This window comes from Protopterus annectens, chromosome 7.part1 (assembly GCF_019279795.1).
Source record: "Protopterus annectens isolate FY-2018-M chromosome 7.part1, PAN1.0, whole genome shotgun sequence".
Classification (NCBI taxonomy): domain Eukaryota; kingdom Metazoa; phylum Chordata; order Ceratodontiformes; family Protopteridae; genus Protopterus; species Protopterus annectens.
Genome location: NC_056740.1, coordinates 190,732,399 through 190,804,487, shown reverse-complemented (window position 1 = coordinate 190,804,487; position 72,089 = coordinate 190,732,399).

Genomic DNA, 72,089 nt, shown 5'->3' with positions numbered 1-72,089 from the left:
CAATAGCCACACTTACTGATTACCATTTGAAATCTTTGGTTACATCCATACCACACTTGTGTAGAGATTCCTGAGACTTTTTAACTAAAATGTAATTATTTGGATTTGTCCTTGCATCTAATGTTTGTAAGCATAGATGTTAAGGATTTATTTACTTGCATTCCATATGGCATAGGCCTTGAGTGGTTTGTGGAGTATTTAACATTTCATATGAATTTAGATCAAGATAGGGTCAATTTATTGACGACTTTGATGGAACTAGTTTTGAGAAATAACTATATTTTCTTTCAAGGACATTATTTTAAACAGTCCTCCTGTATCGCCATGGGATCTGCTTGTGGTCCATTATTTGCCAATATCATCATGGCAGCATGGGAGACCAAGTTTTTATACAATTGTTCATTTATGTCATATATACATATGTCCACATGATTTCTGGATGACTTGTTTGTGGCATGGTCAGGACCTCCACATGTGATGAATGATTTAATTTATTATATCAGTGGAAAAAACATCTTTTTTACAATTTACCCACCACTACTGCTTGCAAATCTATTATTTGGATGTCACCCTTACCATAGATTAAAAACAAAAAGAAGGAATTTCATCTAAAATCTTTAGAAAGCCAACCTATTCAAATGGCTTTCTTCACTACAACAGTTGTCATCCATACCACTAAAAACGTGCTGTAGTGAAGGGCCAGCTGGTAAGGGTAGTGAGGATGACATCCAACATGGATGATTTTATCAAAGAATGTGATACCTTGAGGGACATGTTTGTCAACAGGGGATATCATATATCCATGGTTGAATCTATTATTCAGGAGGTCACTAACAAGAGGAACAATAATATGTATATCCTTCTACTGGCGACTAAAGCAAAGTCCAGACTTGACATAACCTCTGGTGAGGCGATTATATATCCTGTCCCAATGGGTGATTCAGAGCAATGTCATCGCCAAACATGTAGAAACTCTAGTGATAGCTTTGGGCGAGCTTTTGTAACAACTTATAATGGTGATAGTGACCACATTGCCTCTATCCTTACTAAAAAGTGGCAAATCATTTTGTCCAACAATGAATTGGATGATTTACTTGGAACTCATCCTAAAATTATTTACAGGAAATGCTGTTGCTTTAAGAAATATTTTGAAAGCATTTCATTCAATGGGAAGGATGTTGTTGTTAATATCACCAAATGTGGTACATGTAATCAATGCCAATTTATTCTAGTAGTAGACCATATCAATGTGAAAGATGTTAGGATTAATATGAAAGGTTGCTTTAATTGCCATACTCAGAGCATTGTTTACATAGACCTATGCAAGCAATGTCCTGTATTCTATGTGGGAAAAACAAAGCACAAATTGAGAAAGCGTATTTATGAACATATGTATGAAATTAATAAATTGAGACTACTAATGCATTGTATAAGCATTTATCTTGTTACAATGATCACAAGTTTGGTTTCTCTATTTTGGAACAAGTTGAGCAAAACCCCAGGGGTGGCCCGTGGGCAATTATTTTAGAACAAAGATGGCAGCTCTTTCTCAATGCCTTTGGTTACCCAGGTCTCAATGAGATTATCAGTATTAGTAGTATTTTAAAGATGTAGTATAAATCATATGTTTTACACCGATTGATTTATAATATAATAATATATAACTTGGGTTGAGGGCATTTCTATCAGTTATCCATAGTGGTATTTGTTAAGTTGTAAGAATACTTCCTGTATCTTTAAATTTTAAACAATTTTGTATCACATGACTTGCAGGGAACATTTATTATATCGGAATGAATGTTGGATTTTATCTGAAGAAGTCTACTATTTGATAGATGAAAACGCTTATGTATATTGCTTTTATTTTTGTTCAGTAAATCGTTCCGTGAGTTTGGCTTCCATTTTTTAGTTTTTTTGCTTGTTGGCATTTGGGTTTTTGTTTGATTGATATACCTGTCCCTCCAAACCATTCTGTTGATGATGCAGAAGAGGTTTAGATCCCTAAACTGAGTATTTTTGTTGCCATTTGACTTGCTGACGTGCAGTAAATCCATCAGTACTGGGTTAGAGGATACCCTGTTTGCAAGACACATTTCACCTCTTAGCAGTCTGTAGGATTCTGAGTATATTGACAGGGTTTTGATTTGGTCCATGTAGGACATATTGTTTAGGCCTTGTATCCTTTTAATGAGGATTCTGTGTGCATATCAGTTGTTGCATGTATCTGGACAGATACATGCCAAAGACGGCATTATACTCAATGACTGACCTACTGAGGGCTGAGTAAAGGGAGACAGTGACATCCCTAGATATAGACATGATGCCTTTGTTTCTAAGCTATGCAATATAGAAGGACTTTCTTACAACAATAGACACATGTTGGTCAAATGTTAGGTCACTGTCCACATAAGTTCTCAAATCCCAAACAACTGGTTCAACTCTTAGGAACATATTGTTAATGTGGTAGTTCCCTGGGACAGAGGACTTCACAAATAATACAATGATATTTTTTTTGGCATTTAGTTTCAAACCATGATTTTGGCACCAGTTATTTATTTGGAACAATCCTTCATACAGGATGGCTAAGTTATTTGAAGATTCAATGAGTGCTCCTAGCTTGCAGTCATCTGCAAACTTATCCAGAGCCTTTTGGTATTACCTTTTACTTCAGAAAAGTAAATGCCAAACAGGAAAGCTCCCAGTACAGAACCATGGGGGACCCCACTAGCGATTGGTCTATTTCTGAAGGTAACTTCCCCTTTTTTGATTTCCTCTATCCTATCTGTGGGCAAGATGGCAATCCAGTGGGTGACATAATGGATTTTTCCCAGTTTATTTAGCTTTTCTACTATGCCTGAGTGAAAAATTGTGCCAAAACCTTTGTCCAGCTTAAGGTATATGGTGAGTACTGTTTTGCCTTCATCCATTGCTTTGGTGACCATTTCAAAAAAGAATCCGCCAGGCTGAGTAAGCATGAGCTGCCCTTGATTAATTCCAACTGAGATGGGTTAATTGTATTCCCTAAGTCCTGATTGATTAGTTCTATGATGTCTTTCCATGGCTTTGCATATGTGCCTGGTCAGACTTACAGGTATGTAAATGCCTGGGACTGTAGATTGCCCTCCCTTATGCAGGGGAATGACTGTAGCTGTTCTGCATTCACTTGGTACAAAACCTGTATAAAGGTTGAGACTGAACAGTGTTGTTAGGGATGTAGCTAAATCATGCTTCATGCATTTAACATGCATCCAGGGATATTGTCAGGATGGATCAAAACAGTATTATAAGCTTTTGATGGCACTTTTGTGGCTTGGTCTTGTGTGATAGCTGGAGGTGAGCCAGTAACAAGAATAGCTTGAGGGACAGACGGAGGAGTGGGAGGGGTAAAGTAAGAGTTAAATTTAGCAGCATTAGGTTTACGTACTGGATTTTAGATTTAATTTAGCAGTAAATGCTTAAATGGAATATGCTATTATAGCAATAACCCACGCCTGGGTGTGGGTAATGCTAAATTTACCCACGGTTGGCGTGGTTTGGTCCCGAGGGCGAAGCCTGAGGGACCAAACAAAGCCAACCATGGGTAAATTTAGCATTACCCACACCCAGAAGTGGGTTATTGCTATTATACCATGACATTATTTAAGAAAAGAAACTATTAGTTTTCTTAAATAATGGCATAGTATAATGCCTGTTTGCTGCCCTTCCGCAGATGTCTGGCATCCGCGGCAGTTCTGATGTACTGCACGCCTGCGCAGTACATCAGAGTTGTATAAAGCAACGGAGAAAGCAAGATCTCCGTTGCTTTTTTTTAGTGTTTCGCTATGTTAAATGAGTTTAACATAGCGAGACAGTTTTAAAATAAGCAATGGAGATGTCCGTTGCTTATTTTAAAACTGTCTCGCTATGTTAAACTCATTTAACATAGCGAAACACTAAAATAAAGCAATGGAGATCTTGCTTTCTCCGTTGCAAACACTGTCTCGCTATGTTAAATGGGTTTAAGATAGCGAGACAGCTTTAAAATAAGCAACGGAGATCTCCGTTACTTATTTTAAAGCTGTCTCGCTATGTTAAACCCATTTAACATAGCGAGACAGTGTTTTAAAAAACTGAGTTATACTAATGGAAAAAAGTCCGGGCGACCGGACCTTTTTCCATTAGTATAACTCGATTTACAACGGGCACGCTGGCCAATCAGCGTGCACGTTTTGGGGAGGTCATGGTATAATATAGGTGTTTTACACTGTAATCATAACAGCAGACAGGGAAAATATAATTTCAACAATCAGAAAGGACTACGCAAGTACAGTGGGCGCAAAGGCCAAAAATGCAATCCAAGGGAAAAAAAGGAGGGCAGCACCAAATGAGTGGAAATAATATATTTTATTATGTGGCAACACAAATAAGGTGAACATTTTCACCTTATTTGTGTTGCCACATAGTAAAATATATTATTTCCACTCATTTGGTCCTGGCCTGCTTTTTCTCCTTAAAATATAATTTCATCCTATTTCATTCCAACTAGTTTCTAGGCAGTCACAGACAGACAACAGCACAAAAAAGGAATTTACTTTCATTATCCACTCCTTAATTCAGGGCACACTGCAACTTCCACTGCTCTCACAAAACAACGTAATTAAGGAAATGTGGCCAATTTGGATAGCTTTAGTGGCTCTTCTAAACTTTGTGCTGACAGGAGTGTTAGAAAATATGACCGCCAGGCTGGATCTTGAAATAGAGGAAAGGAGCTGTGAATGTAATCCATGTGACATGGTTTCAATTATCAAACCCAGTTCCAAAAGAGCCATCCAAGGGGGTAGGGACCGAGCTGCATTTTTGCCATCTTACTTATTCCAAACAGAGAGAATTACTGCTCAAGCTATGTCATTTGTGAAGACTATAGACTCTAGTCATGTAGCACAAGTATGACAAATGCACTTTGGGTATTGTGCAGAATAGTAGTAGATAAGGAGCAACAAATAAAGACATTTGCACCATACTGAATCAACCTGATCTTCTCTCCTCTCACTCCTCAGACACTTACACTAAGAATTTCCCAACTTACAGGGCCTGGTCCATGAGAGATAAACTGAGAGTGAGAAAGGAATCCAGGATACAGTTGATGGTAGACAGCCATGGGGGACCAAAAAATGACGGCCATGTAGTATCTGAACACACAAGGGAGGGACACTGTCTAAGTACAGCTGTGTTTTATGCCCTTATTTCAGAATGGTTTTTGTCAGAGACAAAAACTGATGAATTGGTTGATTTATGTACCTCCAAAGTTGGAGATAAGTGAATTGAGGGGTTTGTTTTCACAGCTAGTGACTTTTATGGCAGATATATATATATATATATATATATATATATATATATATATATATATATATGTGTGTGTGTGTGTGTGTGTGTGTGTGTGTGTGTGTGTGTGCGTGTATTTTTAGGGGACTGGAAAATGATACTGAAAGTTACAAATGTAGCTGGCGGTCCAAATAAGGTTTGGTTAAAGGATGGGAATAAATATTTTATTAAATTTTGTAGCAAATGGGGTAGATGTATATGTGAGGAGGCCAATAAGACAGAGAAGTGATAATTATACTTTTTTTACTTGCATAAGTATAAGGCCTGGTCTAGGACAGATAAAAATCTAGTCATTAAAGAATTTGGATAAAAGCTCAAGGATTACCATGTAAGTTTACTGATTATATCTGATTATGCAGTGGTATAGGTAGGTACATTTGAATTAGGAGGTCCTGAATGTCATGGAAAACCATTAGAAATGTCCTCATTATAAGCTAAATTGCAGGCAGTTTAAAGAATGAGTTAAAAAGAGGACAATGGAGGACTCAGGATAAAGGAAAGATCATAGAGAGGAGTGGGAGAAATGTATTGGACTGTTCAAGGTTTGTTTGATGGGAAAGATTGGAGAGGAATTGGAAAGTGAAAGAGAGAAATTCAGGGAAGTACAGGGAAGGGTGTTTCAGTTCCAGACCAGGTTGGGGAAAATGACTCAGGAGGACAGGTAAAGTTAGAGAAGAGTAGCGATGAAATGATAGACTTTTTAAATAGGAAGGTTCAGCTGCACAAAATAGTGGTCCATTGTTGACACTTTGAGAATACTCCTAAGTCACCCAGAGCACTGGAATGCTGGTCAAGATAACAGCAGGTGAAGAGGGCAATCTGTAAAACTGGGAATTATCAAGATGAGATTCTTAAGAGAAAAGATTACATCATTGGAGTCTTTTGGGATTATAACCAGGAACTATATACTAGTGGGTGAATTCAGATGGGGTGGCAACACAGGTGGAGGCATTCCTAGAAACTATGGCAATGTCTAGATTGAATCAGTGTGAGAAGAAGTGGTTAATGAGGCTGATTATTTTAGAGAAGCTTCAGGGAACATAAGTCTCGGAACTCTGACGGATGCCTGTTGAAGTTGTGGCGAGAGGGTAGTGGTTGGGGCAACAATGTCCTGAGACATTGGGTTGACTTGTTTAATAAAGTAGTAGGTGACGAGAAGGAGCTCCTCTACTGAGGGGTACAGGTGAGGCATGAGTGAGCTTAAGCTATCACTTTATGTAAATGATATACTTCTGAGCTTGGGGGATCCTCAGAAATGTCTAGGAGTATTGATAGATGGGTTGGAAAAATATGATAGGATGTCAGGATATAAGGTATATGTCACAATGACTCAGGTACTGATAATGAATTATTGATCATGGATGTATGTTTTAGATATCCATATCTATGGGATAATCACAGTGTCAGATACTTGGGAATTTATTTAATGGATATTTGGGAGGGCCCATTTAAGGTAAAATGGAGAAGTTAATGTATAAGTTAAGAAAACTGTTTATGAAATGCAGAATATTACAACTAGAAATGGCAGCTTTGCAAAAGGGTGTCCTGACCCAGTTTCTTCACTTAACTTAGGCCTTTCTAGGTCAGGTACCTTGCATGGGGGGGGGGGGGGTTAATAAAATTGAAGAAATAGATGAGTAATTTCCTATGGGAAAGTAAATGTGCATGGCTGGCATTGTTGTTTTTAACTCTGAGTAACTAAGTAGATGGAAGTTTTGGCCATCCTTGACATTGTCAGATATATGCAGGCAGCACAGCTAAAGACCTTCTACAGGTCCATAGATGGAGAACAGTCAGGAAGAAATCTTGGAGCTTTCACAATATAAATTATTCATTAACTATTTTAAAATGTTAATGCTTTTCCTTCTTTGGACTTGATTAGAGAGTTTTGAGAACTTCAGTTCAGAATGGATTAGAATAGTTAATAAACATGGACTGTATTTTATTTTGTATTAATGTGTCTGGGTTATAAAGCTTCATGCCCCCCCACCTGATCGTTAGCTGCCACCAGTTCCTGTCCTCATTCACCAAGTCTATCTTAACCTCCCTGAGCTCAACCCAACCTGCATCTAGGGCAGGTGAGCAGATCAAGGATGCTGTTGTAGCATCATACTGCTGCTAGGAAGTGTGCCCTTACTCTGGTTGTCTCTTCAGCATCCTTACAAGCTCTGCAATCTCTGCCTTGCGAGATACATGCATATTTCTGCAACCTCCTAAGTGTCACACTGCTCATTCTACACAAAGCCTTCCAGGCTCATAATGCTGCTTAATTGCAGTGAGCCTAAGCTGCCTCCCCTAAATGTTGGTTGCTCACTAGCATTCTTCCCCATGGCCCCGCTAGTGCCAGTGCTGCTAATCCAACATGGGTCACCTGGCACTTAGTAAAGGCTTTATCCCTTAAAGTCACAGGGCTGCTCTGGATCATAAAGCCTTTGTCACTGTTTATATCATAGTGGATAAGTTTATATATGTTAGCTTTCATTGTATTGCGCAAGTTACTGTGTTCATCTCAAATTGTTTTTCTCCATAGCTCTCACCTTCTTACCTTCAGAATCTGTGACAAATCCTTAAATAATTGGGGACAATGGTCCAAATCAGGGAAATGTTTTAAAATATTAGCATTATTGACCTGAAAGTTGACAGAATAAGAGAATTTGAATTAGTATATCTTCTCTGACCTTAAAATAAGTCTGTAACTCTAAAGATTGACATGATTATTAAACATGATCCTCCACTTTTTCACTTAAAATCACCACCTTAAGCAAAATTAGGAATGCCCTTCCAACTCCAGGACAGTTGAAAGAGGCATGGTCATTCCACTGATTGTTATTTATTTTTTTATAAAATCGGAATAAAAAATTATTTTTAAACAATAAGATAGTTACATCAACTGCGTAACTTTCAGAATACGAACTCATGATTTGGGATCTAAATTCCCTATCAGTCGTATCAACAAAAGGATTTTCCATTATTTCCACTAGAAAAGAATGACAGAATTAGGGGTAATACAACAATGCCACACCTTCAGCTGGTGCAGCAAGAAAATTTCACTAAACAAAATACTGATTTCAAAGGGGAACACCTTAATTTTGTTAGAAAACTGCAATTGCTTCTCCGGCAATAATGGAGAACACTGGACCTCTGTCCAACTTGCATCTATGAATATGAACATAAATTACTCTTAGCTCAGTGTTTATTTATTATTTTTTATTTTACATTTGTTGACCAGGAATGTTTGACTCAACCGAAGCCCTTTTTCAGGAGAGGCCCGGGGAGAAAAGCTCCAAACTAATACAGAACAAAATTAAGCTAAGATAATACAAAGAATATAACATTTCATGGTAATTTAAGATCACATACAGTAAGTCTAAAATAATTAGTTTCAAAAAGCAAGCAGCAGTACAGAAATACAAATGTTATTTTATATATATATATATATATATATATATATATATATATATATATATATATATATATATATGGGTCTAGGACATTTCACTGAAACTCAATCACTGAACACAAATCACTGAAAGCGCAATTCACTGAAAACTCAATTCACCGAAACACATTTTGCTGAAAGTTATATATGGCCTTTTCCCCACTGTAGTGCGACCCTGCAGTTAGTATATAGTAAGGGGGTGTGGGGGGTGTAGCCCCCCACATATTTTAAGTATACATTATGTTCGGAAAAGAATAATATATTGGAATTGCAAGTATCCATGTATATAGTTTAAAATATTTAAAATATGTGGGGGGCGGTGCCCCCCACACCCCCCCTTACTATATATACTAACTCCAGGGTCGCACTATAGTGGGGAAAAGGCCATATATAGCTTTCAGTGAAATGTGTTTCAGTGAATTGAGTTTTCAGTGAATTGAGCTTTCAGTGAAAAGTACATACTAATCTGACTTTCAGTGAAAAGTCCATTCAGTGAAATGCCCTAGACCCATATAGTACCCTACTCAAAGTCGTAAGAGCTATTTACAGAGAAAGGAAGGAAAAGGAAAGTGTAGAGGTGATTTGAAGGGAAGAAGGAGAGAGTAGGTCAAAGGTAGTATAGGTTGGTTATAAGAGGACACAGTGGAGAGTAAGGAGAAAGAGGTATAAGTTAGTTAGATGAGTATATTCGGGGACATTGAGAACAGTGGGACATCCATTGCCCTTTAAGGTACTCTTTTGTGGTCAGTTTAAATTTTTTTGGGATGGGTGAGAGTTCTGATTTTGAGAGGGAGTTTATTCCATGCTATGGAGGGGTAGTAGCTATATATGTTGCACCCTGATTTAGACTTGGGTTTATAAATATTTAATAGATCTTGAGACAAGCTGAGGAGGTTCCTAGCAGGGGAATAGTGGGAGATGAGAGAATGTAGAGCTGGACAAAATGCTGGCTGATATAGGATAGAGTATGGTTTGAAGCTGTGAGAGGAGGAGTAGGTGAGGTAGTTCAAGCCAGTTTAACTGTTTCAGAGAGAGACAATGGAGAGATTTGTAGGTTTGCTGAGCAGCAAATCTAGCTATTTTGTGGTATGTAGTCTCGAGCTTAGTAAGTAGAGAGGAGTTTATATTACTGAAAATTTGTGAGTAATATGTTAAACAGGGGAGAAGATAAGCATGAGTGAAAGAAATTCTAGCTTCATGTGTGAGAAATTTTTTTCTTTCTGTATTTTAATTCCTAGTTTGAGATGGGTTTTCCTTATACAATTATTTATATGAAGGTCAAATTTTAGCTGATAATCAATGGTAACACCTAGGAGTTTTGTGCTGGATTCAACTTCTATAGTGGTATTGTTGAGTGACATTATAGAAAAGGAGGATTTGATATGATTAACTGTTTTAGGGAGAAAGAGTAGTAATTTAGTTTTTTTTTTTTTTTGGGTTAAGGATGAGTTGATTATTGGAGAGCCATGTTTCCACTGAGTTAAAGGAAGACTGAGTAACAGATAAGAGTTCAGAGGGAGAACTGGCTATAGTTATGAGTGTAGAGTCATCAGCATATTTGACTACAGAAGAATGTGGACAGGAGGAATGGAGTAAGTTAGTGAAGATATTGAAAAGAAGTGGTCCAAGAATGGATCCTTAAGGGACACCCATTTTTATTGGATGGGGAGTAGATAGAGCAGAGTGCCATCTCACTGATTGCAGTCTGTCTGTGAGATAGCTGGAGAACCATGCAACTGTGTCTGGGGAAAAATTGAGGTTAGACAGTTTGTTCAGTAGTAGAGAGTGAGAAAAAGTGCCAAAAGCCTTTGAGAGATCAAGGAATAGACAGGAGATAAGTTTTTGATCATCTCTAGCTAAAGAAATATTGTTGAGGAAGGACAGAAGAGCAGTGGTGGTGCTATGTTTAGGTCAGAAACCGTGCTGTGTAGGAGTGAGTAGGTTTTCCTGTAAGAGATTTTGCATAACTTGTGTATGTATGCATTTCTCCAAGACTTTAGAGAGAGGGGAGAGGATAGCAATAGGTCTGAAATTAGAGATTTATGAGGAGTTACCTCCTTTATGAATAGGTAGGGTGTAGAACTGGTTCCAGATAGATGGGACATTAGATTCAGAGATAGAGCGATTGATAATGATGGAAACGGGCAGAGCAAGAGAGTGGACAGCTATCTGGAGAAAGTATGATGGAATATTGTCAGCAGATACAGAGCATGGTTTTAGCCTAGAGAGCAGGGTTTTGATATAGGTAGTGGGAAAAGGTTTGAGGGAGAAAGTGTTTAGAAAGTTCTCCTTTATCACCCTTTTTTCCATAGCCGGCCTTGGGCATAGGCTAATTAGGTGGTCGCCTACGGTGCCTCTCTAGCAGGGGTGCTTTTCAAGTATTTATTTATTTATTTTTTGTAGTAAAGAAATGTTTCTTTTCTTTAATGTGTTGAACGAATACAGGAAAAACTGAAGAGTAAGACAAACTGTGAGAAAAGGGAAGAAAAAAGTAGTCTGGGTAGTGTGGATAGACCAGGATGGAGGCACTGTGTGGTGGTGGGGGGTTGTGGATCCCTTTTGCCTAAGGCACCAGTTAACCAAAGGCCAATCCTGCTTTTTTCAATATGTTATTTATGATTAGGAAATACATCTCCTGTGCATTTTGGATAATTAACTGACACTAAGCATAGACCTTGCCAGGCTTCATGGATCCAGGAATCCAAAATCTTTCCAAGAACACCAGGAAATACATTAAAATTGTGGCACTTGTCAACTAGTTTTCCCTTTTTCTTGGTTTGTTCTTCCTTAAGGAAAACTGCATATGTCTCCACATTCACCGCTGCAGTATTCATAACTTATGGGATTCCCTGCCATGAAGCCCATCATCCAGCCAGTCTACCAAAGTCTACCATTGCTTTAAGGTACACTGAACGTCACCTACAGACTCCATGCGTAGCATAGGTCATAAAGGTGATGTTCAGGTGTACCATCCTCAGAACTTCTTTGCCACCAGTCCGAACACTATTTTTAACTGTTGGTCTGTTTGCCTCCGTCCATTTTTGCCATTTTTTTCTGTTTGTTGGAATTCAGGTGAAAAGAGTAATATATTGGAATTGCTGAAGTCCTCACCATTGCAGATTATTTATTTATTTGTTTTATATATATATATATATATATATATATATATATATATATATATATATATATAGATAAGTACCCAGTTGGGTGTTTCATTCCTTTCTTGATTTGTTTGTGCTGTTTGGGGGGTTAATGTCATCCAGCAAGGGTAAATGCCAGTGTAGGAGACAGACTCCCCATAAAGACCACCACCACGATAAGTGCCTTTTTTGCCTAGGAGCTTCTCACGACCATATGTCTTGTTCTATTTGTCAGGCATTTGTCCCAAAAACCCTTTGTAGTAGGCTTTCTTCCCTTTCATTGTATCTTGAGAACCAGCTTCTTAAGCTGCTTGCTAAAGATATTATGGATGGAACTTCCTGCCCTGAGGGTCAGCTGTCAGGGAAGAAGGTGAAAAAGGTAAGACCGGAATCTTCCACTGTCCAACCTCTGCCAGGAGTTTCTTCCCAAGGTTATTACAAACCCAGAGACTTGCCTGGTTGTGTTGTTGGATTCCTCTGCCACGTCCAGGTTGGTGGCCGGCAAGGATCTAGCAGGCAACACATCCAAAGAGGCTTTGCAGGCGTCCATTTTGAGCATTCAGGGGGAACCACAGTTGATTGTTTCCGAGGGGTCTAAGGGGGTTCTGCAGTTTCATCTTAGGGAAGATGTTCCTACTATGGTTGTAGAATACCGTCCTGGGTCAGGCCCCTCTCAGCTTTCTAGGATGGATGTCCCCTTAAAAAAGAAACAGAAAACTAGACATGTTTCTTCTGCTCCTACATATCCAGAAAGTGAGTGTCAGGCCTTTACTCAGGGGTTATTTAATGCTTTATTGTTGTTAGGACATCCTCAAGGGGTTTCGGTTCCTGCTCCTCCTTGCTTTTCTTCTTCACCTAAACGGCCCAGAGAATTAAATTCTTCTGAGGAAGAGTTTGATTCTGATGAAGAATTTATTTATGTATTTATTTATTTTTATTTATTTAACATTTGTTTACCGGGATGACCGGCTGGACAACAGAGTCCATTTTCAGAGGAGGCTCGAGCAGAAAAGCTCCAGCAAAGTACAGTTTTATTAATACATGTCTAGTACAACAAAGAAAATGTTTACTATACAACTTATATGTAACTACGTACAGTCTAGCAGTGATCAGTAAAGCAATTTATATGCACAGGAGATTAATCAACAAAAATATATACATAAGAAATGAGATTGATGAGAGATGAGATTAACACATAAAGTACAAGTACAAAAAACCCCTTACTTATTCTATCCAGATTCCTTCTACTTTAGACTACGGGTCTAAGGAGGAGGACTCTAATAGTCCAGATATTCCTTCTGAGGAAATTTCCTTTGGGGACACAATCTCTAGAATGATGGATTTTTTTAAGTTGGATTGTGCCCAGGTTTCTGATATCCATAAGAAGTACTATGAGTTACTGCAGATGGAATCTCCTAAACCTGTGGCTATTCCTCCTGTCTTGGCTGGTTTACTAGATGTTTTTTCAATGCCTCTAAAGTGCCTGATTCTCTGCCCCCTGCTCCCAAGAAGTCTGATAGGTTTTATAGGGTGTCTGAGGATTGTTCCTTTTTGTTCAAATGTCCTGCTGCTGACCCCTCTATGGTGTCTGTAGCCTCTGATAAGCTGTCTCAATTGCTTCCTTTGTCCAAGTTACTGCCTTCTGACAAGGACAGCAGAACCATGGATAGGCTGGGTAAGACGATTTATACTTCTGCTACCCTAGCTTTTAGGACTATTAATTATCAGACCCATATATCTAGGTATGTGTTGGCTCTTCTTTCTCAGGCTTGTCAGCTTTTTTCTGATCTTCCAGACTCTGAGAGCAAATCTTCTGCTCTTTCCTTGCTAGAGACTTCCTCTCAAGTAGATTCTCATTCTATCAGATGTAGCTATTATGCAGTGGATGCCTCTTCTAGGGCTGCTGCTTTTGGTTCAGTACTGAGGAGGTATGCTTGGCTTAGGCCTCAACCTTTACTCAATGATATTAAGGCTAAGTTGATGGATTGTCCTCTGGATACTAAACTTTTGTTTGGGGAAAAGGCTGCTGGTTTGTTTAAGTCTCTTCAGGACAAGGGGAAGGCCTTACAGGAGCTTAAACATTCTTTGTTTTCCTGTGCCTAAATTTCAGAGAAATTATCTTTCTAAGCCAGCCTTTGTTCATTTGCAATCTCGCCCAACTGCTAAAGGTAAAAAGGGTGGTAAATGGTTTCCTCCTGCTAAGGGCACTCCAACTGCAAGGATTCTAAAGCCTTCCTTTCCTGACAAACCAGGTGCTGTCTGACTATCCACCTGTTCCCAGCCACATCCCTCTTTCTCTTCGCCGTTCCTCTTTCTCTTCCTATTTGGCTTCGAATCACCCAGGATTCTTGGGTTCTGTCAATTGTTCATCAGGGGTACTTCATGGTGTGGATTTCCCATCCTCCTTTTATGGGCATTCCTTAGCCTCCTTAGGAACAACTTCCTTTTTTTTCCCAGAGGTTCTTCGAGATCTCTTCTCTGCAGGTACTATTCAAGAGGTACCTGTGTCCCAAAGGGTGAAGGGGTTTTATTCAAGAATGTTTCTAGTGCCCAGAAAAGAAGGTACCTGGAGACCGATTCTAGACCTCTCTCATCTAAACACTTTTCTGAAGGTGCCTTCCTTTGGATGTTGCCCCTTCAGACCCCCTTTTCCTCTCTTGGTCCCTCAGGTCTTTCTGGTGTCTCTGAATCTCAAGGATGCTTATCTCCATATTCCGATCCATCCTCTTTTCAGGAGGTTTTTGCATTTCTCTGTTGCTTCCTGGCATTTTCAGTTCTGTGCTTTGCCCTTTCTACTGCTCCAAGGCTGTTCACCAAATGCCTCGCTCCTATGATTGCTTTTTGCAGGCTTCAAGTGATCCAAATATTTCCTTACTTGGATGACCTGCTGATTCAGGCATCCTCTCCAGATGTCCTTTTGCAAAATCTTTGTTTTACCATTTCTCTTCTTCAGAGCCTGAAGTTCACAATAAACTTCAAAAAGTCTTCTCTGTCTCCTTTCCAGGATCATATTTTCTGGGTTGCATGATTCAGATGGTGCCAATGCTGGCATCCTTGTCTCCTTCAAAGGCCTTAACTCTCATTTGTTACTTTCCCTGGCCTCCATTACAGCTAGGGAGTTTCTCAGAGCTATGGGGTTCATGGCTTCCACCATTTGATGCTCCCTCTGGTCAAACTCCACATGAGGAAGTTCCAGTGGTTTCTGAAGTTGGTGTGGCTTCAACATGCACATCCTGTAGACTTTAGAGTTCCTCTTTTCCCCTGTCTCAAGAACGAACTTCTGTGTTGAATTCAGCCTAAACCCAGGGCTCCCTTTTCATCCTTCTCTTCCCTCTCAGGATCTGTTCACAGATGCTTCAGATGTGGGATGAGGAGCAACGTTTGGCTCCCTGAAGGTTCAGGGAGTGTAGTCACCTTGTCAGCAGAAGGAGCACATCAACATCAAACAGATGAGAGCTCTTATGCTGGCTCTTCAGGCCTTTCATCCTCTTTTCTCTCCAGGACCTCTCAAGGTATTCACAGACAATACCACAGTCATGTGGTATATTAACAAATGGGGGGAGGTAACAATATCTTATCTTCTTTGCTGGCTGGCTCTTCTGGTATGGGGTCTGCCTGTCAAGTATCAAGTGACTCTTCAGGGAGTTTATATTCCTTCAGATCAGAACATTGTGGCAGACACTCTGAGCAGGTCCTTCACTCAATCCCATGAATGGATGCTTCACAGGGTTGTGTTTCTGGACATTGTTCACCAGTGGGGTATTCCTCAAGTAGATCTCTTTGCCTCCCCTCTGAATAGACAACTTCCTCTGTTTTGTGCCAGAGTCTTGGGTCCTCTGGTATGGAAGGTGGACGCCCTTTCATGGAAGGGGATGTTTCTTTATGCATTCTCTCCCCTTCCTCTCATTCAGAGAGTCCTATTCAAGATTCAACAGGATGCTCCCAAAATTGTGCTGGTGACTCCCTTTTGGCTGCTACAGCACTGGTTCCCTCTACTTCTGCATCTAGCCAAGGGCAGTTATCACCAGTTACTTCACAGGGTGGATCTACTCACACAAGACAAGGGATCGCTCATCCATCCCCACCTGTCCATGCTTCAACTAACACTGTGGGTGACAGGGTTTTGATCCCTCATAGTAACCTTTTTTTCTGAGGACGTGCTGCAGGTCCTGCAGGAGGCTAGGAAATCTACTATTAGGAAATCCTACTTATCTAAATGGAAGAGGTTTTGTATTTGATGTCTTTCTCATGACCTGGACCCACTTACTGTGGATGTTCCTTTGGGTCTGTCTTCTTTGTGTGAATTGCTCAATGCTGGTTTGGCCTATTTTTCTATTAAGGCCCACTTATCAGCGGTTTCTGCTTGTGTGCCCTTAACCACCCCTCGATAGTGTCTAGATTTGAGGCTAAACAATTTTTTAAAGGTGCCCTTAATATTAGACCTCCCAGGAAGCCTGTTCCTCCTCCCTGGGATCTTAATTTCATTCTGGAGAAATTGACCCCGGCTCCTTTTGAACCTGCTGTTTCGGCTTCCTTGCAATATTGTTCTGGAAAGACGGTTCTTTTATTAGCTCTTACTTCTGCCAGATGGGTGTCTGAGCTGCCAGTCCTTATGGCTTGTCCAACTTTTTTGATATTTCATGAGGACAGGGTGTCCTTGCATACTAATCCTTCTTTTATGCCCAAGGTGGGTAATGAGTTGTTAATCAGTCTATTAATTTGGCTACTTTTTTCCCCTCTCCGCAATCTGACAATGAGAGGGTGCTGCATAACTTAGATATGCATAGACAGCTCAGATTTTATTTGGATAAGACTAAAGCTATCAGAAAATCTGATTAGTTGTTTGTTTCCTTTCATCCTAGGTATTTAGGATTGGCTGTTTCCAAGCAAACTATTTCTACTTGGATTTCAAAGGCTATTTCTTTTTGTTGCACTTTTCCTGATGAGAGCCTTCCTTCTTTTGTAAAGGCTCATTCTACTAGACCTGTGGGTTCCTCTGGTGCTTTTTTCAAGGGTTCAGGCACTAATTATATTCTTGAAGCAGCTACCTTCTGTGCATACTTTTACCAAACATTGCAAGTTGGCTGGTATCTCCAGAGCTAGAGCTGGTTTTGCTAATGCCATTCTTTGTGGCTTCTTAGAGGGCTCTACTGCTACTTCCTCTTCCCAAGTTTCTTCTTGAGCTTTGGCACTCTCCCATAAGTTATGAATACTGCAGCAGTGAATGTAAGGACATAGTACAGTTGCGTAAAATCTTACCATAATGGTAGATGTCCTTGCCTTCACCACTGCAGTATTCATAAAATCCTCCAAAGCTTGTTATGAAAACAAAATTGCCAATGATTCTAAAGACAACCACAAAGCATTCTATAGCTATGTCAAGAATCTCAATGGCAACACTCAGATCTGCTCTAAGTTACAGCACAATGGCACTAAATATACAGAACCAACTGATATTGCCAACATCCTGGCAGATAAGTTCAGTGCTAACTTTACCCCTCTCTCACCCCCTAAAGGGCCCATCTCTATACAGGAAGAATGCAAAGTTCCTGTAATCACGGCTGCACAGGTAAAAAAAAAACACACTCTCCAAAGCCAAGAACACAGCATCCATGGGACCTGCCAACATCCCAGGCTGTGTTCTACACGAACTACAGAATGAACTGGCACCCCACCTAAGTACCATGTTCAGTCATAGCCTCACCTCAGGCTTTGTGCCCACTGAATGGCACACAGCAACGTTTATCCCACTCCACAAAGGGGGAGCTACCAAGGACCATGGGATTAGCCTGATGAGCCTGGTCTGCAAGGCTATGGAATGTATAATCATGGAACTTGTAAACAATGACATTGGTAATCTCCAGACTCTGGACCCTACTCAGTTCGGGTTTGTAAAAGGCAGATCATGACTCCTAAACCTGATAGACTTCTTTGAAGCAGTCACCAAAGCCGTAGATGAGGGTAAGGAGGTTCACACAGCCTATCTAGATCTCGCCAAGGCTTTCAACACCATCCTCCACTCTGGAATTATAAATGATGATGTGTCTTTTGGCTTTTCCCGGTTAGGGATCGCCACAGCGGAACTCCGGTCCGCTAATAATTGGTAGTTGATTTTTACGTGCCAAGTTACCAGCCCTGTCGCACAACCTTCAATGAAGGTATGCCCATTCACGCATGTCTCCACGCAGAAGATGCTCTAGCTGAGAATCGAACCGGACAGCGTCTTACTGTGAGGCGACACTCTGGAATTATAGATAAACTCACTAAACTAGGTATAAATCCCTGTATCATAAGATGGGTTGTCAACTGGCTCACTGACAGAACTCCACACTGTGAAAGTAGCAGACTCTAAATCCAACTTCAGACCAGTGACAAGTGGAGTACCACAGGGTTCAGTCCTGGGTCCTCTCCTGTTTGGTATCTACTTCTCTGAAGTGCAGGCTAACACAGAAGGTCTTTGACTAACAAAGTTCGCAGATGACTGCAAACTAGGAGCCATAATCAAAACTCCTAATGATGTGGACATACTACAAAAGGACCTCACTGAGACAGATGTCTGGTGTCAAAGCCATGGCCTCAAGCTCAATGCCAAAAAGTGCATTGTCATCCCTTTTGGTAAAAACTCTGTACCCATGAACTACCACATAGGCGGTAGTCTGCTTAACACGGAAAGTATGACAAGAGACCTTGGAACACAGGTGGACAGTAGTGTCTCCTTTGATAATCACATCGTCACAGTAGTCAGGAAATCCTTCTACATGGCACACCTCATCACAAAAGGTTTCTCATCCATAGGTCATTGTTCCCCTGTACTCATCACTCATTAGACCCATTATAGAGTACAACGCCCCTTTTGGTATGTGCCTCACAAGACATTTACAATAACTGGAAAGGCCACAGACATACCTCACAAAGAGGATTACTGGCCTCAAACAGATGCCCTACACAGACCGTCTCAAAAAACTCCAGGTTTACTCCGTCACATATCGCCTACTCAGAGGCGATCTCTGTCTAACATACAAAGCTATGTCAAACCCAGAGTTGTTGGACATGCTCCACTTAAAGAAATCCCATTCCGTCTGAGCTACACGATCTAGGAACCTCAACCTTGTCACCACAATAAACAGAACATGCTGGAGGGATAGATTCCTGTCTCAGAAACTTCCCATACTCTGGAACAAGCTACCGATCTATATCAAACAAAGCTCCTCATTAGCAATCTTCAAGAAAAATCTTGATGATTGGATGGGAGATAGGAAATTCACCCCAGGGATCACTTCTGTGGCTCTACTCGACAGGGGCACAGGAAAATAATTTTCTTGGGTGGTGAAAGCCAGGGTACTGTTTGGCTAGACCCTAGGGCCAATAGCCTAACCTATGAACTCCCTCCCTCCATCCCCCTAGTCTTTTTTCCTTCCTGGATGTGCAGGTTCTCTGGTTTTCCTTGGACTGCTGTTCCAACTGGGGCAATCAGTTCTGAGGATGGTATGCCTGAATGTCACCTTTATGCCCCATGCTACACAAGGTGTGTAGGCGATGTCCAGCGTACCTTAAAGCAATGGTAGACTTTGGTAGATTGGCCGGGCGACGGGCTTCATGGCAGGGAATCCCATAATATATGAATACTGCAGCAGTAAAGGCAAGATCTACCATTATGGTAAGATTTTACACAACTGTACTTTACTCTGTACTAGATTTAGTTGTCTTAAAATCACCACAGTCATATATTGTATATATGACCATAAGAGCAATCACCCCTTTTCTGTGTAGTTGCAAAAGGGGGAAAAAACTTCCAGAGGTTCATAACATAGACTTCTATGTGTATAGCAGCAAAAAGGTGTTAGATTGTCTGTTTTTCTTTACACAGCCGAAAACAACATGCATTTAATTAGCTTTATTTCTCTGACTCTATTTCACTTAATACTGGTTTCTTCCCTTAACAAAATTTGTCTGTAACAGGCAGTAAGTTTATGCTACATTCATAAAAATATTCATTGCTTGGCAGTTATAAACATTTAAAGTTACCGCCTGTCCCTCTGTGGAATGGACAGTCCCTGTTTGGGCAGTTGTGTCCTTTTGCAAAAGAAAAAAAAAACTAAAAAATGGCAAATGTCCTGAGATTTTAGGATAAAAAATCCTAAATTTTCTTTATTACATAAAACAATTATTTTGTATCTGAAACACCTAAATGTTAAATGAAATAGCATTAACAACTTAAATGCTGCAAGAATAAGCAAAAAAAGTAAAGTTTAATCATTTGCACTGGCTGTAGGTATCTTTTATCCTGCAAAAATCTCACGTTTCTGCAATAAATGCCCCATGAAAAGACGGTAACCTTATAAACAGGGCATCAACTGTTCTTCGTTCAGTTAACCATTGTGGCAATAATGGAGAACACTAGACTGAAATAGTGTGTGTCTTCACGATTGTGATATTTAAAATTTTATGTCAACAGCTCACATATATACAACTGCACTTATGCCGTAACACTTCAGTTATCACGCAAAGACACTATTTCAGGCCAGTATCACCATTACAGGATCTCACATGATGAGAGTTATCCTGTGGAGGGGAGAACCATCAGCAATAAATAAATAACAGTGTTAGTTATATTGTCTCCCTATTACTGTAAACCCGTTTTAGATAACTATAAATGTCTACTATTTTTCTGGTCAGTTAATTATTACAATCAATCTTAATTACTTCTGAGACACATACATTTTAAACGCCCATACCCCACAAACATATGGAGGAAATGAGTTTTACTGAAGGCTGGTGGGCGGGAATAGTGTAGTTTTGTGCGTCGATGAACGGACTTTTGGTGCTGGTGGACTGTTAGGGGAAGTTCTCCCATATTGAAAAAGACAGGTGAGTGAGGGAGGTGTAGAAGAAAAAGTTGAGCTGAAACATGTCAGTTTGGCAGGTTGCAAAGTTACTAAAAGCTTTATATCAAGAAACTGAGCATTTTGTTTGGTATTTAACGAAAAGAGTAACTTGAGCAAGTTACATCACAGCCACCCGTACTCCGCGAAGCACTTTATTAGACGAGTTGATTGATTAATTAGAATTCAGTCGACATAGTAGCTTAACGTTTGAGTTTTTCGAATGATTCCGTTTCAGAGGGCACTGTACAAAGTATACAGCTTGCACCCCCGTAAGTATAGGTGGTTTCTACATGTAACCTAACTAAAAGTATGAATCTCATGTGCGTTAACTGCTTATGTTACTCCATAATGGAAGTGTTTATGAATCGGTCCATTACCCCATAGACAAAAATCTGTTAGTTTGGGAGCCAGGGTGAGAAAGTAGGGCACTTGCCCTGGGGTCCCCTTTCTCCGCTTCCCCCACTGTACTTGGCAGTTGTCCCCTACTTTGCGTAGTATTTTGTCACCTACTGTGTAAACATTGATTTTCTTATACATTGCTGAATATTAGTCGCTAATGCCAGAGATTAGATATTGTTTACAAACTGCATGTTGACGCAAAACGTTTTAGTAACTTAATTTTAAGTGATTCGAGTAATACTTAAATTTTTGTACCTAATTTTGGGCCTTTGTTGTCCCCCCCCCTATCCTCGATTCTTGAGCAGAGAAGTTGAGCATTATGCCTCAACTGCCGTTAACTGAACTGCGAACAACTTGTAACCTGCCACAGACGTACACCTAGTAACTGTCCGTGATTTTGGCTCAAAATTATGCAACTGGTGACTTTGGAGAAGTTGTGGTGAATTGCCCATGATGGCAATAAACAGAGCGATGGATTTAGTTCACTAAAAAAAAAAAATCATATTCTCTTGGCAGCTTATCAAGTTGATATTATTATTGATGTATCCCGGATTTATTATTTACTTACTTATTTTTATTTTACATTTGTTGACCGGGATTGTCTGAGCTGAAGAGCCCTTTTTCAGCGGAGGCCTGGGGAGAAAAGCTCCAACATATATGATTTTTCTTTATAAATTAAACAGCAATGTTACAGTATTATTCCAAGGCATTAAGTAGCAATGCAATGTTATACAGTGTCAATAATCAGGAGTATAGTAAAACTTTCAAGATGTATAAAAAGAAATGTCATTACGATGAATATAATTTTGGGGGGGGGGGGGGTAAGTGGTTCCAAAAGCCCAGTTTTATCATAATGTAGCTGTATGAAGGCAAGACATTTACAATAGAATGTTTCTCTGAGGTGATTTGCTTAATAGATTTTAGAAGACTGTAGAAAGAGTATTCATGTAAGATTAGAAAAGCTAGTGAGAAAAGTGAGTTAAGGGCAGAAAGTAGATTAAGGTATGTAGGGGAATATTTATGGAGGGAGAGTGCAGTGGTAGGACCAGTGACTTTTTAAAATGCTTTTCGGTGGCTGTCTTAAATTGTTTAGGATGTGTAAGGGTCCTGATTTTTAGTGGGAGCCTATTCCAGGTAATAGTGGGGTGATAGCTGTACATGTTGCATCCAAATTTAGACTTGGGTTCATGTTGCATCCAAATTTAGACTTTGGTTCATGTTGCATCCAAATTTAGACTTGGGTTCATGTTGCATCCAAATTTAGACTTGGGTTCATTTTGCATACAAATTTAGACTTGGGTTTGTAGATTTGTAGTAGGTCTTGGTTAGAGCTTCAGAGAGGTCTGGAGGGAGAATAATGGGAGCTGAGAGGGGATAGTGCTGGACAGTAGGAAGGCTGGTATAGGATAGAATGGATTATCTCTAGCAGAGAGAAGAAGCTGGTGGGGTAATTGAAGCGAGTTTAGGTGCTCTAGAGAGAGAGAGAGACAGTGATGGGATTTGTAGGTTTGTTGGGCAGGAAATCTAGCTACCTTGTAGGTAGATTTGAGTTTGGTCAGGAGTGCTGAGTTAAGATTTGTGAGAATTGTACATTAGACTGGGTAGAAGGTAGGTAAGAGAGAGAGTAATCTTTGCTTCGGAGGTAAGGAATTTCTTGTTGAAGTAAAGGAGCCCAACTTTTGAATGAGTATTTTTGATAGTTATTAACATGCAAGTCAAATTTAAGCTGATCGTCGATAGTTATGCCTAAGAACTTCGTGCTGGATTCTACCTGAATGGGAGTGTTAAGGGACTATGCAGAAGGAGGGTTTAATATTGTTGAACTTTTTAGGTAGGAAGAGTAACGGCTTTGCTTTTTTAGAGTTAAGGATGAGCTGGTTGTTGGATAGCCATGTTTCAACTAAGTTAAAAGATGTCTGAGTAGCCGAGAAGAGCTTAGAGGGAGAGTTGACTGTGGTGATTTACTGTAGAGTCAACTGCGTATTGCACTAAAGATGACAGAGGGCAGGAGGTATAGAGCTGATTAGTAAAGGTATTAAAAAGTAAAGGTCCTAGGATGTACACACATTTTTACAGGGAGAGGAGGGGAGAGTGCAGAGTGCCACCTCACTGACAGTTTCAATTGGGTAACTGGAGAACCATGCAACTGTATCTGAGGAGAAGTTGAGGTTATGCAGTTTGTGCAGCAGAAGAGTGTAGACAGTGTCAAAAGCTTTTGAGAGGCCCAAGAATAGGCAATAAATAAGTTTATGGTCATCCATGGCTATATAGAGAGTGTTGAAGGACAATAGACCTGTTGTGGTGGTTGTCTTTCTGTATTGGTTTCTTATTCTGCTTGAGAGCTGTGGTCACTTTTGTTTATATTTCAGTCCTAATCACTATTGCTGCCCCTCTTGAGCTCCTTTTGTATTTGAGATGCTTTTGTACGTCTAATACATGAAACAACTTTTACGATTACCACCTGTCCAATTTTCACATGATAGTCCCTGTTCGAGCAGATTTGTCCTGCAAAAAAGCATATACACTTACAAATGTACAGTAGTTTCAGGAAATACATTTTCTAACTTTCTTCTTAATTGTTCAGTAAACTATGATTCAGTCATTAGCACCCAAGTAAGCTAGAAAACAACAAAAACCTGTGCAGCAGGATGCCTTTGAATTTGAGACAGTTAAGTAGTCCTCTTCATTAGTTATGGGTATGTTTTTTCACAAAAATCTCATTTCTGTATCCCATTTTGTGTTTCTAAAAAGGCAGTATTGGGAGCTGGGGGACATCAGACAGCTAGTAAGTTTAACTTCTTACTTTGCATCAAAAGCTGTAGTTTTAAGAGGCCCCCCACTTCAAACGCATGCAATATATCTTATCAGACTCTTGTTCTTTTTTATCCGCTACTCCTGGTATCCTTCCTCGGTGTTTGGGTCACTGAATCTGAATTATTGCTTGGGATCTAATCTGATCTTCGGGTCCAGAATAGCGATTGAGGTGTCTCTGTGTAGTGTCGTACTGGTGCCAGGCCAAAAAAAAAAATCATGTCCTAGTCCTGACATGGTGAGCAGTCCAGTAACCTCAACTGCAGAAGTAAGTTTGTGACATCCAACATCCTGCCCCCCCCTCCCCAATTAGGGAAGCCACCATATTTCTCCAAAGCGAACTTCATGCCTCTTAAGACAAAAGTGGCAAACTTCACAACACCCATGCAGACTGACAATAGAGATCCGACTGCTGAATCCTACACAAATGCACTTCATGAGTGCATGGATTGTGCAATCCCTAACGGAACCAAGATGCTATCCTCCAAAAAAAGGAAGCCAATCTGGTGGTCCTCTGCCATAAACAAATTCTACAACAGAAGAATGAAACTGTTGCAAAAAAAAAAAAAACAACCCTGGTCAGCCTCAGTAAAAACCTGAGATCCCTCACAAAATTCTCCAAAGCTAGTTATAAAAACAAAATCGCCACTGATTCTAAAGACAGCCACAAAGCATTCTATAGCTATGTCAAGAATCTCGGTGGCAACACTTAGATCTGCTCTGAGTTATAGCACAATCCCACTAAATATACAGAACCAGCTGATACTCCCAACATCCTGGCAGATAAGTTCATTGCTAACTTTACCCTCTCTCACCCCATAAAGGGCCCATCTCTATACCGGAAGAATACAAAGTTCCTGTAATCACGGCTGCACAGGTAAAAACCACACTCTCCAAAGCCAAGAACACAACATCCCAGGCTGCGTTCTACACAAACTACAGAATGAACTGGCACCCCACTATGTACCATGTTTAATCATAGCCTCACCTCAGGCTTTGTGTCCACTGAATGGTGCACAGCGGCAGTTATCCCACTCCACAAAGGGGGAGCCACCAACGATCCCAGAAACTACTACCCCATTAGCCTGAAGAGCCTGGTCTGCAAGGCTATGGAATGTATCATCATGGAAATTATAAACAATGACATTGGTACTCTCCAAACTCTGGACCCCACCCAGTTCGGGTTTGTAAAAGGCAGATCATGTCTCCTAAACCTGATACTACTTTGAAGCGGTCACCAAAGCTGTAGATGAGGGTAAGGTGGTTCAAACAGCCTATCTAGATCTCGCCAAGGCTTTCGACCCCATCCCCCACTCTCGAATTATAGATAAACTCATTAAACTAGGTATAAATCCTTATGTCACAAGATGGGTTGCCAACTGGCTCACTGATAGAATCCACACTGTGAAAGTAGCAGAATCCAAATCCGACTTCAGACAAGTGGCGTACCAAGTAAGAAAAAAAAAAACTCTTATCTGGATTTTTCTGACTCTGTAAACCTGATTTACTAACAAATCAAACTTTTTATGAAGGACATAGCAAAATTATGAGGCAAAAATCTGGACAGGCCTCCGAAATCATTACATTTCCAAAGTAAGGCATAAAATATATATCACAAAATGTTCAGGGACTTGGATCTTCTAGGATTGTGTTTGACCCTTGTCTCCAGGCTGTATAAATGGATACAGTGAGGCTCCATTAATAATCATTGACAGTGTAGGGGCCCCAGAAAAGCTGCTTGGTGACTGGGGAAAAATGAGGATCAAAATGTATTAATTGTTTGACACTGGAGTTCCACTGTGGCGACCCCTAACTGGGAAAAGCCGAAAAGACAAGCAACTCTGTCTAACCTGAACAGCCCTGCTGAAGGTGTGAATACTGAAAGCTGCTGTAGATTATGTGAAGGGGGTGCCTGGATACTGTGTAGTTATTACATCTTTAATTTTTATCACAGTCTAACCTTAGGTGTGTATAGGAGGCCATTATAGCTTGTTTGGGTTGGGTACAATGTGGTCATTGTTTCTTTTCTTTTACTTTTCTCACAGACCTCAAGAGGCATACACAGGTTACTATAGCTTGTGTAGGGGCAGTGTAGTGTCTAGGAGCAACGAAATAGATTACTGTAATCATTTTTTTTGCTTTCCCGCAATCACACATTATACACTTACACAGGTAGCCATCTCTTGGGATTGGGGTGAAAAGTGAGGAGGCATAGGGTCATACTAGGCTATCTGCCCTAGGGCATTTATAAGCCTAGCCAGAGTGTGTGTGGCTTTCGCCACCCATTTTAAATGACTTTTGCTATGCCCTTTTTCGAGGTTAGTAGACTGTGCCTCTGTCTAACAGTGACACAGAAGTGATACCCAGGGTAAACCTACCATCTCCCATCCACTCATCAAGATTCCTCTTTAAGAGAGTCAGTGAGGGACTCTGCCTAACTTGGACTGGGATTTTATTCCAGAGTGAAGGGAGCCTCTGGGTTATGAATCTGCATATGTATGTCAGCAGTCACTTGAAATATAATTGTGGCAAGGGATGCATAGGCAGCTTTTTTTTTTTTTTTTTGTGGAGGGGGGTTAGGGAAGTATGCATTATTCCCCGATAGGACCAGTCATTGTGTATCCTCAAAACAATTGTCTTGTTAGTTGTGAGCTACTATTTTAACTTTGTACAACAAGCCTTGGGCACAATTTAGGTTTTCCTTGAAAGAAAAAATGAGAGACTGAAATTTCTTTCTTACTACTGCGGTGGTGGTGCTGCGGTAGCATTGTCGCCTCACAGTAAGATGTCCTGTTTGATTCTCAGCTAGAGCGTCTTCTGTGTGGAGACATACATGAATGGGCGTACCTTCGTTGAAGGTTGTGCGTCAGGGCCGGCAACTCAGCAGATAAAAATCTACTGCCAATCATTAGCGGACCGGAGTTCCGCTGTGGTGACCCCTAACCGGGAAAAGCCAAAAGACTCATGATTTTTGTGATCACCACTGTATTGAAAGTTTGGGGAAAATGCATCTCGGGGCATCCATAACCTCTCTAGCTTCTGGAGACATCAGCTTAATTGAGTAATTTTGTAAATGTTTATTACTGTGCTGCCTTAGTTAAGAAATATTTGTTGAAAGGATGCAAGGAAAGCTACAGCTGAAAACCAATGCTGAAATTCTTTCCTTAAATCGTAATTTCTGTTCAAGCCATCATTGTATGAAAAGGTTGTGTAAAAAAGGAAAAAAAAAAAACTTTAAAATGCACACCAGAGAATATAGAAAGTTATTGCTTCTTGAAGCTGACAAGTAAGACAAAATAAAAAAGGCGGGAAAAAATAATGTGCATGATACGAGTCCTCCATAGCTGGAAACAGATGGAAGTACTGGAGTGTGTGTGTGGGCTGAAACAGGCAGTGCCTAGGGTGCCATTTCACCCATGTCCAGCCCTTTACATAACAGCTGTTGTAACATATTCTTGCAAGTAAGTGACAGTAGTTGTGAATGTTCCTTTATGAGCTGTGCTAACTTAGTGTTGTACATAGGCCTGTTGTAATGCAAGAGTATTCTAGTTGCACATCATTCTGTTTGTGCTATTAAAAGTTTGCAGCGTGAACTAAAAGGTTGCTTGAGAGAGGTGGCAGTGACTGGGTGATACTTGGACTTAAAGTGCCTAGGGGGCCCCCAGCTTGACATTTGTTGAGGGCCTCCAAAATGCTAACACCAGCCCTGGGTTTCTGTGCAGTGCAATGATGGGGACTGTTTGACCAGTTGGCTGCAAACCTAGCCACTTCATTCTAGTTTTGCCTTTAGAATTGTTAAAATCAGAGGATTATAAAGTTAAGGAGGAGATATGAGCCAGCAAGTGTAGCTCTGGAAGAGTTAAGAAATTTGTTTGATTTATAAAGCATTCGGAGTGTTTTGGTGTGTCATTTTTGTGACATTTTAATTATTGTGATTAGTAATTTGGTGTGGGAAAAGCCATCTATTATGGTGCTATTTAATGATGAAATTTTGATTGTCTTTGTTTGGTATTAGGGACTTAGGAAAGAGTAAGAGTAGTGTTTTTGAGGAAAAGTTCATTGTTAACCAATTTTTGATGGAGTTGAATATTTGTAGATGAGGGAGATTGTCTGCTGAGCATATTTGTGGTATTGTGTTTGCATTATATTGGTGAAGTATGTTGGGACAATGTGAAGATAAATACATTGGAGAGAAGGGAGGCCAAAGATGTAGCCTTGTGGAACCCCAGTGTTCCCTGGAAGGAAAGAAGTAGGCTGTCAGCGATTAGAGATATGTCTGATAAACCAGTTAAGAGTAGTTGTATATACCTGGATAGTTGGTTGTTCAGAGTCTGCTACAGGGATAAAGCTGTCACTTAATGTGAGGAGACAAGTGAACATTTTTGGGGGAATATTTTTCAGTGTTTTAAAGTTTGAAACAATTATTTGTAAATTTTAAGCAATTCATATGTTTCAGGGTAAAAGCTGTTAAGGTGTTGTCAAATCTGTTGCAGTTTTACTCAAATATGAAAATTAGTTTTTTTTTTTTTTTTTGCTGGTCATTTTATGGGACTACTCAGCATATAATCTGATCGTAATTTTAATATGCTATTAATTTCAGAATACCTTTAATTCAGTCTAAAAGGGTATCTAATTTATGCTTCTCTGCCACTTATTTTTAGAACCTTTGTCACACTCAGTCAACATCTGTCGATGTTTATGTGCATGAATTATAGCACCTACTTCCTCTTTGCAATGTTTCATCTTTGAGGTAGGTGGTTGCAAGAATAGTGGCAAAGTAGCAGAGCAGACAGAATGCATTGTTTTTGTTTGTCTCATCTCTTGTGAAAGTGATGTAAAGAGGCTGAAATGTTTTGTTAAACTGGTCAGATTGGGTAATTGACTGGAATTCCTTTGTAAACCATTTGGAAATAAAACTTTCAGATGCTGCTTTTATCGTTATTTGTGTACTGAGTTTAACTTGCATTGTTCAATGCAACTTGGATGTAATTTCAGTGGGGTTTGCTTGTCTCATTCATGTCATGCTTTCTCTGCAACAGCCCAGGTTTGTGAACACATATGAGATGTACTGATAGTCTGCTTAGGAGCATGAATGGGCTTCAGTCGTTGGTGCCATGCAGCTGACAGGAGGTTGTGGTGCAGATGGGAAGGTTTGAAGAAATGAGTGCAGACACAAATTTTGAGGTTTGTCTGGCTCCGTAAAATAAATCCTGGAGTGTGACAAGGTGGCTGTTGGCACTCGGGTTAGTTTCACTGCTGAAAGGCACATAACTTGCTGGATTAAGTAGTTCATGCAGTACTGCTCAGTCGGATACATCACCTGTGAAAAACCCTTATGGACTTTTGAATAAAATGGGTTCCCAGCTATTTTCACTGTTGTCCTTCATTTCTTAAACTTGCCTTTCCTAGCTCTTTGAATAAAAGAAATTCTCAAGATTTGCACCTAGGTAATATTTTACTTTTAGATGATGGGTTAAACTTACTCTTAATACCTTACTGGAGAATTAAATTTTTCCAACAGAGTGTTAATGTACGGAGATCACCTGAGGATTTAAAAAAAATCAACTGATGATTTAAAAAAAATAAATCTTCTGCTTTGAAGCCTGAGCTGAGAAGAAGAAACGTCAAACGGACACCATTTTTTACTCTATATACAGCCTTGCTGGTCAGTGAGTGCAAAAAAAAAAAAAAAAAAAATTGTAAACAAAATGTGTTTGGGTGTGTGAGAATTGTGTATAGAATCAGAGAGAGACAGTGATTAAGACACCAATCACATACCTTTCATCATCTTTGCTCAAGAAAAGTCAGTGATATCCTGGAGAGAGACAAAAAAAAGGTCCATTGGATTTAAACATAATGACCTGCATTTTCTGATCAGTAAGAGACACTGACTTCATTTAGTGGCAGTAGCCTTCAGTGATTTACCAGAAACAATTTTTCAAAGAACAGATAATAATTAGGGAGCAGTTGAGAGGTGTGTGTGGGCTTAGTGTGAGACTTTTATTTGATCACAATGAGACCTCTGAAGTGTACTCACTTCAGGTAGCTGTTACTGAATGGTACACGTGTGTGTTGTATTTTGACGGTAAAATACTTCCTCCAGTAGCACACAGCAAGTTTGAAAAACTAGACTGAGAACTTGTTTTAGATCAGAAGTACACCAGTTAAAAAATTTGAAGGACTGTGACCTCCAGGGTGGGCATTAGAAGGGGAAATGAGCCTTACAGTTGTGGTACAGCCCTACACTTGCAGCACTGGCCTCACAGCACCCCATGGGCAGTCCATTATTAACCTGATAATGCCCACCTGCTGGACACTTTTGTTTGCTGAATTACCATATTCTGTCCATTAGTTCCCTTAACTCTAGATCATCCTGAATTAGAAGCAGTATTATGATGCTGCAGTCCTGTGCAGATCTTATTATTCATCCCAGTACTCCTTGCAGTACTCTAAATGCCAAGTTGTGTTTAAGTAAATGCTTACATTTTGTTATGATGAAATTTAGATTTATTCATTGTAGAGTTCTCAAAAGGTTACAATTTATTCCCTCTGCAATTGAAGTATTTTTCATACTGTCAGATTAAGTGGAAACAGTTTACCTTTTTTCTTTACTATAAAAGTTTGTCTTGACATATCATTCACATCTTTTCAACACACTGATAAAACAGCAGGGTCTTTTACCTTTGTCATGGTAGGTGTAGCTGAGCACCTTCATTTTAAATGAAACCAACCAACCTGTTGTCAGCGGTGTCTTTGCACCTCCCCTGGAACGTGTGTTTCCAGACACGATTGCTGCATATATTACACGTTACAAGAGTGTAGACTGTTTAGAATAAAGTGTTCTGTTTTTATCCTCCATACACTTCCCCTTGCCTTTCATTGCAACCTGTGCTACAGTTAGGGTGACTTCTAATACCTATGATTTTTTTTTCCCCTTAAATATCGCAAGTCTGTGGTCTAGGGGCCCTTGAAGTTTGATTGCAGTTGCCCCAAGGTTGATAGCTGACACTTTTTTTTTTTTCTCTCAAAGAGAAGACCTTATTCTGGGGCATGGGTAATATTAAATAATGACTTGATCTCACTATTCTTGCTTATAGCGATTTTAAGGTTGATTGTGTTTACTTCCCTCCCAGTATGCTGTAAGCATATTATTTCAAGGGCGGCTACTACATGGTCTAGAGTATAAATATAAGCCTGCTCTAATCTTTTTCCGATACTTGGGCTGCAAATTAAATATTGACCTCTGTGGCACCCAGCTGGTGACTTCTTTTGTTGTGGAGAGTTGGCTGCCTATTCTTTTTACTTGGTTTCTTCTGGGGTAACAGTACCAACTCTCTTTTTGTATTTATGACCCTTATATAATGGGTGCTTTCTACTTGGTTATAAGTTTATTTTAGCACCATTTTATCCTTTTGTGGTGGTCCTCATATAATGGGTGACGAATGCTTTAAGCAAGGTTGCAGGTAGTGACTACCTCATGTATAATACCTGTTGACTCCCTTAAAAAATAAAAAAAAAAAAAAAAAAAAAAAAAAAAGTGACCAGATTAGTAGGCAAGATATACCCTTAAGTGGTTCTTTACTAATAACGTGTCTACCAATAGCAGTAAATTAGCAATGTCTTTTTGAGTTAGAGGCATAATTTCTTTCCATAGTATTGCATATGGTACTGATCAGTATTTTCTTGGATCTGATGCGGATCTACCCTGGTGAATAGGAACTTGTGCGGCTTGTTGCCATGTTTTAGGGATGAAGCCTTTTAGGTTCATGGGTAAGGCTAGCTGCCCTTGCTGGCCATTTTATGTTTAGCCATTTTCCTTGTTGACGCTTGGGTTAACCTATCCTGCTTATTACCCCTACTGAGAATAACTAGAATCATACCATAAATAAATAATTTGAGGGGACCCATATGTGGGATAAAGCATTTAGGAGTTGCCACTGTCCATTAAGAATGTATTAATTTTCCATTACCTTTCTATACGTCCAAGTTGCTTTTGAATATGGACAAGGGATTAGCTTTGTTTTACATGGATGGAGAGTCTGTTCCAGAGCAGTGGTGTTCTCTGTGAGCTATACCTGTCCCTCCAAACCATTCTGTTCATGTTGCAGAAGGGATTTAGATCCCTGGAACAAGTAATTTCCATGCCATTTGACTTGCTAATGTGCAGTAGATCCATCAGTATTGGTTCAGAGGCTGCCCTTGTATGTCAGACACAGGTAATTTCTTAGCAGTCTGTAGGATACCAAGTATAGTGACAAGGCTTTAAGTCGACTGTCCACAGAAGATCCCAAGCCCTGATCAACTGGGGTCAGCTCTTGGGGCATGTTGTCAATGTGGTAGCCTGGGTAGACTAATTCCCAGATGATTTGATAATGCATTTTTGTCCATGATTTTTGCCACCGGTTACTTGTTTGGGACAAATCTTCCTGCGGAATGGCAGTCATTTGGGGATACAGTAACTGCTCCTAGCTTGCAGTCATTTGCAAACTGTCAAGCAGAGCCCTTAAATACTTTTTACTTCAGAGAAGTAGGTACAAAGCAGGCGAGGTCCTGCTTTGATTTGTTAAGATGTGCAGAGTGGTTTAAGGTGTAAATGACAGGAGGTGCAGTTTAATTGTAGCTACTTGAGTTCTGTTATGTTCCAGGAACTTGTAATGGTATTTGTTGTTTGGGGCGGTAGGACATTGGCCGAGGTATACTGTTTTGTACTTGGCAAACAAATATGCAATTTTATTATAGTTTTATACAGTTGCTGCTGTAAGTGGCTTGCCTTGATTTGCTGGAACCCAGATTGCTTGGTTTCTTGAAGCATTTTAACTTGATGTATTTGCTGGCTTCATGATTGCTCATTCCTATTGTAACAGCACATTAGGACTAAAAATAAGTAATTTGTGAATGCTGAATTCTGTATCATGGCAAAAGAGCAATTTTTATAAATATGTTCTCTCTCAAATTTAGAATGAAAGTTAAATATACAAGTGGAATAGGAAGCACAGGGGAGCTTACCTCCTCCCCCAGTAAAAATGGTAAGGTACCAAGTCATAGCACAGTGACTGTAGATGTTTTTCACAGTTCATGAAGACTATTCCGGGGATGTATTTTAAAGCGTGAAGTAACTTTTCCAGAGTTTGTAAACTCGTACCGGTTAGCAAATCTCTCCCTCTCCCTCTCCCTCTCCCTCTCCCTTTTTCAGATTTTTAGCTTATTGTCTTTTGACAAAACATTACGTAAATATTTGAGCTGCAATTTACAAAACCATTTTTTTTCAGATTACTTTCTAATAATCTCAAAGAGGTTGAGTTGACATACTTTTGGGCTGAAAGTTCATTGTTTCTTTAGGGTATGATTTTATAAATGGCAAGTATTTTTTTCTGGTGCTTGAGAACAGCATATTTTTTGGCCTTATTGGTGTAAAGATGCAGTCCCAGAGAGGGTGTAATTTTATAGTAATTAAACTGGATTGCATGTTTGGCATGCAAGTGTTGATTGTATTAAGGCATTATCATTTGTGTGATTAGGCCTGAAATCATGTCCTGAAATTGCAGTCTGGTTGTATTTGATTAGATAAAGTAGCTATTGTAGTTTTGCATGAGTGCACATGTCTAGAATTTATTTTGTGGATACAGGAAACTAACTCTGTAGGATGGTAAAGATGTAATGCATGTGATTCACCTTCCTTACGTGGGAATACAATGTGCCTTTTTCCAGATACAAGCAACAAAATACCCTCTTGTACTGTTTAATATGCAGCTAGAATATAAATATTGAAAATAGTTTGTAGATAGATGTAGTAAAAAAACTTTGACTTTTTGATAGTTAAAATTTTTTTAATGAAACGTAACTTGGCAAAAAATAATTTGAAATGGAGCATATATTGCTGAAACGTTTTAAAATTTGAAGGAATACATTGCAAAGAAATTGATCTGTATTTCATTTTACAGATTAATTTGTATGTTAAATTTGATGAGATTGCACATCTCCAAACTGAGTAAAGGCCTTTCTCACTCAAGTATGGAAATGGTGACAGAATGGACTTTTGTGCAGGATAAAGTAGCTTTCCTATGTTCTATCAGGGTTGTCCTGTTTTTTATGCTTTTTACCTCCATGTCTGCTTGCCATTGAGTCTTTTCCATCAGTCTAGGGCGGATTTGTTTCTTCAATACTTGGTATCCAACAGGAAGGAAGAGGTAACTAAGACTCTCTCACAGTGCAGTGCTTGCAGTGCGTATTTGCCACTAATCTGGTAAAGAGGATGTCTCTAGTAAGGCTCTATCCCCACCCTTGGTAGCTGACTTAAGTATCTGCATCACTGTGGGGGCGCCTATGCCTCTCCCTGTGTGGCAACTAGAATTATAGTCACTGGCTTGATATAACTAAGATTGTGCCCTCTCTTGTCTGATTTTGTTGTCATGCAGATGGTGGTGGTTAGTGGATATGCAAATTGCGGATGGCTAACAACCTCTTCCTTTCTTTGGGAAGGGCAAGCTGTTTCTGGATGCCTACTTCTGGGGGCACAACTCATGAAAATTCAATAAGGTCTGCAAGTGTGTGTGTGTGTGTGTGTGTGTGTGTGTGTGAATTCCTCCCTGGGACCTGTACTCTCTTAGCTCATTTGTTACCTCTGGGGCGAGATACCGGTTTCTCGTTTGTTCCCATTCTCTGACCCATTTATTCCCCTGAAGGTGAGTCACATTAGGTAACCGATCAGCATACTGGTGTTATGGAGACTCTCTTCTCCTCCATGTTTTTTATCACTTCTGACATAGGGAAACTTACATTTGTATGAAAGTAATTAAACCATATGTTCACATTTCCAAACATTATACATCAAATATATTGTTCTATTGTATATAGTCAAACCAATTCCTGTCTTCTCTTAACCTCATTCCAAAACATTTTTCTGCATGTATTCTCACAATTTCCATTTTTTTTCTATGTAATTTATTCTTACCCTTTTCTAAAGACCTTTTTGTCTCTGTTGCAATGTTTCCTGCTTCAGGTGTGGTTTGTTTAGACTTTGATTTCTATTTTCTAGTAGTTATTGTTTTTTTTGGCAGTCACCACAATTAAACTTAACGATTCCTTACTATGTATAGGCAGTTCAGATCCTGTATCTCAGCTCAAAAAAATCATATCCTTAATTACACTGCTTGCCCAGTATTCTGACAAGAGTAGTCTGTAGGGAATTCTGCCAACTCATTACATGTTGAGAACATATGCTGTTGGCTACCTCTTTCTTCATTACAGCTCCAACATTTGCCATCTACCTGAGGAAAAACCATTTGGAGTTCACTCGGGGTGTAAAAGTATCTATGCAAACACTACCAGGTTGTTTTTCTTCTTTCGGCTTTTCCCAGTTAGGGGTTGCCACAGTGGGACTCCCGTCTGCTATTGATTGGCAGTAGACTTTTTTTGTGGGTGCCGAGGTGCCAGCACAATGCCCAACCTTCAGCGAAGGCATGTCCGTTCTACGCATGTCTTTCGAATGCCACTTGACTGTGGGGAGGACATGCAGACTCCACACAGGTGCTCCAGCCAAGAATCGAATGGGAGAACCTCTTGCTGTGAGGCAGCAACGCTACCGCTGCACCATCGCAGAATCTACCAGGTAAAAAGCCTAAATCGCCTACATTTTGTTGCATATTTGGGAGCACTACATGTCCTTCCATTGTTTCTTTGTGAATTGCTCATCTAATCTCTTCCCAATCTTTTCTAACCTCTCTTATTCGTACATTTATCATGCAATATTTTTATATGCCCTACTAATCTAGAATCTTCTGTTTTAGATTAAACTAAAAACTCAACTGGTACAAGTCTTTTTCTTCTAGGATATCAGTTCCTAATAGGGAAGGCAGTCTGCAGCCTGTAGTCCGTATGTCTTCTTGGCCTCCTCCCATTTTATTATCTTTCCACCTGTAATTGTTCGTAAAACTTTGGTTCTTTTGCCAGCTTCCTCCAGTAAATTATAGCACTCTCTTGACTCTACAAGCACAATTTCCCTTAAGAGCACACAGGGTGCACGCACAACCTGGAGTCTGGGTGTCTTGTCTCTCCCCAGGTCCTAGATAAGGCTTCTCACTGGTACTTTGAAACCAGTGCTTCGGGTCTCTGCCCTGGCACAGATTACCTGCTCTGCCCAGACTATAACGTAAATTTCACTGCCACCAGCCAGTTACTGTAAGGCTGTTATAAGGGTATGTAATTATGCTGAGTGAAGTTAATATTACTACAAATGGTAATGTTGACTAAATAGCGAGGCTTTTAGGAGTGGCCAGAGTTATCACCAAAAAATGTGTGGAAATACTCTCAAAACTTAATTCTTTTCTAGAAAGTACCAGCCACAATGAAAAGTTTAAATTATATTTAAAGAACAAGAAAATACTAAATACATAGTCACAGTAAACTACAGAGTTCATTTCACAGGAAATATTGAAAATGACATTGTATGAGTCTGTCCATCAGTCTCTTAAGCTTCACTATATTCCTGACTGAATCTAGGAGATTTACTATTCCTTAGTAACTTACTTGACAGAGCAAGGCACAATGAAATACATGAACAGTTTTTCTAGTTGGGTTCCCCAAAACAGAATACTCTTGAGATTACTCCCTGTAAAATATAATATCCAAGATGGCTTGCAGAATGACCTCATCTGGTCACCTGACTCTAGGTTCTCGCAGTATCCTCCTTTGAAGCAGAGACAGGAATTTAGCATACTGCTACAATACACATCTAAATGTTTATGGCAGTGCCTGGGATTTCCCCTCCCTCTTTTTTTTTTTTTTTTTTTTTTTTTTTTTTTTTACTGAGCTAGTGAACAAAGACTTCTAACAAGTAATTTACATTTCCTGTATTTTTCTTAAAGTAAGCTAGGTGGTTAAGCTTTGCTGTCCCAGTATCCTTTATTAAAACATATGCATTTAATTTAGTTATAATAATACATGTACACTTTTTATTCCAGCAGGGTGCACTGTTGATGCATTTTAACACAAGCAAATCCCACAAATATATTTTCAGCACAAGCATCTGTACAAAACCGTTTGATGTACAGGTGACATAATTATTTGCAAAATTCCAGATAGCTGTGCTGGCACAAGTCGTACATCCAATGTCCTACATCTGGCATGGCTGGAAAGTACCTCCTATCGTCACACCTCCCCCCCCCCCCCTTTTGAAGACTCAAGCTAGTTTTTAAAGTGACCCTTTAGAAACGAACATGTCTATCTGGAAATATGTTACCCCATTCCCCATCTTGACAGCCCATCTGCATTGGTATTGCTGACCCCACTACAGTGCTGTACTGTCTTGTCATATGCCTGCAGTCCTAAGCTCCACCTTAATAACTTGGCACTGCAGTGAATTTCCTCCAATAGAGATAAGGTTGAAGTTTCTGCAGTGCTCGTACTATGGTTAGATATTTATTTTCTAGAGCTGTATAATATTTCTCCTTGGGCTGGAGTCGGTGGTGGAGATATGCCACTAGGCACTTCTCTCCCTCCGAGGAAACCTAAGTACAGCCCCCACCCCATAGTTTGAAGCATCCATCTGCACAAATTCTTTGGTGTAATGTGGAGTGGCTAACACGGGGTCGTCCCAAAGCTTGTTTAGGCTTCTAGAATGCCTGCTCACATGCTGGGGTCTACACTGCCTTATCTGGCCTGATTTTCTTGGTCAGGTCTGTGAGGGGAGCAGCTATGGTACTATAATTGGGGACAAACTTTCTATACTACCCTGCTGTCACTAAGAATACCCTCACCTGCAATAGGGGCAGACCATGCTTGAGTGGCTTCTACTTTGGCAGGTTCCGGCCTGATCTTGCCACTCTTGTGTCCAAGGTAGGAGACCTCTGCTGTATCCACCTGACACTTAACTGGGCTTAATGGTCAGCCCTGCTCTTTGCAGTCTGCCCAGCACCTACCTGACATGCTGAAGGTGCTGTTGCCAGGAATGACTGACTGTAGATGACAATATCATCCAGGTAAGCAAGGGCATAATCTCCTGCTTCTGATTGGATACAATCTGCTAGCCTCTGGAAATTCGCTGGGGTATTTTTCATCCCAAAGGGCATTTTTGAGAACTCCTACAAGCCGAAAGGAATCACAAAGGCTGACTGCTCTCTAGCATTGGGATAAAGGGCACCTGCCAGTAGCCCTTGGTGAGATCAGTAATGGTCTGATACCTAGCTCAATCGGCTTCTCTAAGGCTTCATCAGTCCTAGGCATGGGGTAGGCAGCTGACTGTTTAGTCTTCTGTAGTCCACACACAACCTGGTGTTGCCATCCTCCTTTTGTACCGGCACCACTGGGGGGAGGCCCAGGGACTCCTGGAGTACTCCCATTTCCAAGATCTCTTCAGTCTCCTCCCTCAGTGTGTCTGACGTGCTCAGGCACCCTGTAAAGGGGCCTGGTTGATGGGTGTCTTTGGGGCCCTGTATCCACATGGTGCTGCACCAGGTGAGTACACCCTGGTTTCCCCGTGAACATGTCCCCAAACTCTAACACTGCTCGGATATCTCAAACCTGGGTAGGGGATAGCTGCTGGAATATTGCTACCCCTTCCACTGAGGTCAGTCCAAGCCTGACTGAAGAGATCCGTTACCAGATCCCCCTCAGACTCTTTCTGCAGCCACTGCGGATACTCGGCACTAGGGCCTCCTTATGGTAAGGATTCATCATGTGAACATGGTACAGTTTGTGCCCCTGCTTAGCAGTTCTACAATGTAGTTAACATCACTGACCTTTCTTACCACTTTGAAGGGTCCCTCCCAAGCTGCTTATTGTATCTGACAGGAATGAGCACCATCACCTGGTGTCCCACAGCATACTCTCTGGCTCGAGTGTTCTTGTCATACTAGACCTTTTTCTGCTGTTGGGCTTCTGCCAGGTTCTCTTGGACCAAGCCCATGAGCTCTCTTAAGCCTTGTCCTGAGGGTTAGGGCATATGCTACAACATACTCCTTGTGGGATTCACACTTGCCCTTCCACTCATCACATATCAAATCTAGAAGTTCTCACCCTGTGTCCATACAGCAACTCAAAGGATGAAAAACCTGTGGATTCTTGTGGTACCTCTTTGTAAGCAAACAGATGGGGCAAATATTTGTCCCACTGTCTTAAACTGGTCTGCAAATGCCCGTAGCATGGTCTTTAGTGTAGAGTTTAACCTGTCCACAAGACCCTTAGTCTGGGGATGGGGGGGGGGTTGTCTCTTAGGTGCTCCACCCCACAGCACTCCCACAGACAAGCCAGCAGGTCTGACATAAAATTGGCACCTCTTGTCAGTATTTCTCTTGGGGGAAACCTGCCATGCTGAAAAGCTCTAGCAAAGTATTTGCCACCACCTCTGCCTCAATGGAGGACAGAGCTACTGCCTCAGGGTATCTAGTAGGGTAATCTACTAACACTATGATATTCTTCTCTGAGGCTCCACAATATCCATAGCTACCTTCTGAAATGGCTCCTCAGTGGATCCCTATTATATATTCAAAGATGCAAACCTTTGCATGCGTCTTAATCGAACTTGAAAGCACGAAAAATCAAAACAGTGAGAGGGCATACAAGCGATTTCTTTCCCTGGGAAAGAAATCGCGTGCCCAACAAAAAAAAAAAAAAAAAAAACATCACTACAGAGAAAACAACCAACTAAATATACCAACTCTGAGATCGCACTACAGTGGGGAAAATGGAGGCTGCCACGCTATTCCTTTCCCAGGGAAAGTGCTTGTGTGCAGTTTCGCTGTTTTGATTTTTGTGGTTTCAAGACGCACTTGCAGTTTTGGGTCTTCGAAATACATAATAGTGAACCTCCTCAGTCACAGGCAAAGGCATCAAAGGAACTTTGAACTCGTCTCTTGCCTACTTTTTGGCACTGCTAACGGGTCCTGCAGCACCCAGTTACATCCCTGGCAATACCAGGCCAATAAAAGTTCTGCATAATATGTCTCTTGGTATGCTTTATGCCCATATGACCTACAAAAAGAAAGTCATGGGCTATGGTTAGAAGTGCCAGATGGTAGGCTCTAGGCACTACCAACTGCTGTATTACCTCACCTTGTGTCTCTGTCTCTGTCTGTCTCAGGGGTCCACTGTCTATACAGTGACCCTTAGTTCCACTATACAGACTGCTCTTCCTTGAGAATCAGACGCTTCCCTAACTACCTCCCTTAAGCCTTGTAATGTAGAGTCTCTCTCTCTCTCTCTGACTTTTCCCAGCTCCCCTCCCACAGGAGGTCTGACAACAGTGCCTCATTGTCAGCCTGGGTACTGCCACTCATCTCTGCCTTTGCAGTCACCCTAAGGGAACATCGGTACCTACCAGCAGCCATGGTTTACCTTCAGGCTCACTGCTACAGGGTAGTTCCCTCTCTGAATTAGCCACATTACCAGTCCTGGCTTCAGGGATGCGGTCTGTGTGGGTCTCCCAGGCTACAGACCCACATGCCTGACTGTATGTCACTGTGTGCACACAAGGTGCCACATTATCAAAATCATTCCTATCGAGACAGATATCCTCAAACACATGTAACTTGATTGCTTCCTTTTCCTCCCTCCCAGTCAAGGTGAACCCTGGCCAAAGGCATTTGGAATGGGATCCCTCCTATAGCTCTGACTGCAGTGGGCTGCCCAAGCAAGTACTGCTTCTCTTTAAGCACTGCAGGTTTCGCAGTGGTTATAAAAGAAGCTGTCTCTTGGCAGTGGCCTGTTTTCCATCCACCAAGCTTGGATACAAACTCTGGTAGTTTGGTACCCCTGTTATCTCTATACAGCTTATAGCTGGCATTCTGTTCCCACTTGCTACCTCCCCCACCTTTTGTTCCCACCTTGCCTATGTGGACATCTGTATGCTACATGGCCCCACTGGTTACATTTTGAAACATTTAATCCTTGATCATATCCGTATATCTGAACTAGTGGCTTCCCTTGTTACTGGCAGACTGTTGGGGCAGTTTAGGCTGCCCACCATGGTTTCCATTATAGCCATGTGCAGCACTAGGTGTATCTTTCCTGGGCAGCTAAGTAGAGATCCCCTCTTTTCCCCAGCTTATCTGCAGAGTTGCATCCCTGTCTGCCAACCAGATTCTCTTGTCCTCAAAGTGCTAAGCATTTGTTTCCTTACCAAAAGGTTTGTCAACCCTTGAAAAGTGGTGACCTGACACTCGCTGACCCACCTATGAAAATAAGTGCTTAACTTAACAATATAATCACACACTTTGCATCTATGCTCACAAAACTTTTTTTCTGTAAGCTTCAGGTGTTAACTTAAAACATTCCAATAAACATTACTTAACTATACCATAGTTTAAGTAGTCGGTATCAGACAATTCAGAAACTGCTGTTACACCTTTATCATGGAGTAAGGTGGTCAGAAACCATATCTAGAACCCCTGGTCAGCATTGTACTGTTACATACCCTTTCAAATATATGAATAAAACTATCAAAATTATCACCCTCTGTAAATTGTGGAAGATGTGTACTGACCTGTATTGCTTCTGGTGTTCAGTTATTCCCTTCCCCATTACCTCCATGACCCTGGTGAAGAGTTTGCATCTCCTGCTCATGTTGACACTGCCTATCCTTTTCTTCGGCATTCAAACTTCACAATCTCTCATTTTCTTCTGCCTCCAAATGCTGCAGTCTCTCTGATTCTAGTTCCAAATGTTCGGCCTCCAGTTCATGTCTAACTTCAGACGGATTTTTAAGTTCTCTGAGGAAAAGTGGAAGTGTCCTGTTTGAGAGCTGTATATCCTCAATGCCAGACTGGTTGGTTGCCTTCCTGGTCTCTGCTGCAGTTGTGATTAAGGCTGCAATCATTTCCCCTTTAGTCAGGTTGGCATGCACCAGTCCTTTGGCTTGGCCAACTGGTTCCTTGTTAGCTTGCCATAATAATTTGCTGACCTTGCTTGCTCTTCCTGACTGACTAAGCTAACAAAGTAAAACTATTGTGATACAAAACTCTGTTTACTTTCTGGCTGCTTGAGAATACACATTTATTAGGGGTAACTCTGTACAGGCTGCAGGAGTTCAATTAATATCCCACCACGCGCTCCAATATGTGATGTCCCCTTGCTGGGCCAGTAATCCAAGGAGCCTGAATCGAGCCTGAATCCTCACCACTGACGCTGGAGAGGGATGTGCACTTGGAATACAAATGGATACACTCCAGTATTTCCAGATGCAGACCTCTTTGCATCAAGCACAATTTCCCTTAAGAGCACACAGGGCACACACTCAGCCAGGGGTCTGTCCCTTCCCCAGGTCTTCGGTAAGGTTCCCCACTGGCACTGTGAAACCAGTGCTTAGGTCCGTGCCCCAAGTAGCTGGCACATATGGTTGAGACTTGATTTTTCAGAGAGAGACAGATGCACATTACCTGCTTCACCAACTTTGCTTACCCAGACTGTAAGGTAGATTCACTGCCACCAGTCTGTTACTTTAAGCCTCTTAGAAGGGTATCCAAACAGTAAGGCTTTCCGTAGTGGCCAGAGTTATTGCCAAATTGTGTAAATACTCTCAAAGCTTAAATATTTTCTAGACACGACCAGCCGCAATGAAAAATTTAAATATATTTAATAATAAATAATGAAAGAACAAGGAAAAACTAAATACATATTTACAGTAAACCAGAGTTCAAATCACAGGAAATATTGAAAATAACATTGTTTTTCTTTATTTGTACTAGTCTGTCCATCAGTGTCTAAACTAAGCTTCACTATATTCCTGACCTGAATCGAGAATTACTATTCCCTAATAACTTACTTGATAGAGCAAGGCACAATGAAATACATGAGCAGTTTTTCTAGTCAGGTTCCTCAAAACAGAATACTCGATAGATTACCCTCTGAAATATAATATCCAAGATGGCTTGCAGAATGATCTTGTGGTCACCTGACTCTAGGTTCTCGCAGTATCCCCCTATGAAGCTGAGACAGGAATTTAGCATAGACTGCTACAATACACATCTAAATGTTTTATGGCAGTGCCTGGGGCTTCCCCACTTTTTACTGAACTAATGAACAAAGCCTTCTTCCAGACCCACAGTCTCTGGTCCTATTCAGCACTGTGGGGTGTGTTAATGATTTAACAGCCCCTTTACATTTCCGTTATTTTTCTTTAAGTTAGCTGATTAACCTCTGCTGTCCCCGTATCCTTTTATTAAAATATATGCATTTAATTGTTAGAATAATGTGTACATTTCTTTTCATTCCAGCAGGGTGCACTGTTGGTGCATTTTAACACAAGCAAACCTCACGAATATTATTTTCAGCACAAGCATCTGGACAAATCAGTTTGATATACAAATGACATGTAATTATTTACTCTAGCTAGCTGTGCTGGCATGAGTCATACATTCACTGCCCTAATTCTCCTAGCATGGCTGGCAGTACATCCTTTTGCCAGTTTTTAAAATTGAAATAGGCCTATATGAATCTGGATCAGATGGGTGTTTATAGCCACCACAACTTCTTTTCCAGTATGTCTATCTTTCCTTCCTTTTAAAATATTGCTAAACAAAACCTTCTAGATGTTTCAGTTTCTTCCCTCTTAGCTTCAGTACCTCTATCCTTGGCATATTTAAGTGTTCCATAAATATTTCCAAACAAAACCTTCTAGATGTTTCAGTTTCTTCCCTCTTAGCTTCAATACCTCTATCCTTGGCATATTTAAGTGTTCCATAAATATTTCCATTTATGGTTTTCTTAATTTCCCCATCTGCTTTATACAGATTTTCATAAAATTTTCGAAAGCTCTACTGGATCTCTGGTTTATTTATTTTTCCTTATAGGCGTCCCAAGGTTGTCAAAAACCTTTTCTACTTTGTTGTTGTGCAGCGATTCCAGGTCTTCCCCTACCTGGACGATTGACTCCTTTCTGCCCCCCCTCTAGGCATCACCTCTACCAAGCCAGGGATCTCTTTCTCCAAACTGCCCATCAGTTGGGCATAACCATACATTTCAACAAGTTCCTATTGGATCCGGTTCAAGTTTTAGACTTTATTGGAGCTTGGTTAGACACTATTCGGCGCAAGTTTCTTTTCACTCTGGACAGACTTCAATCCCTCCGACATGTGTTGTACATTGTTCAGAACCAATATCCCCCTTTTTGGGCACCATGCACTTCAGTGCCCAGTCTCCCTCATCCCCATGGCCCCTCTGCATATGAGGGATCTCCAGTGGACCTTAGGTCCATTGGTCCTTGCTAGATCTGCCTGTATCTCATCCAGTTCATTTGTCTCGAGTCTGCAGGGATTCACTTCCCTGGTGGCTTCAATCCCCTGATCATCTTCTGGGTCTTCCTTTTATCCTTGTCCCGATGACAGTGGAAGCCTCCCTACTCAGGTGGGGGGGGGGGCATTGCATGGGAGGGACAGTTCAAGGCCAGACTGCATATCAACATCCTGGAGATGAGGGCGGTGCTGCTAGTATTGCAAGCTGTTCATGCCCATCTTCCCCTAGGGACGATTGCTAGGGACCAGGTCTTATCTCCTTTGTCAAAAAGTCATGAGATTGTGCAAGTGGACGATCTCCACTGGCTGTTTGGTGGCAAGCGACATTCTGGGGAGGTCCAACATTCTGGCAGAAAGGCTCGGCAGATCTGTTGTTCTGATGCCTTGTGAATGGTCTCTGAATCCTTCAGTAGTGGAACAGATCTTTCTAAAGTGGGGTCGGCCTTGCTGTGATCTCTTCGCCTCTCCTTCCAAAGCTAAGTGCAGTGAGTATTTCGCTCTGAACTCCTCCTCCACTGGAGTCCCCACAGAGAAGTCTGGTTTATGCTTGATCCTCCAGTCTCCTGTATGCTTGTCTCCACTTCCTCTGATCCCGAAATTCATTCAGAAATCTCGATGGCCGGGAGCTTAGTGATCCTCCATTGCCCTCTTTTGGCCTCGACTAGTATGGCTCCCCCTCTCTGTGGTCTCATGTAGTGTGTCCTCCTTGGACATTAGATAGGGTTCTGGATCTGATCTCTTATCCCTCAGGGATCCCACACCCAGATCTAGTCAGTTTGAAGCGTACAGCTTGGCTACTCAAGTTCCAGTGATAGCTAGGACTCCCGGGCTATCTTCTTTGGTTAATAAGATTTTGGTAGCGGCTCACAAATCCACTAGGAAAGTTTATTCCAGTAAGTGGAAATGTTTTTCGATATGGGCATTGTAACAGAATTTGGATTATTTCAATGCTCCAGTTCCTGCCATCCTGGAGTTTCTGGCAGATATTTTTCATCAGTGTGCCAACTTTTCTGCAGTTACGTTCAGCTGGCAGGTATCTCCAATTTTCATATAGGAGACCATTCTGCTTTCCAAGCTTTGTAAAGCCTTTTTTGAAAGTTACCTTTTTACTTTGGCCTCAAGTTAAGGACCCTGTGCCACCTTGGGATCTTATCTAGTTCTGCTAGCCTTGATTTCATCCCCCTTTGAACCTGCAGCTACAGTAGATTTGCAGTTTGCCTTGGAAGGCAGCCTTTCTGGTTGCTATTACCTCAGCTAAGAGTGTTGGAGATTCAGGCCTTACCTGTTAAGCCCCCTTATATGGTGTTCCATAAAGATAGGGTGACCTTGTGCACAAACCCTTCCTTTCTCTGGAAAGTGGCTTCAGAATCCAACATTAATCAGGTTATCAATCTCCTTGTTTTCTTCCCCAACTTCCAGAATAAGGGAGTTATAAATTGTAGTTGCTTGACATTCATAAGCAATTGCGTTTTTATTTGCATAGAATTTGTTCGCAAGTCTGGTCAACTTTTTGATGTTCTTCATCTCACATTGCTGCAGTCCTAACACTTGGGTAGTCCGCTGTCCCTCGGTCGGCCCGAATATCAGAGTATAAGGCTGACGTCGGTCAGGGCGCATTTGACTGACATCAGAACGTCAGGGTACAAATGTGCATGACCGACGTCATATCCTCAGTCTTTTTTGCCGCATGGTCCGATGCAGAAGCAGTGTTGCAAGTGCCGTTCGGCGTTCTGAAATTTTTCGAATTCGGAGTTTCAGACCGAAGTCAGAGTTGGTTAAGTACCCCGTTGGGGAATATTTTGGTTTTTTCTTGCCTCAGTGGTTTACCGGATGTCAGAAAAAGTGAATAACTGTATTTCTTGTGGGAAACAGATACCGCATAGGGATTACCATAATTTGTGTATACCTTGTTTAGGACCTGAGCACGACGTTGTTGGATGCCGCTTCTGTGCTAGGTTTAATAAACGCACTATAAAGCGGAGGTTGGATTGTGCAAGGTTGGTCTTTGGGAAGCGGTGTAATTACAAAATGCCGTCGGATGCTCCGGCCGCTTCCTCAAAGAAGCGCAAGGACAAGGCAGTTAAACCTAGGTTAGAGGAGTCGTCCGAACCGGACGCCAGTTCTTTAGAGGTGTCAGTGGAACCGGTGGTTCCGGAGGCCTCTCTGGAGTCCCAGGGAGAAACTTTGATTTTACAGGATGTGGCCTCCCAGGAGGCAGGGCAGGCTGTAGGGGCTTCTCAAGTAACTGTACTCCCCTCCCTTCCTAAGGGGTCTAGGCCCTCTCTTTCTGCTTCCAAGGCTTCTCCTAGAGGCAGGACTAGTTTAGCTTCTGTGGGTGTCACTCCCAGTTCTTCAGGTGCTGTGCCCAAGAAGCACATGCTCAAAATGGCAGAGGATTTAATTACTTTAATTAGAGGCTCTATGCCCCCTCCTGATAAGAGGCCTAGGATGGAATCTGTGTTGGGGGATTATGAGCAGGCTTCGGATGTGTCTGAGTCTTCGGCAGAAGACTTGCAGGAGTATTCCCATTATTCTGATTCTGATGTGGATGATTCTACTCCTTCTGCTTCTCCTCCTGAGGATTTTTCTTTTTCAGAGACCCTTCACTCCATGAGAGAACATTTTAAATGGGAAGGTCAGGATTTCTCTGATTCCAGGAAAAGGCTTAGGGAATTTTTGTTTTTACCCCAGCATAGGCCTTTAGCTATACCTCCTGTTCTGAATGTGGTGGAAGATGTGTTTGCAGAGGCTTCTCTTAATCCTGATTCTTTGCCTCCTGCTCCTGTTAAACCAGATAGGTATTACAGGGTGCCTGAAGCTCATAAGTATCTTTTTAAGAGTCCTAGGGCAGACCCAGAAACTGTTAGCCAGGGGCCTAAGGGTGTTAAGGCTTCTGTTGTCAAGAATCCGGTTCCTGCAGATAAAGAGGCCAGGGCCTTGGATAGATGGGGAAAGAAAGTTTATACTTCTTCCACTCTAGCCATGAGAGCTTTGAATTGCCAGTTTCACATGTTGAAATATCAAAATTATCTCCTTTCTCAGTTGAAATCTAAGGTTGATGCTCTGGCGGAAGGTATTGACTGTAAAGAGTTACAAGATTTAGTGCATGTTTCTGAACAGGTGGGTAAGCATTCTTTGCAATGTGGTTTTGATGCTGTACAGGCCTCGTCTAGGGTGGCTGCCACTGGGTCAGTTCTTCGCAGGCATGCCTGGCTGAGGGATCAAAATTTATCTGACCATGTTAAAACTAGGATTTTGGATGCCCCTTTGCAATCTGATGTCTTGTTTGGTTCTCCTGTTGAGGCAGTTTTAAAGAAAATGGAAGACAAGGCTAAGTCTATGCAGACTGTTAAAGATTTTTTGCAGGTTCAGCCTCCAAAGTTTAGCAGAAATTGGCCTACTAAAGGGTGGACGTATCCTTCTTATGATTCCCAGTCTAGGGGTAGAGCTAGACGTGGCAGGGGCAGAGGTCAGGGCTCTTTCAGGCCCAAAACAGGGAGTTCTCCTGCACAGTCTTCGGGTGAGGGCAGGGGTCAGTCCTTTCGTAAACAGACCCAATGACCTACCTTTTCAGCTGCCAGAACCTTCTCGTCTGGCAGCACCTTTGGGAGGAAGGTTGGCACTTTTCAGAGAAAATTGGAGTTTGATTACCCAAGACAAATGGGTACTGGATATCATACATCACGGTTACAGGTTTTATTTCCATACCTTGCCTCCTTTCAAAGGCATGCCAGACATTCCTCCTCAACAAAGAATAGAGGCTCACAAGCAAATTTCACTGCTACTCCAAATAGGGGCCATACAGCTGTTTCCTATGCCAGAAAGGGGCCTAGGATTTTATTCTCGCCTGTTCCTGGTCCCAAAGAAGGGGAACACGTGGAGACCAATTTTGGATTTATCTATCCTCAACACTTATCTGGACATTCCCAAGTTCAAAATGTTGACGTTGCAGCAGCTTTTACCTCTGCTGGGCAAAGATCATTGGATGGTAACTTTGGATCTCAAGGAGGCTTACCTTCATGTTCCTATCAGACTAAGTTGCAGGAAGTATCTGCGTTTTCGAGCTGGGACTTCTCACTATCAGTTCTCTGCATTGCCCTTTGGCTTATCTACTGCGCCCAGAGTGTTCACGAAAGTTCTGGCTCCAGTGATAGCTTTCTTCAGGCTAAAAGGAATACAGATCTATCCTTATTTGGACGACTGCCTGATTCTGGCTCAAGAGCTTCTTCATCATTTGGAATATGTGATAGCAGTGCTAAGATGCCTGGGGTATTCTGTGAACGAAATAAAGTCCAGTCTAGTACCCTCTCAAGACATGTGCTTTCTGGGTGTGAGACTGAATACAGCATCCCAGATGGCCTTTTTAACCCCGGACAAACAAAAGAGTCTATCCCTTTACTTCCATCAGCTATCTCATCAGTCCGGGCTGACTGCAAGGACAGTCCTTCAAGCCTTAGGGTTCATGGCATATTGTATTCTGGTGCTTCCCAATGCCAAACTGCATATGAGGAAGCTACAATGGTATCTCAAAAATGTGTGGACACAGCACTGCCAGGATCTGGACACTGTCATTCAAATAATACCTTGCATTCAAAAGGAATTTTTGTGGTGGGCTCAGGAATGTCACCTAAACAAGGGACTCTCTGTGACCCGGCCAGAGGCGAGTCAGATTTTAACAGATGCCTCAGACATAGCTTGGGGAGCTCATCTAAATGGAAAGTGGATACAAGACAAGTGGCCTGCCAGACTACAACATCTACATATCAACATGAAGGAGATGTTAGCAGTCCAGTTTGCATTAATAGCTTTCAAGGATTTACTTCTTCCAGGGCAGGTGTTGATTCTAACAGACAACACAACTGTCATGTGGTACATCAACAAGCAAGGGGGAACACATTCTTATTCTCTATGCAGGCAAGCAATGATTTTGTGGGAGACTGCTCTCAGTTTACAACTAAGTCTTCAGGCAAGGTTTCTGCCGGGAGCACAGAACTCCTTAGCAGATGTGTTAAGCAGACAAATCATGGATCCCCACGAGTGGAAACTGGATCTTCATGTATTTCAGAAATTGACAGTGTCCTGGGGAACTCCAGACATAGATCTGTTCGCTTCTCCACTAAACCACCAGCTGCCAAAGTTTTGCACAAAGCGGTTTCATCCCACAGCTTGGAAGGTGGATGCTCTTTCTTTCAGTTGGAAAAATCTTCATGTGTATGCCTTTCCACCTCTGCCTCTCCTCCCAAAGGTACTTCTGAAGGTCAGACAGGACAAGCCAAAGATGATTTTGATAGCTCCAGATTGGCCTCGACAGCACTGGTACCCACTACTGAGAAGTCTAGTACGGAAGCCTCCATGGCCTTTGCCTTTGATTCCACATCTGTTGTCCCAGGAGGACAGTCATTTGCTCAATGTCAAACTTCACTCTCTTCACCTAACAGCATGGCATATTCTGTTTTAAACCATAGAGGGTCTCAACTTCCACAACAAGTTTTGAATGTGATTTTGGAAGCTAGAAGGCCTAGTACAAGGAAAGTGTACGCAGATAAATGGAAGAGATTTTTATTTTGGAGTGCAGCTAAGGATTTGGATGTTTCTGAGCCTGATTTAAGTGTGGCTCTTCAATATCTTACTGAGTTATTGGACAAAGGTTTGTCCTTCTCTTCTATTAAGATTCATGCTGCAGCAATTTCGGCTCACTACGATTGTGACCCACCATTGTTTTCTCATCCTTTATTCAAGCAATTTCTTAGAGGGGCGAAGAATATAAGACCCCCACGAAGAGCTCCTACTCCTGCTTGGGATCTCAATTTTGTGTTGGAGAAACTCACTCTACAACCTTTTGAGCCTGCAGCTACTGCTGAGTTGAAATATTTGTCATGGAAGACTGCTTTTTTGTTGGCCATTACCTCTGCAAGAAGGGTTTCTGAATTGCAGGCCCTTATGGCAGTTGAGCCTTTCTTAATTTTCCACAAGGATAGGGTATCTTTACGTACTAATCCTTCCTTTATGCCTAAAGTGGTTTCTAGTGTGGCTTTAAACCAAACTATTCATTTGCCTACTTTTTATGCAAATCCCCAAACTAAAGGGGAAAAGATTTTGCACACTTTAGATGTTCACAGGCAGTTGCGATATTATTTGGACTGAACTAAAGGGTTCAGACAATCTCAGCAGTTATTAGTTTCTTTTGCTTTGTGCTCTCAGGGCAAGCCCGTGTCAAAACAAACTATTTCTAAGTGGATTGGATTTTGCATTGCTTTCTGTTATTCCCATCATGGCAAAGAGATTCCAGCTGGGATTAGACCTCATTCCACTAGGGCTACTGCCACTTCAACAGCTTTTTTGAGGGTGGTGGCTACTAAGGATATTTTGGAGGCAGCCACTTGGAGTTCAGTGCATACCTTCTCTAGGCATTACCACCTTCCATTGTACTCTAAATCCAGGGCTGGTTTTGCCACTGCTGTGTTGCAGGGCATTTTGGCAGCTCCTGCTTCATTATAGTTTAGCCATCCTCCCTTACCTCTGCTTTGGGATTCTACCCAAGTGTTAGGACTGCAGCAATGTGAGATGAAGAACATAGTACAGTTTTGTACCTACCATAAATGTAGATGTTCGAAGATCCATATTGCTGCAGTCCAATTTACCCTCCCTCCTTCCCCTCTGTTGTTTGAGGTGGTTGTGTGGGTTGGGTTATCCATCTGAGGTATATTGCATTTTGTATATTGCATTTTGTATGTATTGTATATATTATACATATTTTTGGTGTTAGGCTAGTTGGTTGTTTAGTTGTGGTCTATGGGTTTGGACCTTTCTTTTTAGGGTCTTCTGACATCTGGGGCAAGAAAAGACTGAGGATATGACGTCGGTCATGCGCATTTGTACCCTGACGTTCTGATGTCAGTCAAATGCGCCCTGACCGACGTCAGCCTTATACTCTGATATTCGGGCCGACCAAGGGACAGCGGACTACCCAAGTGTTAGGACTGCAGCAATGTGGATCTTCGAACATCTACATTTATGGTAGGTACAAAACTGTACTTTTCCTTTTCTAAGCCATTCTTAGGGAAATCTGTGTCAAAGTAGTTGGATCTCTCTGTGCATAGCTCTGGCTTATACAGTCAAAGGATTATCTCCAGGTCAGATTAAAGTGCGTTCTACCAGGTCTATGGCTATTTCAGTGGCCTTTTGGTCTAGGGTTTCTTTGGATGACATTCGCTCTGTGGCTATTTGGGCATCTTTGCACAGGTTTATTTTGCACTATAAAGTCAGGTCTCCCGTCCAGATGCAAGGCATCCTTGGGCTCTGCCGTGCTGTGGAATATCCTTCCATGAGGACCTCCCAGGGTCTTTTGGTAGATGGGGACTCTCTGTTTGAAGATCAGATGAAAGCTTCAGATAAGTTATGCACTCACTTTAATGTTCCATCCGAGTTGTTGCTTTTCTTTTGTCTTAAGCCATCCCTCGCTCCTTCCTCCTGCCTTTTGCAGGCTGTGTGGTGGACCGGATGGAAGACCTAGCCCTTACTTTGCAAGCTGTTGTCTTTCCTGTAGTACTTTCAGGGTACTAATGCCAAGGTGTTAGGCTCTTGGTTCGGTCAGGGTGCTACTGTTGGTGTCAAACTCTATTTTGAGGGGAGGAGGGAGATGGGGACATTATGGGCAGGGAAGGAGCTTGGAGCTCAGATCTGATGCTGGAAAATGTGGCAGGTTGAAGACAAATGAAAAGCAACAACTCAGATGGAACGCTATGGTAAGTACATAACTTTTTTATTCTTATTGTGAGTTTTCTTTCAGTATGGCCGAGAAGCCAACTGGTTTCAAGAAATGCACTTCCTTGGACACAAGTTTCCCAACTCTGCCCACAAGGAGTGTGTGTATTGCTTAGGCCTGTCACATTTGGACACTCCCTGTTCCATTTGTGTGGCCTTTAACTCAAGGGCCATTAGTGAAAGAATAAACTAGTTCTCAAGGGTATATTACCAGCATCTGCTGCTCCTTCAGGTACATGTATGTCAGGGGCAAAGACCCCTCGCAAAAATCTAATGAGTCTATGGAGCACTGTAAACGCTCTGCTGTTCGATCTCCAAAGACTGCTCTTCCATTAGAGCCACCCATAAAGGTTCCTAAAACCTTGAATCTGATACTTTGACTTCCATCCTCTCGGCCCTGTAGTCCGAAGATTTTTCCGGAACTGGTGTCACCCTTATTGAGGTCTTCCGTTTTGAAGGACGCACCTAAAAGGTCTTCTAGACCACCCTCCACGTCCTCTGTTAGATCATCCTGAAATCTCTCTGAAGCAAAGGTGGATAGGACGATGAGAAAGCTCCTCAGAACACAGATGGGGTCTTGCCAGCTCATTCTCCATGTAATCTGTGTGCCTTAAAACCATTCTTTCAGCCTGTTGCTCCTTCTCTGATCCATCCTTCCATTTGGGAGCCTTCTGATTGAGATTCCCGAGAGTTGAGCTGACCCCCCCCCTTTTTTTTTTTTACTACTAAAAAATACTGCAACAGTGATAAGTAAGGCTATTAGTTTTTTCATTGCTCTGACCTCTGTTGTCTGATCCGAAGATTTGTCTTCCACTCTGGCAACGTCCATGATTGGATTGGCTCCTACCCTTTCGGAGCGAGATGATTCTTGAAGCTGAAGTGTTGGCATCAGATCCAAGGTTTTGACTTAGACTCTGGAGCTTTCAGAGCTGTTGCTTCCCCTTGGGGCTTTGCTGGACAGCTCGCCTCTGACTCTTCCTTCGAAGCAGAGGGTCTGGGATTGTCTGCTCTGAGAGCTTCAGCTCTAAGCGGATTGTCCTCTGCTTCTCCTGGTCCTTCTGCCTTTGAAGTGGTGGAGAGGTTTTCTCTCGCCCAAGAGTAGTTTCTACTCCTTATACTGTCTGATCCATCTTTTGTTCCCCCTTTCGATCCTGTGTCTGAGTCTGGTCATCCTACCCCTCAGGGGCGACTAGCCTGTATGAGCTTCCAGACAGTTCCCACCTAGGAACTCCCAGCCTCTTCTGATACCTCGCCAGAATACCCAACTGAAGAGGTTTTGTGAAGGAGGTCATGCAAAAGGGGGCACTTGGATTCCCCACAGGAATCTTTCACAGAAACCGATTTTCATGAAGGGTAAGGGTCTCCCAGATCTCCACCTGAGGATGTTTTGTTTGGCGACATCCTAGAGATCCTTGATCAGAAAGGTGGTTGATCTTCCCAAACCCTTAACCAAGAGGAAATGGTCTTATTGGAGACCTTCAAGTCTGGACTGTCCACATCTTGGTTTACACCACCTGCAGATGAGCTTATCGACTAACTCTGTGGAACCAATCTCCAAATGCCCGGACAAGATTTTGAGCACCCTTGCTGACAGTACTGGACTAAAGGGATTCCTGTAGATGTCATGATTGTTGCGGCAGCCACCAAAAAGGAGCTGGCTGAAGAGAGCTCCGCTGTTCCGCCTCCTATCAGAGTTTAAGGCGTTGAGCAAATTTGGCAAGAGTGTATGCTTCAGTGACATTTGCCCTGAGATAGCTTGACTACCTGTCACATTTCACCCGATTTACAGACTGACTTGGTAAAGGAGCTGTTTATTTCTCCCCTAGGTTACATGTCTGCAGAGGAACAGAAGTCCTTTACCTCATGACTGGCCACCCTATAATCTATTACAAATGAGTCCATGAGGTTAATCCTTGCATGCAGTTGAAGGTACCTAGAGGGCAGCCGGTTCAGACATGGCCATAAGGAGACATGCCTGGATGAATCGTGCAATTTTTCTTTTTTTTTTTTTTTTTTTCTTTTTTTGGAGCCCTTCAAGGTGTCATTCATTTTGATGTATCTTTGGGCCAACTGTTAAGACTCTTTCCCACAGTGAAAATGATGGAAAGACCTTGTCTGCCATCAGAATTTGCTTTTCTACCCCACAGAGACCTTTCCATAGGAATCTACCCAGTGGGAATATGATGTGGTTCCAGAAATCTCAGGGTCCTTTCCAGGAGTCACTGGGGATTGTACCCCTAGAGGCAGAGGGGGAAATTAACTACAGTGGTAGACGTTGCCCATGCAGCAGAGGGCATCTGCAGAACCAAAGATCTTGAGATTTTTTGGACACATCCTTTTAGTGCTCCTGAAAAGTTGCCAGATTGTCTCTTTTTGGGGGGCAGTTGAAGTGCTTATCCTTGCACCAAAAAGCCTGGATAGCCATCACAAAAGAGACTCTCTGGTGCAAAGGATCATATCCAGAGGATATTTCCATTGCCTTTTTAAAATTCCCATAAAGGGGGAAAGTCTCCTTAATGTCACCCAGTAAGAGGCAGCTAATGGCTCAAGAGATCCAAAAATTCCTAAGCAGGTCACCCAAGAGGTCCCCCCAGACCTAGCAGGCTTCGAAATTTATTCAAGGTCTTTTTTTAGTGCCAAAAAGACTGGGAACCTGAGACCTGTCTTGGATCTCGGTTATGTAAATCAATTTGTAAAGAATTCCAAATTCTGCATGGTCATGGTTCAGTTAATCTACCTTTCCTACAAAAGGATGACTGGATGTGCTTAATCAGTCTTCAAGATGTGTACTGTCCTGTCTAAATGACCATTTTCCCTTGAAGATAAATATCTGCACATCCGGCTTGGAGCCAGTCATTATCAGTTCAGAGTGCTGCCCTTTGGTCTCACTACAGCCCCCAGCGTGTTCAACAAATGCATGGCAGCAGTAGCAGCTCACCTGAGATTGCTTGGATTCAGTGGGTTTCCTTACTTAGATGACTGGTTCCTTACTGCACCGACCAGGCATCTGCTTGTAAAATCCAGAGACTTTCCTTCAGCTGTCTCACTTGTTGGAAATCGCTATGAATATGGACAAACCACAACTTCAGCCAGTCCAAGTCTTGGGAGTGTATAGGGGCTCATTTAGGCACAATCGTTTCTCTAGACTTCTGCTTGAAAACAGAGGTCTTGTATTAAAGACTTACTTCAGACAGGTTTTCTCTTCCTTCTCTCCAGCAATACTGGCCTTCAAAACTCTAGGGTTGAAGGTTGCTGCAATTAGTCTCATGTGGAGATGAGCAGTGGGAATTGGAATTCTTCAGTGGATCCTAGCAATGCAGCGGCCCTTTAATGAACACCCCTTAAGACATCTAAGAAAACTGTTTTGAGCTTGCAGAAAGTCATCTCTTTTGGTGGATTCACTCTGTGGAAATTGGTCGAGCACCCATTTAGCTTTCCTCCTCTCAATACCACATTGACTGCAGATGCCTCCCAGTTGGGTTGAGGAGGGTATTACTTGGGCTGGACTGTTAAAGGCACGTGGTCCTCACAAGAGACCAATTTGATATCTGTCCTAGAGATGAGATTGGTGCTTCTAGTGTTGCAGGCCTTTCAGAGCTTTCTCCCTCTAGGGACTATTGCAGTACAAATGGACATGTCAGTAGCCTGGTATGTCGACAAACTGGGGGGATCCAGATCCTAGCTTTCGTTGAGAAGCAGTGAGAGTATGGAAATCCAACTGCTTTCTTGTGATTCACATACCGGGGAAATCCAACTTTCTAATGGACAGACTCCGTAGGACCATCCTCATGCCTCACGAGTGGTTTCATAACCAATCTGTGGTGAACATTATCTCCCACAAATGGGTTCATCCTTGCGACCTATTAGCATCTCCCCTCAACAACAAATGCAGCAGGTTCTTTGTCCTTATTCCACCTCAAGGTCCGCAAAATGCTTTAGTCCACATTTGGCTCTTGGGTCTCTTGTATTTATCTGCCCCTGCCTCTCATCCCCAAGTTTCTTCAGAAAGCACTTCAGTTGAAGAGCACAGTAGTCCTCATTGCTGTCTTCTGGCCTTGACAGGTGTCGTTCACCTTCCATTGGTCTTGTATAGTACATCCACCTTGGAAGCTGGATCCTAGTCTCGCCCATCAGGGCAAATTCACCCAAACATTACAGGCCTCAAATTGACCGCATGATTTCTCCAATTCCAATGATGGCAAGACATTCTAGACTTTCCTCCCCAGTTCTAAAAATCCTAATCTCATCTTATACCTTCGACTGGGAAGATTTACAAAAGTAAATGGGAAAAGGTTTTCTTTTTGGGCTCATCAAAGAAAGTTGGATCCTTTTATTGCCCCATTTCCTGCTATTTATTTCTTTTGTCTATTTTTCAAGGACGGGAAAGTTTTTTCCACTATTAAAGGTCAGTTAGCAGCTCTGTCACATCGGAGATTATGCTTCTCTTTTAGCATCATCTAAAGTATGCAAGGCTCTTCTTAAGGATACCCATTAGACCTCCAGTAAAGGACCCTACTTCACATTGGAACCTTAATATGGTTTTGCAGACTTTGCTACATTCTCCCTTTGAACAATCCGCTAAAGTAGATCTTTAGTTTCTTTCCTGGAAAACTCTTTCTGGTGGCTATTACTTTCTGCAAGATGAGTATCTGAACTAGAGTACCATCTTCCAAACCACCATATTTGAGTTCTCACAAAGACAGTTACTTTACTGTCAAACCCTTCCTTTTCACCAGATGTTTCCTCTGAAGCCAACATCAATAGGGATCAGTTTGCTAGCTTTCTTCACCAGTTTTGAAAATAAAGGAGAATATGCTCTTCATCTTCTAGATGTACATAGACAACTTTTATTTTTACCTTCACAGGACCAAGGAGTGTGGGAAAACTGATCAGTTGTCTCTCTTAGTAATAATAAAATGGGAAAACCAGTTTCAAAAATGACACTGGCTAAATTGATAGCAGATTATATCGCCTATGTTTATTTCTTGAGCTCCATAACTTTGCCAAGACTATCAAAGGTGCATTCAACAAGGCCAATGTCTAAATCAGCTGCTTTTTTTTTTTTGGGCTAGGGCTTTCATTGATATTTGTGCGGCTGACATGTGGTCTAATACCCATTCTTTCATTGCTCAGTACAAATTGGATGGCAGCTCCAGAAATAAGAGCTGCTTTTGGTTCTGTGTTTCTCTGGAGCATCTTTCCATGAAGTCCACTCACAGTTACCATAACTGTGTCCCATTCGTTGGGGAATGAATGAAAATGGCAACATCGTATAAAGAAGTTGTGTACTCCCCATAATGTTCCATTTGTCTTGTCCATGTTCATTCTTCAACTTCCCTCCTTCCTTTCCCCATCCGTGTCTTTGGGAGAGACCTAACAGAATTGTTGATAGGAATCGTAGTTCATGTTTGAGCTCCTGATTTTTCAGCTATCACTTTTTCTGTCATAGCATTGTTATTGCATTTCTGGTGATATTACATATAGTAGCAAACTCTATCTGAGGGTGCTACAAGTGGTCAGCACCAATGCAGGATGGCGCAGTGGTGCAGCTGTATCAGTCTCCTCACAGCAAGAGGTTCTCCGGTTTGATCTTTGGCTGGAGTGCCTTCTGTGCGGAGTCTGTATGTTCTCTCTGTGTTTGTGTGATGTCCTTCAAGGATGCATCTGCAGTCATAACATATGGGTTGTCCTGCCTCGGGCAGCCCTTCGGTCGGCCGGATTCCAAAGTCTGGGTCTGGCCTCGGCTGATGTCGCATTTCACCCGACGTCATAGCTCCTGGGGTATAAAGGCATCAGCCGACGCCATTTTCCTCAGTCTTTCTTGCTGCGCGGTGCCCGAAGCAGAAGCTGTTCGCAAGTGCCGGTCGGTCAGATCCAGAGATTTCAGCTACCGAAGACTTCTAAAAAAGCTAAGTACCCTGTTGGGGACTCTTTCTTGCCTCAGCCTATGTCGGACAAAGTAAATAATTGTTTAACTTGTGGGAAACAAATACCTCATAAGGATTTCCACTCTTACTGCCTTCCTTGCTTAGGCCCAGACCACGACTTATCAGCTTGTTTAGCCTGTGCTTCCTTCAACCGACGGACACTCAGACGTCGGTTGGAGTTTGCAGAAGAGTTTTTTGGTTCCGCTTTTGCATATAAAATGCCGTCTGAGACTCCGACTACACATTTAGCCAAAAAACGCAAGGAAAAGGACCGACACGCGGCCCATGGTTTTGGCTGAAACCACGGTTAGGCCTACCGCGAGTGTCTCTGTTTCGGCTGAAACAGAGTCCTCGGATCTTCCTTCTGCCGAAAGCATGCCTCCGACAACCGAGGCCACAGAGGCCCCGGCTGAGTCGGCTACAGAAATTCCTACCGAAGAAACGGGCGCACAAGAATTGTCCGACACCATTCCGTTGGACATTTCTACTCTTGCACGTGGGGCAGCTAGACCCCCTGCTTCTATGTCTATTAAGGCCTTCTCCAGGGCTAAAGCAGCTAAACTTTCCAAGGCCTTGCCAACAAAAGCTTCCTCTCTCAGACCTTCCTCAAGTTCTCAGATTCTCAGCCTTGCTGAGGACCTTGTATTTCTGATTAGGGGATCCCAACCTCACCCAGACGGGCCTCACAACCTCCTCCTGAAAAAAGGCCTAGGACTGAACCCCCTGAACCTCTCTCCTCTGACTATTCCTCGGCTGGATCAGATTTATCAGACCATCAGGAAGGACCATACTCACCTTATGAGTCTTCGGATGCAGAAGACAATTCCTTCTGCCCCCCCCCAGAAGAATTTTCCTTTGGGGAGACTTTACACTCAATGAGGGAACACTTTCAATGGCAGGGTCAGGATTTTTCTGATTCTAGGAAAAGGCTAAGGACTTTTTTACACTTGCCACAGCATAGGCCTTTAGCCATACCACCTGTACTATCAGTTGTTGATGATGCATACAATGATGCCAGTTCTGCCCCTGATTCTCTTCCCCCGGCCCCTGCCAAACCTGACAGATATTACAGGGTCCCGGATTCTCACTTCCACTTGTATAAGGCCCATGCTGCAGACCCAGAAACTATTTATCAGGGTCCAAAGGGTGTTGCAGCTGCCACTGCCAAAAAACCCCTACCCTCTGAAAGAGAGTCAAGAGCATTAGAGAGATGGGGTAAAAAGGTTTATACATCTGCTACTCTTTCTGCCAGGGCTTTAAACTGTCAATTTCACATGATACAGTACCAGGAATTTTTGTTAGATCAGCTGAATAAAAAGCTTTCCTCTCCTGAACCTTTAGACCGTAAGTCCCTTCAGGATTTGGTACACAACTCTCAGCAGGTCAGTAATCATTTCTTAAAATGTGGCTATGATGCACTGGAGGCTTCATTTAGATCAGCTATGACTGGAGCAGTGATTCGAAGGCATGCCTGGCTAAAAGAGCAATCCTTGCCAGACCATGTCAAGTCTAAACTCCTAGATGCCCCTATGGAGAAACAAAGTTTATTTGGCTCCCCTGCACAGGAGGTTCAAAACAAAGTGGAAGAAAAAGCAAAATCTGTGCAAACAGTCAAGGATTTTCTGCAGGTCCAACCTCCGAGGTTCAGCAGAAACTGGCCTTCAAAGAATTGGTCCTTTCCAGACCTCTCCAGAGCACAGAGAGGCAGAAATAGACGCCCAAGAGGCAGAGGTCAATCAAGGGGTGCCTACAGGGGTCGTCTGTGGCAACCTGCCAACCAGAGGAGTACCGCCACAGCTGCGACTACAACCACTTCCACAGGACAGACACAATGACTTGGCTCTGATTCCGCCTACCAGGGAACAACTGGAAGCTCCCTTGGGCGGAAAGTTAGCTTTATTTTCAAAAAACTGGCATTGCATTACAGGAGACAAATGGACATTGCAAACAATAGACAAAGGCTACAGGTTTCACTTCCACACTTTACCAAAAAAGAGAGGAATGCCCAACCTTCCACCAAGCCAGAAGCCAGAGGCTCTAAAACAAATCATCAACTTACTAAGGATGAGAGCAATAGAAAGGGTACCATCTATGGAACAAGGCCAAGGATTTTACTCCAGACTATTCCTTGTACCAAGAAAAGAAACTCAATGGAGGCCTATTCTCGACTTGTCCGCACTGAACACATATCTCATTGTACCAAAATTCAAGATGCTGACCCTACAGCAACTTCTTCCCATGTTGGGCAAGGAGTCTTGGCTGGTGACTCTAGATCTCAAGGAGGCATACCTGCACGTCCCTATACGTCCAGATTGCAGAAGACACCTCAGATTTCTTGCAGGATCAGAGCATTATCAATTCTCAGCATTGCCCTTTGGCTTATCTATTGCGCCCAGAGTATTCACAAAATGCCTGGCATCAGTAATTGCACATTGCAGGCTTCAGGGAATTCAGATCTACCCATACCTGGACGACTGCCTAATACAAGCGGACAACAAGACAAAAATAATAAAGGATTTGGCCTATGATACACAGTCAACATACAGAAGTCAAGACTAGTGCCATCCCAAAGGATAACATTTTTGGGTGCAGATCTGGACACACTAACTCGGATGGCTTTTCTCACAGAAGAAAAACAAAAGCAACTCCCAGTCTACTTCATGGCATTGACAAGACAAACTCAGCTTACTGCAAGGAAAGTCCTGCAGGCCCTGGGTTACATGGCATCTTGCATAATCTTGATCCCACATGCCAGGCTGCATATGAGAAAATTACAATGGTACCTAAGGAATGTATGGTCTCAACACAGACACAGTCTAGAAACCATGATACCAATCATTCCATGCCTGAAAAAAGAATTCCTGTGGTGGGCTCGGGCCTGTCAGACCAACAGAGGGTTGCCTTTCCACAAACCACAACCAAGGCAGACCATCACCACGGACGCCTCAGACCTAGGCTGGGGGGCACACATGGAAGACAAGTGTATCCAAGGCCTATGGTCTCAAGACCAGCTGAATCTACACATAAATCTAAAAGAGATGCTGGCAGTGAAGCATGCAATCGAGGCATTCAAATCATTCCTCCAGCAAGGACACCTGCTGATAAGGACAGACAATACCACAGTCATGTGGTACATCAACAAACAGGGAGGCACGCATTCCTACCCTCTATGCCGGATGGCAATGGACCTGTGGAACCTAGGCCTGAATCTCAACATTCAACTGCAGGCCAGATTCGTACCAGGAAAAGAGAATTCACTAGCAGACAGCTTAAGCAGAACTACCACGGATGCTCACGAATGGATGCTGCATCCAGACATCTTCAAAAACATAACAAAGAAATGGGGAATGCCAGAGATAGACCTGTTCGCCTCCCCACTCGACCACCAACTGAAGAAATTCTGCTCAAGAGAATACCACCCACAAGCCTAGAGGGTGGACTCCCTTTCTTTCAGCTGGAAGGCCCTGACAGTTTGCCTGTCCACCTCTCCCACTGATGTACAAAGTTCTACTGAAGATCAGGGAGGAACAGCCAAAGGTAATTCTGATAGCTCCAGACTGGCCAAGGCAGCATTGGTACCCGCTACTGAGAAGCATGTCTCTGACGAACTCATGGCCTCCGCCTCTACCTCTATGGCCTTTAATGCAGAACAACTGCAAGACCCTGCATCCATACTTGAAAACGCTGCAGCTAACTGCCTGGAAAATGCCTGGAAAATTGCATAAAACAAAACCAATCTGTTTTATCTCAGAGGGTCAAGGACATTATGCTGGAGGCTCACAGACCCTCCACAAGAAAAACGTACTCAGCCAAAGGGAAGAGATTCCTCATTTGGAGTGCATCAAAGGGAACAAATGTCACACTGGCAAACCTAGCACACATCCTGGAATACTTAGCAGAACTGTTCCACAATGGCCTGTCCTATTCTTCCATTAAGATTCATGCTTCAGCAATTTCAGCAGAGTACAACATGGATCCTCCTATCTTCTCTCACCCTCTCCTCAGACAATTTTTAAGAGGGATCAAAAATGTAAAGCCTCCAAGGAAACCACCTCTGCCTGCATGGGATCTCAATTTTGTGCTGGAAAAATTAACACTTCCCCCCTTTTGAACCAGCAGCATCAGCAGACTTACAGTTCTTATCTTGGAAAACTGCTTTCCTTCTAGCAATCAAATCAGCAAGAAGGGTATCCGAGTTACAGGCATCAATGGCAGTGCAGCCTTTCCTTATCTTTCACCAGGATAGAGTGTCTCTGAGAACCAATCCTAGTTTCATGCCAAAGGTGGTATCCAGGGTATCCTTGAACCAAGCTATTCATTTACCTACGTTCTTCCCTAACCGACAGAACAGGGGGGAAAAACTACTGCACACCTTGGATGTACAGACAACTGCGCTACTATCTGGACAGAACTAAAACCAGCAGAAAGACTGACCAGCTTCTGGTAGCATATGCAACAGGAGTGCAAGGAAAAGCAATTTCCAAACAGACAATTTCAAAATGGATAGGAAATTGCATTCGATTCTGCTACTCTTTTCATGGAAACACAACTCCTGAAAATATCAGGCCTCGCTCCCCAAGAGCCACAGCCACCACTACAGCTTTCCTACGAGGAGTGGCTACCAAAGACATTTTAGAAGCTGCTACTTGGAGCTCCGTGCATACATTTGCCAAGCATTACAATCTTCATTTATACTCCAGATCCCGAGCAGGTTTTGCAACTGCAGTTTTACAAGGGATCTTAACTACACCATCATTATCTTAGTGCCTCCTCCCCCAGTTTGGCTATGGTATTCTACCCATATGTTATGACTGCAGATGCATCCTTGAAGGACATAGTACAGTTTTGTACCTACCATAAATGTAGATGTCCGATAGGTATGCATCTGCAGTCAGGATTACCCACCCTCCTTCCCCTCTGTGGTATTCCTAGGGTACTTACCCTCTCTTAGATAGCTGGGGGAATCTATTATGGTGTATTTGTTTGTATGTATATATGTGTGTGTGTGTGTGTGTGTATATGTATGTGTGTGTATATATATATATATATATATATATATATATATATATATATATATATATATATGTATGAATATATTTGGAATTTTCTACTTTTATCCAAATTTAGCCTTCCTAGAGGGCACCTGGCATCTGGGGCAAGAAACACTGAGGAAAATGGCATCGGCTGATGCCTTTATACCCCAGGAGCTATGACGTCGGGTGAAGTGCGACATCAGCCGAGGCCAGACCCAGACTTTGGAATCCGGCCGACCGAAGGGCTGCCTGAGGCAGGACAACCCATATGTTATGACTGCAGATGCATACCTATCAGACATCTACATTTATGGTAGGTACAAAACTGTACTTTTTCCTCTGGGTGCTCTGGTTTCCCCCCACGTCACAAAAACCTGCATCTGGAACATTTTCTTCCCGGGCCTCTGCTGAAAATTGGCTTTGTTCCAAGTCTGACTTTCCCAGTATACATTAAATAATAAAATAATTATGGGTAAGGGGGACCTTGATAGTCTGATCCTAGAATCTATAGAAGATGGCAGAGTCAGATCAGAGTGTCGAGTCTGACCCTATTCGTTGAATGAAAATGGACAACATAGATGGAATGTTATGGTGAGTGCATAACTTCTTTTTTTTTTTTTTTTTCTGAGAAGTGGGAGTTTGAGCAGACTTAGCAGGAGGAACCCACCTAGAACCCTTCTTATCTTTGGGAGGAGGCCAAAGTCATCTGCAGATAAAAGCAGATTTAGATGGATAATTATTCTGGAACTTAAGAAAAACAAATGTTTCAATTCCTGAAAGGCCTTACCCTTATCCTACTGAGTCTTGCGTCTCTGCAGCTGCATACCAAATAGGTTCTTATCAAGAGGAGCATCCATCAGTTTTAGCCTTAATATCATTGGGCAAAGGCTGGAGGCGAAGCAAAGAGTAACATCTGAAAACTGATCCAAAAGCAGCAGCTGTAGTGGAGGCATCTTAACTACATGTAATAGAGTGGCAGGTGTCTTAGAAGTGGAGCTCAAGCTAAAGTGTGTGCTGTGACCTTCTTTCAGAATCTGGATGGTTAGATTGCCTGGGTGTCCTGAAAGAAGGGCTAAAATATAACTGGTCATGTGGACCGGATAATTAATAGTCTGAAAAGCCAAGGTGGTAGCAGTATGTACTTTCCGTTCGATGGTTCTATTTTTTTCAGAAGGAAACAGTTTAGTGGAAGATTGATGCTTAAAGGGTTTGTCAGAAGAGGCAGACACCACAGAAGGGTCAGCAGATGGACACTTATAGAGAAACTTACACTCATGAGACACCTTGTAAAACTTGCCAGGTTTGTTAGGGAGGCTGCTGAAAAGGTATCTAACAGGGCAGCCAAGACAGGAGGGATAGCAGAGGGCTTAGGTTCTCCGTCTGGAGGAGCTTATAATACCTTTTCCAAATGTTAGAAACCTGAGAATAGTCCCTTTTAAAGAATTCCATCATATGAGAAATAGTATACTCAAGAGTTCTTCAAAGGGGGAATCTTGCCTAATAGATTCTTCCTCATTGTAGCCAACGGCGAAAGGATCTGTGAGGAATATGCCACTGACTCTCCTCCACAAATCCGTTCCTGCTCCGAGCCTCTTGAGTGGTGTTGAGGACCAAAGGAAAGCCGGTACAGAAACTCCTTGGGGATTCAAAGCCATTATTGCATTAAAAAATCTCTGGGTAAAAACCTGCCATTTACGTTGGCAATCCTTGGGAGCAGGGGAAATGTGCTTTCTTCCTTTGAAGGATGTCTGTACCAAATACCCTATGAGGTTCAGACCCTTGCCTACACTCAACTAGCATAATAGGAATCTCCTCCCAAACAAGTATCTACTTGAGAAGGACAGAAGGGGATTTCGCAATCAGCCAAGGTTCCCCCCTCAATATCAGTAACAGATGTCTGCAGAGCCTACAAGGACATGTGAATTCTGATCCATGCAGGCCTTCCATATGTTCGTGGCAGAGGAATCTGACAGAATGACTAGGTGATCCTTTATGCCTTCATGAGGCTTTAGAGAGATGTCCAGGGGATGCAGGACAGCAGCTGAGTCGGGCCTAACTCATTTGTCTTGCCTTTTTGACAGGCAGTTGACCTTTTGTGATGGAAAGATTTCACCAAAGCACACTGCACCAGCAATTTTAAGACATTGGTTCTCCAGGTAAATGGAGGCGAGATGACTATGTAGGGGCTTTGGGACAAATGCTTGGCAAATAGAACACTTTGGTCGTGAGAAGCACCCAAAGAAAAGATGCTGCTCATGACTATCCTTATGGGGAATCTGCTTTCCGCCCTGACATTTTCCCTTTCTAGATGATATGTAAACTTACAAGCCCAAAAAAAAGTAAGAAAAGACCATAAAACCCCATTGGAGCCCTTATCTGAAAAACTGGTTTGGTAACCAGTAGAGAGGAAAGAGCATTCAGACAGACTATCAAAGATGGCATTCAGACTGGGAGCGGAGAAGTTCAGAGGTATATACATCCGTACGTCACTTTTATGCCCTACGCCTTGAGCAGGGAGCACTGTGATGTATGACGTATATAAAAACCTGAGGCTTTGGTATACTGGTCAGATATTGGGCTATCCTTGGCAGAGAATCCCCCCTTTTTTTACTACTAAAAGATACTTCAACAGTGATAAGTAAGGCTATTAGTTTTTTCATTGCTCTGACCTCTGCAAGAAAAGTATGGGTTATAAGATCTTATGGTGGGTCAGCCTTATCTCACTTTTCATAAGGCTAGTGTTTCTCCTTTTAAAAAAAACTCTTAATTGAATGATCACTTGTGACACATGCAAATGTACAGTTGTATAAAAGTAATCCGACCATATAAACAGGGCGACATTTATAAACGTACAATCACATGCATTGTTCTGTACACTATAATCAATCCAGCATTATATAAACTGTTCAGCCAATGCTTTCTCTTAAACCTCATCTTCCCCCGAAGCTTCTTTTCTACATAATATTGCTCCCACAATTTTCATTTTTTTCTATGATCTTTACCTTTTGTAAAGATCCTACTTCCCATTCTTTTATCTCTGTTAAAATATTCACTACAAGTATGGATGATTAAACATTTTTTCATTTTCTAGTAATTTTTTTTAAATTTTATTGTATTTTAATAAGAGCCATCATTAAAATAAAACAATTTATAGGCAATTCCACAGCTGTGTAATATATCGAAGTAATTAACAGTTTATTTTTATTTTATTTATCATTTGTTGACCGGGAAAGTCCGACTAGGTTCCACAGAGCCTGTTTTCAGCGGAGGCCCGGGGAGAAATGCTCCAGAACAGTTACTATTTTTCAAGTAAATCTTAAGTTTTAGCTACTATTTAAAGGAATGAGTAATATTAGAAGTTCTCATCCTAATTGTATGCAACTTACTACTACATACAATTTTTGCCATAGTAAGAAATTCAGTACAAGGAATGGTGGTTTTACTCTTCCAATTCTTATAGCATTAAATAAAGCCAATGACTTGGAAATATTGCATCTATCCGACCACAATGTTTGAATAATGTTCTTTCCAAAAAAAAGGGGAGATGGCCTCACATTCATATACCATATGTATCCAGTCAGCTGCTGCATCCGAATCACATCTCCAGATATGATTCTGCTTGATTTATGCATAATTGTAAACTTGTTGGGGTGTAACAAGTGCTCTGTGCAAGAATTTCCAGGTTAAAATTTTCCAGTATAAAGAGGATGTAGTTTTTCCATTGGCTTTAATATTGTTTTTATCTTAATCAGTAAAATTTCCATTAAGTTTTGTGGAATAATTCTATAAATTATTGTCCAAGTCTAAGAATTCTAGAAATCTGTGATGAGACTTATTTTCCATTGCTTTATTAATGATATTAATAGAAATTCGGATATTTGAGGGAAATATTTCTTATCCAAGTTAAATATCTTATTTATCTTGGAGTTTAAAAAAAATCTTGCATAATTTGTAGCATTAACCATTTATTAGAATCGCGGTTGTAGCTAGACTTTTACGTTTCCAGCACAGTGCATTTCAGTTCCATTTAAAAGTTGATGCCAGTAAATTGTTTTATTCTTTTAGTTCTGTCATTCTAGTGAAATTGTGAGTTTCTAAGCATTCACTTGTATATGCTGTTGGAAAAATTGAAAAGATTAGGTATTTAATATAATTTAGAATATAATGCATTTCCAGAAGGAAGAGAAGAAATGTGTATTTTTAAACAAGCTTGTTAGCCAGGCAAAACTGTTAGGAGCCATTTGCTTATGACAGTAAAGTTTCAGATTTTTAGATAATATCTGATGTATTGGTGTTCATTTTGATTCATATGATGGAATTTATCCACAATGGAATAATTTTTATAATAATGTAGCAATACAGTTAAATATCAGGGAATCCTTTTCTACCTTTATCCCAATGTGTTGTGTGCCAATATTGGAATGCCAAAGAAATTTTAGAGTGTTAATCTTTTTCATTCATTTTTTTTTTTGGTGGAGACAGTGTTAATGATTGCAGAACACATTTTAGAATTACTGTCTTAATTATATTAAACTTTCTTCCATAGTAAAAAAAAAAAAAAAAAAAAAAAAAATATTCCAACCTGTGACTAGACTTACAATTTTATCAATAACCTTTTGAAAATTCACTTGCATCATTTCCTTGATATTAGACGTAATGATACCAAGATACTTAATTTGAGTTATTCCAGTTGAAGTCAGATTTTTTTTATGAATTAATTTTGCTGTACTTGTTTTATTATGGTTAAATTTAAAGTTCAAAATAGTTTCAAATTGCCTCCTAGAACTAATATATTCTAGTGATTTTTCTAGATTTCCTATTGTAAGCAGAATGTCATCCACAGAGAGCTGAGTCTTAAGTTCCAGCTCTTCTATTTTTATATAGTAAATAGTTTTGTTTGACCTAATAAAGTTAGCAAAAGATTCTATTAATACTGCAAAAAGTAGAGGAGGTAATGATCTTGAACATATCTAAACAATCCTACCGTGGTTTGTGATTTACTGTGGAGATGACTGGTAAAAGTTTTATTTGAATTTATATTGTATTTATCACGGTTTTTAACTGTTTGTAGGTAGGAAGGGATAGCTTGTTGACGAGACTTACTTATTTTCATATTTTGTTGTTTTACCTTTAATTTCACTGTTGGTTGTTAGAAAGGGAGAGGTTTTAGACAGGTGAGCTCTAGTCACTCCAAGGGGCTTGGACAGCTATAAATTCACACACTGCAGAGGGAAAATCCTGAGCATATCTAAACAATTCTACCTTGGTTTGTGATTTTATTGATCTTTACTGTTAAAGTGCGACTGTGAGCGACGTAAAGGAATTACAACTTTTGTCTGGCTTGTAGAACTTTTGTGGTCACAACAACTTTACTGTTAATTTATTTAGTTATATATGTTTTTGATTCTTTTTTTTACAGTATTTTATTAATTTGAACCTAAATATGGATTCCTTAATGAGTATGCAATTAACTATTTGCTAATGCAGAAATATGTTGTAGTGTAATAAATGCTGTGCATATTAAGCAGGAGTGGCCTTAGGTCAACTGGTGCCCTAGGCAAAAGGGCTCCATGGTGCCCCCCATCCTGGTCTACCTACAATAAATAAATACTGGAAAAGCGCCTCTGCTACAGCAGCGCCTTAGGTAGCCACCTAGTTGGCCTATGCCCAAGACCGGCTATGTTAAGATAACTGCTGATAACACTGGTGATATGTGTTCCTCGTGTCAGAAGCTGGATGATTTTCTTACCATTGTTGGAAGTAAATCTAGACTTGTGATTGCACTTGTGCAGTCGGCATGGCTTGGAGGACGGTGTATATATTAATGACTGGACTGATTGAAATAATGTTAAGCATAGAAACAACTTTGGAATTCTTTTTGCAAGTATTCAGCAATCTAATGATCCAATTTGTTTAGAAGGAAACTAAAAAAAGAGAGGAAGAAGTTTGTGACAAATAAGGAAGAAAAAGAAACTGATTAATGAATGTAAAGGAAAGAATGCGTAGTAAAAAGGACACTGCATTATGTAACACACAGGTTTAAAGGGAATTATATTTTTCTATTGGAAAACCTTCAATCTACAGAAAAGGGCATGAGATGGAAAAAAGAGGCAAGGGGCAGGTTTAAAGGAAGAAATCAAAACTGAACATGGAAGGATTTGAAGAACATTACTGTACTCCTAAGAAAGAGACAGTTATTGACTACATGGCTCAAGCTGTGGATTTACAATACCAGCTGGATGAGAATTTAATACACAATACAGTGGGATTAATAAGACTAATGGTGGTGATCTATCCTTCATAATAATTGATAGCGGATATCACTGTATTAGAAGCTGAAGATTCCGCAGAGTTGGCCAAAGATGCTATTGTAAATGGAGATTCAATTAGAGGAACTGATGCTTGTATTTGCAGAGAAGATCATGGACATCAAATAGTGTTATGGTTGCTAGGAGCAAAAGTAGATTATGTAAGACGCCTTAATGTAAGAAAGTACAGATCTGTTTTTATTCATGTTAGTACAAATTGTCATGCGCAAGGATTATCTGACTGGTAGAGAACTGACAGCCCTCTTAGATTGTATAGCTTGCACTGGTGTTGGGACGTATTTTTCACAAATCCCCTATGGAAAGGATAGTCTGGTCACTGTGAATGAAAAGATTTTTTGGGTAAATACCTACATGGAAAAAATGTCCAGTTTTAAAAGGAGATGTGTAGAGTATACTTCAGACAGGATGGTGTACATTTGTCAAGATAAGGTAAGAGAATTTTTGCAGCAGATATTTTGCAATATTCAACCGTTCACAGATTGCAAGATTTGATCCATCTCTGATGATTGTTTAATGCTAAGGACATTAATAATTTTTTATTGGAAAATTTACTACATTCCCACAAGATTGATATTGTTTGTGAAACATGGTTAAAGAACAATGAGGGGAAACAAGTTCTGTCGGGGTATAGATGTTTTTACTTTAGCAGACATTCTAACAAACAATCGGGTGGAGGTGTTATGATAGGGATTAAAGTTAATTGTGAGACCTGTGATTATTGCGTGTTCAGTGATTAACTGTGGCAAAGATGACCCTGGAACATGTAACAATTGTTGGAGTCTATAGACCATCAAAGTAAAGTGTAAATGACCTAGAGGAACTTGTACATTTCTTGCATGAAACAAAGGAGGGAAGAATAATAGCTGGGGATAAATTTACCAGAAACTGACTAGAATGTTTCAGCAATGTTGGTAAGGAAATTTATTCATTACTTATATTCAGGAACAACAGTTGCTTTAGATTGTGTGTGTGTGTGTGTGTGTATATATATATATATATATATATATATATATATATATATATATATATAAAAAAAAAAAAAAACTTCCAGGGGACGAACATACTAGACATTTGTTTTTGTGTTCCTAAAGAAATTACTGTTAGTCAAGTTTTACCACCATTGATTTGCAGTGATCATGGGGTTATAAAGGTTAATTTTGTTGCTAGATAATTGTCAAACTGAAAACTAAACCAGTGCACAGAAGGTTAATTACAGATTATATGAATCAAAACAGTCACTATACAGATTATATGAATCAAAACAGTCACTATAAAACTAACGAGTGAGTTTTTTTCAGTGGAGAAACTGCAAATGGAATGTGCAAAGTTTTGAAAGAGAAATTGAGTGTGAAAAAATCAAATGTTTAACATCAGGGGGATACATCGCCACAAAAACATGATATCTGATTAAGATGAGAGAGAGAATATAAGAAATGGAAGAGCGGTTAAACTACAATTTTGAAAACTGAAATAAGCTGGACAGACAGATTAAGCATAGTGTGACACAAGATCAAGAAAAATTTTGAAGACAATTTTTATATAAAGATATTGAGTATAATAGGAAACTTTTTTTTTTATGATGCACAAGATGTGGAAGTAGTAAAGGGGCACAAATTGATAAACTGTGTCCAGATTCTAAACTTTATTCTGTGACTCAACAGATATAGATATATTTACAAAATCTTATGCAAAACAGTTTGGCTCCACAAAAGGAGGGTAATAATTTGTCCTAGTGACATCCAGGTAACCACAGATACTGGAATCAAATTAAATTTTATATTGAAAAAGAACTGCGCAAACTGGATCAGACAAAGCACAGGGAGGGGACTGAATTAGTAACAATGACCTGAGAACACCAGCAAGAACTTACCATTATATCTATTATTCGCCAAGTTACATAAATATGGGAAGATTTCCTCAAGATTGGAGAAGTGCGCTCATTAAACTGGTCTTCAAGGAAATGGGGAGGACAAACCCAGAATCCTATAGACTCTGGGTCTACTTTCATGTTGTGGAAAAATAATGGAGAAGGTAATATTGGATAAGTTCTTGTCAGAACTGGATAGGTTGGGACCTGAAACCATATATCGGCATACATATGCTGAAAACAGATTGGTTACCACCTGTAACATGATCTAGAACAATACAATAACTATGAATGAAAAATTGTGCTGTGATCTAATTTAATTTATATAGATTTAACTTAAGCATTTGACAGGGTCATACAAGCCGCGGTGGTGCAAGAGTTAGCATTGTCGCCTTGCAGCAAGAGGTTCTCCCGTTCGATTCTCTGCTGGAGTGCCTTCTGTGTGGAGTCTGCATGTCCTCCCTGCGGTAGAGTGACGTTAAAAGACATGCAGGTAGGTGCGAGTGTGAATGGGTGGGCCTTCGTTGAAGGTTTGGCGTCGGGCTGGCAACTCTGCACCATAAAAATCCACTGCCAATCATGAGCGGACCGGAGTTCCGCTGTGGCGACCCCTAACCGGGAAAAGCTGAGTGTCTTTATTTGACTGATCAATAAATTAGTGCTACTAGGTACTGATGTATTCATAAGCTGGATAGCTGTATGGCTTACAAATAGGACATGGCAAGTATCATACAGCAACTGGATGGGTGAAATGCTTGGTAACAGGGTGTTCCACAGGGCTCTGTCCTACTTGTTTAGAACATTTTCATCTGTGGTGTTTTACTGTCTATATGCAGATTACCTGAATTTGGATAAACTGATTACATGTGTTACAGATGAGGCGTGTCTGCAAAATAACTTGACTAAATTGAC